This window comes from Pseudopodoces humilis, chromosome 1 (genome assembly GCF_049639895.1).
Source record: "Pseudopodoces humilis isolate 2021_Gansu_Grassland_sample_001 chromosome 1, ASM4963989v1, whole genome shotgun sequence".
NCBI lineage: Eukaryota > Metazoa > Chordata > Aves > Passeriformes > Paridae > Pseudopodoces > Pseudopodoces humilis.
In genome coordinates this window covers 52,943,661-53,015,749 of record NC_142200.1, presented here as the reverse complement: position 1 = coordinate 53,015,749, position 72,089 = coordinate 52,943,661, and positions in this window count along the sequence as shown.

Here is a 72,089-nt window from a genome sequence, read left to right as displayed (position 1 = left end):
AGTGTCAGCTCCCTGCCAAAATATAAAGGGAATATAAAATGTGCCTTCTATCACAATCCCAGATAAAACAGCAGAGCAATCTTCTAGAGAAATGAAAAAGTTGACTTGGTGAAATTATTACTCTTCCTTTTCAGTTAAATACAAGCAAAAGGAGTAGGCTCTTCATTTTGTAATACTTCTCAATCTTTCTTCCCTGCTATGTTTCTAATTCATGATTTTTATTTTTAATATGTCCTGGCATAACTCTTTCAGCTGTAAAGTACACACTCCTATACATATCCATCTTCTTCCTGGCTTCTTCCCTGTGGCTGTCCTCTTTCTGTCTCCCTTTGCTGTAATCTTGACAACAAATATTCAGTATTTTCTTCCTTTTCTACTTGCCCTTAGCTTGTACTTAGTACTTAGAATGAGGTAGGCTAAAGAAGAAAACCTGGCTCAGATACAGGCATGTGCACTGTAGCAATTCATTTCCTGATGAAATTTCAGTTCTCAAAATTCTGAATTTAAGGAATCTTTCATATTTATTTATCCCCACTTGTTTAGTTACACTTCTTTCTCTCTCTCTCTTTTGTAGATTGCCTCGTATCACACATGGAAGCTCTCTCCAGTGCTCCTAAATGAACATATACAAAACTGCTGTAAAGCACCACTTCATACACACAAAAATTACAATAATTAAGAGTCAGAATAAAGGTCTATCACATAATCACTTGGACAAACATGCTGAAAAGCCAATATAGAAAACCAAAGCACATGGCAAATATACTGAAAGAAAGCAGACCAGAACACAAATGTGCTTGAAGTGATATTAGACACATTAGAAACAGCAGTAAACACAGCTTTTGAGATAGGGAGAAGTGAAACACTCTCTAACAAGAAGTTCCAGAAGAAATCTAACAAGTATGCAGAATGCTAATTATAAAAACTTGAAATGAGAAAAGACAGAAAAGATAGGCTAATTTCCTGTTATCGAGATTTTGGGGGGAAAAAATAAAAACGAATAGCATGGTTCTTTCGACTGAAAATGATACTTTTTAAAAATCCATTTTTGTCTTAAGTTTCTTACTTAATGCTTCAAGCACAGGAGAATGAATGCCATATGATATGTTCTAATGCTGGCTCAAATTAAAAAAAGCCATTTTCTCCCTCTTTGTTTATTCCTTTTGTGGTTGCCAAGAAAATCTTCGTGTCTCTTGCTTAAGCTGAGAACAAGTTTTTATGGAATATTCACATCAGAGTGGTCATAAACTGTGCATACTATTTTCCACGTTGGGGCATCCTCTTTCCAGGCCTCTCTAGTCTGAAAACCTAAAATAATGGGGTTGTGAGAAAAGCAGAGCTTTGACTTTTCCTACTACACATTTAGATTTTGCAGGTGTTAAAAAAAAAAGTCTGAAGCCTAAAACCCAGCCATAAAATCCTGCACTGACTGGTTTTAGAAATGATGTGCCATGTAAAATCCTTGCTGTCCAGGCAGAGGATAACTATTTGAATAACAATTTCCATTCTTTGGTCTCCTCAGTCATACATCTGTTCATAAAGGAAACTAAAGCAAAAAAAAAGTCAAACTCAGATTTCATACATGGAAAAACTGCAACCAGTAGAGGTCCAGCTTCACTCAGGTGTGAAATATTCATGTTTTCCTCACAGCATAATCCCTTTAGAAGAGGGCAAAAAAAGAGAGAGAAAAAACCCCACCTCTGAGTAAAATTAAGCAGATAAATTTAAGAATCTTTCCACAGAAAATTGTTGATTTGTTGATTGTCTCCAAAGAGACTAAACTCATTGAAAATAATCTGCTCAGGTCTCATCAGAATGACAGTACATCTTTTATGAATTGAATGAATTGTTTAATATGATTTAGTGCCTCAAAAACATTCTGAACAACTGAATAATATTAGTCTGGATGTTTAGTCTAGATGCTGCCCATTTTCTTCTTTCTTGCTTTGATATTTTATCTAATTATAGTCAAGAAAATTGAATCTTTCCAGTAATATAATCTGCTCAATAATCTATCCAATGAATTAAATCTTTCTATTTTTATAGCCAGACATATATATTTATATATATTCATATATATTTTACTTTTTTTTTTTCCTAAAACATACTCCTGATCCCTAAAAACATTTAATAAGTAGTCTGATTAAGTTAAGGATGCAACCCAACATTTAATTATTATTTAGGCTGATAGCAAACAGTACATGTCCCAGCACAGGATTTCAGAACATAGGAAATACCTGACATTGCAACAGCTACCCAGTCACTGTTCAGTCTGGTGGAATCACCTAAGTCAAATGGAGATAAGAACTCAGAAATAAATATGGGCTATCTTGTATTTTTCATAGATTTTCATACATTTATCATCTACTTTTGCAGCCCTAGCTGGTTCAGCTTTTCACTGGAAGAAATTTGAAAGCTGACCTTTGCCTTTGAGCTGTTTGTGAAAATTGTAACTGTAGTACAACACTGAAGAGTTGCCTCAGAAGCTTTCAGGCAGGAGCAGCTCAGCACACGTATTGCTCTCAGGTGTAGCTGTCTGCTGTGGTCGTGAAGGTCCAGTTATTCCCGCATGCAGCAGGTCACCTGCAAAATGTAGGTCTCTTCCCCCCTCTCTCCTTATCAGTCGCTGAGTCTGAAGGAGGGAGAGACTTCATTTCTGTCTGGGAAGAGGTTGAACTGCTGGGAGAGAACTAGCCAGAAGGATTCTGGGCACTGGCACTCTCACTTTTTCCAAACTGGATGAACAAATACAGCACTGCTCATCCTTGACGGCACCAGCATTTTACAAGGGACTTACACGAATATCGCCCTTGTAGCAGCAAGCACGAGTTCCTCTCACTGTTGTCTGTCCTAACTACTCTGCTCAGGCTGAAAGACAAATGGTTTCATGCACTTACTTCAGCAGCTGGCTGTTGCAGTTCAGTGGAGTGAAGAAATAAAACCACAAACACAACACTAGGCCAACCAGCAGATGCTCAGTGTGCCCTTGGTAAACTTTAAAAGTCACCAGGGGATCTTAAAGGAGGTATGCCCTGAGGAATCAGGGTGGAGCAGTTCCTACTGGGGACTCAGATATGACATTTCTTTTTTTCTGCCTTTATTTTCAGATGATTACACAGTATTAACTAAGAGATTCTCATCGTTTTGGGGCTCTGAAGACGCCAGAGTGTGGATGTCCACAAATAAACAGGTTTTCTTTTAGAGAGGGTCTAAATGAGGGAAAAATAATTGGGTAACAGGAGTGACAGGGTGGAGCCTAAAAGCCAACACTTTTCTGGCAGGATAAAAGGGGTGGATTTCAGGGACTGGAACTGGAGAGACCCTTGGGAGACCCTCTGGAGCATCTAAGGAAGGGTAGGGTTAGTCCAGGCAGAAACAGGGCGTGGTGGCTGTGTCTGCAGGCAGGCAGGCATCCCACTGTGTTCAGGATAGAGATTTGACAATTTCCAATAAAAGAATATGCTACCATCTTCCTCACTAAATTATTTCACTTAATTTATCCTTCTGTGAGGTCTGCCACAGGCTTGGAGAACATTAGTCTTGATAATACTTGTGATTGTTCTTCAACAGGCAGAAAGAAGAAAAAAAAAATGAAGCATTTGTCCATGCCTTTGTCTGCAGAATTTTTGAGTGGTTTGGTTTTTTCTTTTCCCTCTTACACCTGGTTACCCAGAGTCAATCTAATCTATTATGGGGCAAAGGCAATTTCAGTTGCTTTGCAATTACAGTTTCAAATTATTTCTTTCTATATGCCCAATATTCACTTTTTCACCTGAAGAGCATTTCTTCCATCAGAGGAGTCCACAATTCCTATTCAAGCAAAATTCTTTCCCAGATAAGTGGAAAATTAAATCCGAGAAATTTCAAAAGATTCTGTAATTGAGATTAAAATTCTGTTTAATAAACTAAGTTTTGATCAATACTTCCAGTCACTCTGTAAAAATTAAAGTGAACATAAAAAGGATCATGGATTCATCTGAATTGATTTACATACAGGTAGATGCATATTGACATTAAAAATATTTACAGTACATATCCAGATTTCTGCATTTGTGGGGCTGTAGCAGAACAGATTTATTTACATCACAAAAAATAAAATGCCTTTGCATGGAACACATATCCCAATGACTGAAGTGTTCAAAGTTGTGGCAAATGAAGCTTCAAAACCATGTTGTTAAAAAATATGTCTTAAAATACAGTACTGACAAAAATAATCTAAAGCAAAGTCTGATAACCTGCCACTTCACTTCAAACTGTCCTCATAATGAGCTTTGAAATATAATCAATAGTATTGATTTGGAGGTGATTTTCATAGCCGTAAGGGCCAGTTAAATAAAAGTTGGAGGAAAAAAACTGGTTTTGATTTTCTGGTTTGTTTTGCTAAGAACCTGTTCATATTTTCTAGCTTCAATCTAATAAAAAATTCCTAACTTAGACCATTATTTGCTGGTTGAAAGTAATAGGCCAGAAAAAAATAATAGTTAATAATAATTTTTCTACCCTTCTATAGTCCACAACCTGTGTTAAAAATCCTCACAGTCTGATATTTGCAATAAAATTCTGAATAAGCATTTTCAGTCCTCAAAGAAATATAGACTGAATTAGGTTCAAGACAAATAATGAGTAAAAGCATAGTTTTGCTTTATCTAAGCCAGGTTTAGCTGTTCTGATGCCTGAACTCTATTTTTCACTGGGGGATAGATTGTCACAGCCCTTTTTATTATCTCCTGCAGGGTATAACCGCCTGTATGCAATCTGAAGGAAGAAAGTGCACTGCAGAAAGGAAGAGTTTCCCAGATGCACTGGAAATTCCACCCTCAGGCTCAGGGCTAAAATGTCAACTACTGATCTGCTGCTTCTGAAGCATTTTTTCCTGTAATTATCCCACCTATTTATGATTAAAATAATCCAGGCCACATTCCATACAACACAAAAAAAATATTGCAACTGCAGGTCTAGGAAAAAATTTGAAGAGCAGCTTCTATCTGCTGAACTAGAAAACTGAATAACGAGGTGAGCTCTGTTCTCATTTCTTCTAGATCCACTTCAGGCTTGTGTGGATAGGGGTGGAAGGATAATTAAAGTGTACCAGCATGGATGGCAAGAAGGCAGGAAGTACAGGTGAGCTACAGCTGCCTCCTGCACTGGTGATGGGATACTGCCACAGTACAAGTTCCTTCTAGGGAAAATTATAAATTAATAACTCCTTCTTCAGTGATCCAGTAAAACTATTTGATATTTCCTTCTTTCACTGTCTCTCTAAGCAAACATATAGTGGCTGATAAAAGCAAAATTCTCTGCTTTGCTCTAGTTTCTAATCATTCAGGAAGAGACCTCAGACTGACAGAAACTTTAGTTTGCAGGTGATTTCTTTTTCTGTGGCTCCAGGAAAAAAAAAAAAACAAACAAAAAAAAAACCCCTTACAATTCCAATTACCTTATATTCTATTTCTCTAAAGAAACCATGATAAGGGAAACAGAATTATCAAAAGGCTACATCTAGAGAAGTCCTCCACTTGCAATGGATGGCTACATCTGCTAGTTTTTGTAAACAAAAAATAAAAATAGTTGCTTTGGAAACCCAGTTATGAAAACACTTCTGTTCTCTGTCATCTATTTTGGCTTGTCTGGGATTTGTTTTGTTTTTAATTCAGTAGATCCTGACTACATATCCCCACCTGTAGTTCTAATCAGTGGTTACAAATATTGCAATTAGCTGCTGTGGAAATGATTATGTTGTCACAAACAGAGGATTAGAACTTCATATGAGAAAAAATCATCAAGAACAGATGACTGCCTGAGAAAAAAAAATTAAGATCTGGGTCTCATGCTAAGATTCTTAATAACAAAATAGAAAACGAATAGTAACAAAGAGGAAACCAGGAAAGTATTACTACTTGCCTTTAATGCAATTTCCCCCCAAAGGTTATTAAAATCCATTGATTGTGAAATGTCTGTTCTCAGGCAAAGATTTAAACTGATTAAAATGCACAGTGTATTGGGGATTAGACCTTTATCCCATGACAAAGTTCCTCTCAATGGTAACATAAATGACTGGATTCTGAAATTCTAAGAAAAGGATTTATGTTGCAAAGTAAAACTGTTTAATTTTATCTACACAAATGCAAGAAATAAGGAAGCAGTCCTGCTCTCACTTACAGTTCTTGGCCAGAAACAATGTAAAAATTACTCTTCTCTAAAAGCAGCGCTTTCCATATTTTTCTAGATTCAAACCCTGACAGACCTACATATGGGTGCTAATGGATTCATCCTGTCACGTTCTCAGGATGCAGCTACAGCCTAATTCTGGTGTCATGAGCACTACCTGCACTATCAATTCTGAAGAAAAAAACAAAAAACATTTTCTTGTCAAAGATAATTTTCAGGGACCCCTAAAAAGAATTGTAATATTATTTTCAGTTAGAAATTATTCTGATTATATGAAATACATTTTCTGAAAGTATTCATTTTCAAGACGGCCCATTGTTTTATTTGGGTCAATGAAATTCCATTAACACAATAGCAAAATTACAAGAAATTCAGTTGGTTCTGTTATTTAATGCATACCAGAGAAGCAAAGGTGATTGTTATCCCTGGCAGACACTTAACAGCGAAATAGATGGTTCAATATAGCATTCTGCATTCTGAGATGTGAAGATGATATTGTGTGAGGCACAGTTTGATAACAGTTCTCATCATTTCCTTTAAGGTCCCCCATTTGTTGTTAATTCTGGACCTCAGTGTACACATATTTGTCTCAGATCAGATAAGGTACTCTTATCAGATCACAGACAATAGGTGCTTCTACTGTCTTGAGCTATTAAATTTTTGGCCAATGCCGTATAAAAGACCTCTGCTCCTTTGGAAAGCATCCCCATCCAATGCTGATGATCCTTAGAGTACAAAGCTTGCAATATATTTAAAATAAATTCAGACATTTCCTTGAAAAAGGCAAAGTCTCCCAATGTATTGGAGCACAGTGGCATTCTATATTTCTTAAAAAATAGGCAACAGTTTTCACTATGTTGTATTAGCGCAAACTGGAGAGATTCTCATCTACATTTTTTTATTACTTTATTGCGTTTCAGCTCTCTTCTACCAGGTCTTTCAGATTATTTTGACTCAGTGTCTATTGCCTCATACCTTTGAGACTCTGGGTGGGCATGCTTTTAATTAAAGAGCATATTAATTTCTCTTGATGTTAGTATGTTATTTGAATGTGTATCTAATTTACACATGCATTTAATAGACACAACAAACAAACAGAAAAATTAATTTGTTTAATCATACCTGTACTTTTCTCCTGCCAGTCCTGATTGGATGAGTCTAGCAGAACTTTTTTTACTGCCTGCTAATGTTCAGCTTAGAATGAATGAATGTCTCATTGCAACCTTTTCATCTTTTGTGGAAACATTGCCCATTCTGCTATATGAGCTCATCTCAGCTCATTCCACTAGGTCTTTGGGTACATTGCACATACTCTGTCATTGCTTAAATATGCCCTTCACCATATCTTAGCACCACTTCCCACTGTTTCAGATTGCAAAACTGGTTTTTCAGCCTCAGTTCTACACTCAAGGCTTGTATTTTCCCTTATTGGTTAAAAAAAAAAGAAAAAAAAAAAAGAGAGAGATAAGCCTTCTCATCCATTTAATGTTCGCATAGAATACAGGAAACTTCAAATATTCCTAGCAGTTTTACAGTCAATCTATTCTGCATGAGTTAAGTGGAAGCTATTAAACACATCAAGAGCTTCAGAGCTAGCTATTGTTAGAAAGAAGACTACTTTCTGAAACTGTGCCTTTTCCTGACATCCCTTGCTAGCAAAGGCAGAGTGAAGTGCTGTTTAAAACTCTTCTATTTCCAGGGAGTTTCAACTCTCATGCAGCTTTTAACTGCCTGTTTTTCCACTGCAGGTCCCTTCTTTGTTGCTCCTTTTCCTCTGTTATCAGGCAATATCTATTGATCATTCAATGCTTCAGTGCTGTCTTGCACCATAGGTGCTTTTACTGCCTGTGTTCAAAGCAGCCTGGTAAGCCTGGGCAACCCAGGTAGAACCTAAGATGTGACTTCTTTCCAACTGCATGTCAAAACCATAAGAGTCATCTTTGGTCTGACCAGGTCCTCTAAGCACTGTGTCCATCTCTCATAGAGAACAAAAGAAAGTTTCTGACAAGAGTATAAGAACAGAGTTACCATATACTTCTCCTTGAAGTATCCCCTTTGCCTCCAAACTTTTTTGCAGCTCAAGTAATTCCTGATCATATATATGTTTTAAAAGTCTCACAAGGATTTGTTTTCAGTGACTTTTGCCAGCTTTCTCTGGAGTCTTTGTAAGCTTGAATAATTGCAGCAAATTCTAACAACTAAATTATTGCAGACTGTTCAACTCACATATATCTGGGCCACTTTTGACCTTTTCCTCTCCTCATGTGTGGTCAAGAAAGGTGCAGAAAACAATAATTTCCCATCCCTAACTACCCAAATCTGCTTATACCATGCCTACTCATTTCTTTTTCAAACAGAAGGCTTCTCTTTTAATTGCTTGTCTTTCACATGGATGTTGATCTTTCATAATCCTTGTTGTCTTTCCTCATACTATTTTCAACTATATGCTCTCTCAGATGGAGAGGACCAGCCCTGCACAACTATTACTGTATGACCAGTGGCTGCTCCACTGGGTCACTCCTTGAATTTGTTTCCACTTAGGCTGGACAATGCTCCCAAGGCACCCAATTCTGACTGTCAGAACTGGCCAGCTCATATAGGTACAGTCCCAAAAAAACGCAATATCTTGCACTCAGTGTCAGCATTAGATTAGCGCCACAATTCTGCTGCCTAAAACCTGTACAAGAAATTTTGGGGAAAAGATAAACAAAGCAAAGGTATTTTAAATTTGGGGTGTTAAGAGCATTGCCCTACACCTTGCAAGTAAATTTTTCTTCTTTTTGTGAGCTTGAACATGCAGAGTTGCAGTTGTAGAAGCCTTCAAGCCTGGATAGAAAAAAGGAAAGCACTAGCAACATTCAAAGGGGAGACACTACAACCTCCATCAGTAATATGTACTTGCTCTGAGTTAAGGTTTGGATACTGTACTAATGTGCTGAGATCACCCAAAAGTACAGTGCCTTTTCAGTGGCAGTTCCAGTCTTCTGCCTTTGCCTCTCTATTTTTTTGTGTTCTCACTTGTTTTCTTTTTTCACCTCAGGTATTTTTTGCTGCTTCTTGAAAAATTATTAATGCTTCTGCAAGGCTCAATAACTTTTGGGATTGTGGGGACCTTTTTCTGGCAAGTGAGACTGATAGCACTGGACTCCATGATGGACTCAATAATCTCTCTACTGTTATATTTATAATAATATATATTATTATAATAATTTCCTTTCAGAAAGCCCTTGCAAAGAGCAAATACTCCTGTGTGAATAAGGCTATTTGAATGCTATCAGCCATTCAAAGATAAATAGTCAATATTTATTGGAATGTTCAGCAGCAACACTAAGCTATAACTAGAACTATAACATGACATGGGAAGCCATCTGAAGCTATTGTTAAAAACAGATTTGGGGAATAGAAAATTATTGTTATTACGGGCCACTTCGTTTTAAAATATCAATTTTATTTAGCAAGTTGGCGTGACCTCCTTCTATTGATGGCTATATGATGTTAAAATTAAGTTAATTTTCCTGATTTTCATTTTGCATTTTTCTTTAAAAAAAGTCAACAAACTGAACAACCCTATCACTTCACTATTAACAGATAATTCCAAAATTAATCTGCTGGTTTTGGCTGAAGTAGGGCTAATTTTCTTTAGAGTGGATAGTGTAGGGTTATGTTTTGGATTTGTGCTGAATACAGGGTTGATAATATAGAGGTGGTTTTTTGTTGCTGCTGAGCAGAGCTTACACAGAGCCAAGGCCTTTTCTGCTTTCCATACTGCCACGCTGGTGAGGAAGCTGAGGGTGTGTGGGAGGCTGGGAGGAGACAAAGCCAGGACAGGCGACCCAAACTGACCAAAGGGATATTCCAGACCCTGTGACATCCTGAATTTTGAGGATGTTTTGTGTGACAAGGCAAACCCTTTGGTTTGACTTTCCAAGTCACCATTACATGTGATGGGAGCGTGCTGTCCCAGAGATGGCTGAACACCTGCCTGCCCATGGGAAGTGATGAACTAATTCCTTGCTTTGCTTGTGTGTTCAGCTTTTGCTTTCTCTATTAAACTGTCTCTATCTCAACCCATGGGTTTTCCAGCTTTTACCCTTCCAATTCTATCTCTGACACCCCTGGTGGAGAAGTGAGCAAGTGGCTGCATGGGGCTTGGCTGCTGGCTGGGGTTTAGCCACAACAATTTGTATCATGCTTGTAGAGTCATAACACTTCAAGCATGCATCAGGAGGATATGCTTTCGTAAATCCCTTGAATTTCTTTTAGGCTCTGTTGAGGTATCATCTTCCTCATCTGCAGGTTGCCCCAGGATTTCTTTTGACAAAGACTTTTAATTGTGATTTATCCATTGTAATTATATATGCTCTCTCTCTTACCTCTTTTCTGCCATGGCCTGACCTTGCATATCTGAAACTACACCTAGAAGCACCTTCTATAACACCTTTCTCAGAGATTCCACAATATTTTGTAAATATTAAATCATAAGCTAATTCCAGACACTTGAAGAAACTGAAGTATATTTGTGAGCAATTCTGTCTCCCAAACTCCACTGCATAAATCAGGAAACCAATATGATGTAGCAGACACCACATGAGAAGAGCTTCAAACAGGGACTAAAGCATTCTGCCTCTGAATATAGCTGCAGGAAGAATGTAAATCAACAGTACATTAAAACTTGTATTTTCCCTGATGTAGGGTCCTTATGAGACCTTGGGTGATTAAGCAACTTGACTTGGAGCCTTTATTCCAGAAGTCAGTGCTTGTTACAGATATATCAGGTGACAGGCTCAGCATTGAACAAAGACAGTGGTAACTGCACAGCAGCCAGCGCAGTCACTAGCAGTACTTTGGGTTTCCTTGGAGTTTGCCAGTCAAGCACTCAACCTGCCTACCAGAGCATGTAAAATCTAGAGAGATCAGAGCATGAGATGGTATTGCTGGAGGCTATAAAAAGCAGGCTGTATTTTTGTCATGTCTTTGAAAGGTTTCTCAAAATGCACGTTTGTCACAAACATTGTCCTGCAGGCTGTGGCTATCAAATACAAAATCTGAAAATACAGCTGCGATTGCAGCTTTCTATCGTCAAACTATTGATTTCTTTCTTATATTTTAAAAAAAAGCTCACATAAAAGTTCAACATGTGGACCTCTTATCATTCCCATTTCTGTATTATTTTTTAAATTCCTTATAACTCTGGATTTGAATTTAAGGAGAAAAAAGCGTGTATAGAAGGCTACAAACAGCCCACTGTCAGGGTCACTATCACACGTTAAGTCCTTTAGGTTGTGTACTATTCTTAGTGGCAGGGCCCACACATGGTCTTTCTTTCCTGCCATTAATTAATGCTATTAATACTCTCCTTCCCTGCTGCAGCAGCAGTGGCAGGCTGTGAGAACAAGACACACTTTACTGCCTCTGACCTTTCCTCTTTCTTTAGAGGTTTATCATGTCATATTAGAAAAAAACAGATTGACAGATGAAGAGCTTAATGGGTCAAACTTCCTTAAGCCCACTACAAGGAAATAGGGGGTTTTTTGCCATTAAAAATGAAAAAATAACAACTGTGCTCCTTTGATACCATTCTGCCTTCCCTCTGATCACCATGCCATGGGAGACAGAGAAGCTAAACACTGCATGAACCTGTCTCTGCAGTTCACTCCTCTCTGGGCATTCTCAAACTTACTCCACGGTATCTTTTGGTCAGATTTTAAAAAACCTTCAAGAAATACTGTACTGATTTTGATTCAAACATCATTAGAATAAGGGGACCAAAAGCCTGTTGTATCAATAACAAGCCTTTTTGTACAATCTTAATTCATTTTGAAGAAATAACAGACAGCTATGAAAATGGTTGTGTTATAAAAAGCAGAATAGCCACTGAACTACAGCCTGAGAAATTTATGGTTTATTAAGAAAGCATTTGAAACAGTTCTCATTTACATGAAGATCTTCATACCCTTCCTATATGTGACTGAGAGTTAGGTTTGATACAGTTTCTGTCCTGCCATATGATGCTGAAATCATCACATGCTCACTGCCACTGTCTCTTAATGACAAGGAACAGTTTCAATATGTCACAATAAGTATGTAAAAATTGAGGTGGCTGCCCAAAATATTTAATTTCTTTAATGTTCCAACTGGCCAAGTAATTTTGACAAAATGGATTTTCTCCTGAAGCTTCTTACATTTCTTAACTAAGTCTAATTGGAAAGTGGTGTGAAGTCCTCATTGTTTTATTATATACATGCCCACTTCTTTGTATAAAGGAGTTATGAGATCCTTAAATAAAATCAAATACAGAGTGTAGTAGAGAATAATCATATGTTGCAGGGGTAAAGATGGAAAAGTAGTGATGGTTTATCCTGAAGGAAGTGCTCAGGATGATAAAAATAAGCATTTACCATTTTGATGAAACGTTAAGGAAATTATTAGGAAAGTCTATTCACCTGGTAAAAAAAGTGTCACTCTAAATAAACAAATAAACAAATAAACATAAAAAAGCATAAACAAATAAAAAGGCCACCTGAGGTTTTCTGTATCATACCTTCACTGAGAGTTGCAAGGTTTAGGATTTTTAAATTTTTCTTTATTTTTTTTTTTAATTTTTTAATATAGCAGATGAGTCTTGGCCCTCAGTACTCCCATTACTGCACTCACATGCAGATAGACCATACTTGTATAATCATGTATATTTTATATATAGGCCACCTGCACATTTCTCTTCCTCCCGAGACTAATAGGTGAACAGCAGGGTCTGTTTCTCCAAGCAAGTGTGGGGCGAGGTAGGGTTGTTCATTGAAGTTTAAATCTCTACCTGCATTCCCAGACTGCTACATCTCCATCATTTGGGGATTTTTCAGCTTCACTAGCAGTAATTTGTAGCAGCTCAGTGTATAAACTCTTTCTTTCCTCGATCCTTTTTAAAGTGTCCTTTTGCTTCTTTTCTTCTATTCTTCTTGCCCATGGTAGCATGAAAGTATTTGAAGATGATGAAGTGAAATGTTTGATCTTTTTGCAATGTTTCTGCCTGGACCCAGTGCATTATCTTGTGTGTCACTAGATAATACCTGGGGGGAAGAAAGGCCCTGAAAATATAAAAATAATCATATATGAAAAAGATTTCATTTTCTCCATCGCTTCTGAACAAATTTAAACAGCTGCTGACAGCTCAAGAAAACTTTGAAAAATGTTCTTTTTAGGAACTATTGTAATATATCACATTTTCTGTATATTTCACTTCTCTTATTCTCTCTTTCTCAAGACATTTGCATGAGAATGTGATCTTTCTTTCCAGTATTTTGCTGACTCTGGCTGCAGTCATACAGATTTGGTTCAGGCTGCTTGGACAAGACTTCTGGCAGTGCTTGTGTCTTTTCAACAGTAGCAAAACTTCTGGATAGTCAAAGAGGTCAGGGAGGAGGAAGTTTATGTCTTGTTCTTGCAGTCAGGGAAGTACAGACCCCATTGCAGTTCCCAGAAGTAGAATAACACTTCTGAACTGGACCTGGTTATCTGGACTCCTCTCAGTTTGATGGAGGCAAGCTCCTCCCAAGTCCTAGTGGGGTTCGCTTCTGTAAAGAGCAGCCCCTAAGCCCCTGGGCTAATGCAGCATAGCACTTAGTCTCCTAGTTAATTCCTAGTATGCTGATTAGCTCTTGTAGATCTGGGACAAACACACTCTGTTCTCATGCAAGACTGAGCACTGCCTGTAAATAAAATAAAACAAAGTGAATTTTCTGCTGTCAAGTCCTGAACTATCTGATATGCATGGAAAGTTCTACCTTAACTTCATTTGTTTGTGCCTCTCTGTACTTACTGGTTGATAACCAAAAGGCCTGAGAAACCTTAAGAAAGGCTGCTCCCTTGTGGTTTTTCTAGCTAGGCAAGAATGAGAACTTCTCATAAAATCTGATACTATGTAAATTCTTAATTCAAGTCATTAATCCCAGAAAAAGCATTGAGGATAAATGCATCAGGGAAGTCAGTAACATTCACATGCTCCCAGATGTCCAAATATTTTAGCAGTTCTCCAAGGATTAAAACTTTGAACAAATGATTAAGTTATCTAAACTTCACAACATCTGCTCAAGCAAAAAGGAACTTCTGAACCTTCTCACATTTTCCATGTCCAGGGACAAACTTCCCTGTGATTCAGGGGAAGATTCTTAGAAAGCAGCTGCTGCACCCTGGGCCCACAGTCCAGGCCACAGGAAGGGTAAATTCACACAGCTTCCATATTGCTGGCAAAGCCCTCTCCAAAGGCATGCCAGGGCTCCCAGGAACAAGCTGGAGCCTCAAGCTTTATGTGGCTGGGAAGAGAGTCAGGCTGGATAGCACAGCAAAAATGAGGGCAAAAGCATCCATGTAAGGATAGACATTTTTGCAGAGAGGAACCTGATCAAGTATGACAAAGGGAAGTTTCAGGGTCCTGGAGAGAAATAATCCAGTACACACCAGTACAGATTAGGGGCTGATCTGCCGGAAAGCAGCTCTGCAGTGAAGAACCTGGGGGTCCTGGTAGACAACAAGCTGTCCATGAGCCAGAAGTGGCCCTTGTGGCCAAGAAGGCCAGTGGTATCCAGGGCTGCACAGAGAAGAGCACTGCTAGCACATCACAGGAGGTGATCTGGCACCTTCACTTAGCCCTGGTGAAGACAAATCTGGAGTGCTGTGTCCAGTTCTGGGCTCCACAGTACAATAAAGACATGTAGAAAGTCCAGTGGAGGGCTTAAAAGATGATCAGGGAGCTGGGTTAACTCTCTTATGAAGAGAGACTGAGGGAGCTAGGGCTGTTTGGCCTGAAGAGATGACTTATCAATGCACAAGGTGGATATTATCAGTGCATACAGACCTCTTAAGAGCAGGTGTCAAGAGGATGGGGATGGGCTCTTTTCAGTTCAAACCAGCAACAGAACAAAGGGAAATGGGCAAAAACTGAATCACATGGAAAGTGAAAACTTTGAGGGTGATACAGGATGGGAACAGGCAACCCAGAAGTTGTGGAGTCTCTTGCTCTGGACATATTCATAACCCACCTGGATGTGAACCTGCTCTAGTTGAACCTGCTCTAGAAAAGGTGTGGACTAGATTATATCCAGAGGTCCTTTCCAGCCCCAAGCATTCTGTGATTCTGTGCAACACTTCCAGAGGTGGAGAATTGAAGCCCCAACTCTGAACACAAGGAACGACAAAAAGAGGAAAGAAATTGAATGCTCTGAAATTACTACCATTTTTGATTAATGTCCTAGGCCCACGCAAATTAATTCAGCAAAATATGCTTTCCACATGCATTAACAAGTCAATGGCATTTATCCATGCAGATCTACAAACTAAGTTGTGTAGATTGTGTGAATGTGTTTAAACGAATAAGCGTACCTGAATTAAATGAACAGTTGGAAACTGCAGGCTTGGGGACTTTGTTATACCATATGGAGTCTTTCAGATGTAAATTACTAGCTGAAATTCAGCCTGGGTCAGTAAAAATCCAAATTGTTGCATTCTAATAATTGTTCAGTGGTCAGTATGAAATTAGTTGATTGACATGTCTACAAATTGCAAACACAGTTGCTGCTAATAGAGCCTCTCAGAGAGACTGGAAATTTCATGGGCATGGAGAATGAACTGGCAATTCATCCTCAAGGTGAACTCTTCGAGTCAGGAAGAGGCACCTGGGGGAGCTGTGTAGTGCTACTTTTCATGCTCAGACTGTTCTGATTAATTATTATCATTTATTATTTGTACAGTCCTCTATTGCAGTATCACCTTTAAGCTGAAATCTTAGATCATCCACTTTACCAGGAATGACAAACACACAGTTCCAGCTTCAAATCATTTGCACTTAAAAGTCCATCTATAAACTACTCTGAAAATTTAGCTAGATCTCTTAGTACAAAGGGGGCATGACTAGAAGAAGCAGGAAATGAGATTGAGAACTGTCTAAACTTTACAACAAGGTCATATCAAGGAATTAATTTTCTACTATGTCAGTCTTTTACTTTTCCAGAGCTCTAGTATGCATGCCAGTAAAGTGTAAGATACACTTTATATTATACCTGTGACTTTCAGAAGCTACTTTCTAGTATGGCAAAACTATTTTGGGAAATTTCAGGTTTCTAATCTCACATTGGTCTGTAGGAAGGTTTCAAGAAAGTAAGTCCTGTGAGGAGCAGCTGAGGGATCTGGGGTTGGTTATCCTGGAGAAGAGGAGGCTCAGGAGTGACCTTTTCACTCTCTACAGCTGCCTGAAATGAGGTTTTAGCAAGGTAGGGGCCTCTTGTCTGTCCCAGGTAATAAGTAACAGGACAAAAGGACATGGCTTCAAGCCATGCCAGGAAAGGTTGGACATCAGCATCAATTTCTTCATAGAAAGAGTTGTGAAGAAAGCATTGGAAGGGACTGCCCAGGGACATGGTGGAGTCACTATTCCTGAAGATGTTTAAGGGAAGAAGGATTGGATGTGGTGCTTAGTAGTCCAGTTGGCGTGGTGATTGATCAAAGATTAGACTCAATGATCGTGAAGGTCTTTTCCAACTTAATTGATTCTGTCATTCTGAGAAAAACAGGGAAAGAGATTCTCAGTGTGTATGATCACAAATGTACACATTTAGAAACCTTTTGCATATCAGTACACTGAAAAAATTATGCTTAAATTGGATTGTGTCAAGAATTTTATTGACATAGTAGATGTGATGGTTTTTAATAGAGATTAAAACATTGCATCAATTATTTCGCTTTCTTTTTTCTCAATTCTCAATTGGAGTTTTTTTTAAAACAAGATTCAAACGCTGCTAAGAAATTACTTTTTTCTATAATTCTGTTTTACATATTCTTGGGAACAAAAAAAAGCATCCTGTATTGGCTTCATTCTTATATTGTCATGGCCCTTATAAATCTGCTAAAATATTCACAAACATAACTTCATCCAGTGGGTGATGCAAGGCCAGGATCAGCTGTCATGGGACAGCTCCCTCACTGCAAAACAGTGTGCTTATTGCTTCATCCCAAGCTCTAGCTCCCCCAGCTCTTTTGTCAGATCCACCCCAGGGAGCATAGTCATAACGGTACAAAGCAAAGCAAGGAAAGAGAAAGAGAGGTTGGTATATATTTTTTTCCCCAGAAATATCACCTCGGTGAGATGCTGTTGAAACACAAATTAGCTTCAGTCCTGACAGAGCACTGGGCATTTCTGCAACATTAGATCTACCCGCCTCTTAAGAATACCTTAGGCATCTGACAGAGATGGAAACACTTAGATGAGTGGAAGACGAATGCCCACACTGGGGCTGACAGCATATGAAAGCCTCTCTTCCCAAGAATTGATGGCATTAACTAAAAGAGAGTCGGGACTCAAGCTTTTCCTCTCAGTGGAGAGACATTGCTTAAGCGACGGTGAAATATTGCTGGTCAAAGGAGGCATGATGCCTGCCAAAGTATTCATCTCATATTCTGCTTCACATCAAAGCATAAAGCCCAACCTATTTCCTCTCTGTCTATACCAGGCAGGGTTATTAAATCACTTCAAAGCTTGCAACTCCTTCAAATGCACGTGACTTCTTTATTGAACACTGCCTTATTTAATAACATTGTGATTTGCTCCAAATATTCCCTTATTTTGTTCACATATGTTTCTGACCAGTCAGCTTTCAATCTTTCATACAGCTTGGAAAAGAGTTACTCCATCGCATGGCTTTAGCAGGTTAATTTAAAGTCTTCATTTCTGCTGTCCTGTTTTTTCTTTACTGGCAATTTAACTAGCCTTCTATGTTGAGTTATATAAATTAGAATTTCTTTTGTCAAGGCCCACTGTTTGCCAATATATTATATTTATCTGGAATTTAATCACAGTTTAGCTTAAAAAAAATTAAAAACCTCGCCATATACTATGCTAAAATGATCCTATAATTTATGTTTCTAACAGAATTGCTAGGAAAAAATTATAATTAGTGAAAAAAAAGCTATGTTACTCTGGAGGTATGCTAATCATCCTGAATTTCTGCTGAAAGTAGCACAGACAGAAAAGTAAATGCTGGCTTTAAGACCAAAAAATAACATCTTACATTTATAAAAAACCAAACCAGAAAAATATTCAATACTTTGGCTAATATATGGTGGACTGGGGAGAGATGCCAAAGCCAGGAGCATCAATAAAAGTTGAATGGGTTTTATTCTTGCCATTTCCATAAAGCAATATTTAGTGGAAGCAAAACTATTTTTGCCTTTTTAAAAATGGTCACAGACAATACATTTTTCAATAGGTACCATCTGTCTTATGGCATATTAATGCTTTTAATCACATTATTCCAAATGCACATTGCACATCTTGCGATAGAAAACTTATCATGAGAGGTATCTATCTAAAACTACAAATTTGGCTGGGATATGTATGTCCCCATACAGAAAGGTGCACTAGCATACATTGTCAAAGACTCTTTAACCTTGCTGAAAGTTATATACATATATATATATACGTAGCTATGATGGTCAATCAAGTCGTGAATTTAGCCCAAGTCTTGATTTTCTGGGTAGTAATTTTAAAAGGTTTTCAACCTCTATCAGGGATTTCCCCAAGAAGTAATATTTTTGGGAAAAATAGGCAGCAAAGGAGTACTGAGATCTAACTCACTACATCCAGTCCATGTCTCCCCCAATATTTTAAAATAATACTTCCAAACACAAGTTTTGTGGAAGAAGGTCTGTTACGTTCTCTATGGTTTTCTGTGCTCTGGCTTTGAATGCACTGAACTGAACTTAAAGAGCAGGTATGGAAGACACTTTTCTCTAGCTGTACTGAAAAGGAATTTTACCCTCAATAAAATAATGTCAATAATGAAAGTCTTCACAATGACAATAAAGGAATGAATGAATGAATAAATAAATAAATAAATAAACCCCCTCACTTATTTTCCCCTTTCATTTGCTTTTCTTTTAGATGCCTCCTACCAAAGGCAATTCTTATTAGGTTTCCCTCTGACAAGAGAAAAATATAACATAAAACTGGAAATTTCAGGTTTGATTTTATTATACTCTTATAACTTAGTGCTTCTGCCATATAAGAAGCTGCAATTTTCTATTTATTCCATAAAAGAAAGGTATTTGCTTTAAGATGTGTTCTCATATTTTACATTTCCTGGCTCATAAGCCACCTCAAATTCTTGAAGATGAAAATATAAACTGAAGAACTGAACAAGGTCACTCCTCTAGCAGTCTTACCAAATCCAGATCATGTGGAAAAATTATTATATCAAGAGGCATAAAACAATTTTTTAAAAAGTAAATTTTTTGCCAATCTTTTCTTAGTAATCTCTCATTTGTTTTTTTTCACTGCAATGAGGGCAATGTTGCTTTGGAAATGGAAAAAGACTTCTGGAAAAACGGGTCTGAACTTCACAAAAAAAAATCAAAGCTAATATGATTTGGGGTTTGGGGGTCAGGGGGTGCATTATTATTTTAGGCTCCATTCTTTGCTCTGCTGCTGTTCTATAAAAGTACATTTTGAGGGTGGACCCAGCAAAACTGTGTATTAAGGTTTTTTATGGTTCCAACTGGCTGGTCTGTACTGATTTGCAGAAATGTTCAGATCAAACACTCTTCTCCATGCAGTGCTACCAAACCAGCCCACGTCTGACGTCAGGAAAGATGTGCAAGATTTCTTCAATAAGTAGGCATAGTAAGAGACATTCCTAAGGATGCTTTCAACTGTAGCAGGAACAGTCTGATTGGAGAGTTTCAAACGCATGTAAGCTCTTTATTGATAGATTCCTCTGCCAAAACAGCTTGGAAGGTAAACCTCGTTTGGACGTTCTGGTGACAACAGCAATAACTTCAGGAACTGGTGGTGAAAACCAGTTCCCTGCTTGGCCTTTAGGACCATGATTAGATCAGAAAGACCCTGATCCTCACAGGGTAGCGAGTGGCTAGCTTTCACTTAAATAGTCATATGTTTCATACTCCTTTGTGGAGCTAAGTCTTTTTATTTTCACATCTCTAGGTGTGTCTACAACACGGGTTAGAATTAAGATCACTCCAATTAAATTTAATTTAATTTAATTTAATCACTTCCAATTAAAAGGAGCCAAAGCATGTAAGAAACCTGGACACTTCGCACCAGACAACCATATGATGGGTGACAGGATAACTTTCTGGTTCTGCAACTCAAAGTACCTGCACTAGAAACAACCAATTAACTCCACATGGTGTTTCTTGTTAGAGTACAATTAAATCAGCGCTAACTTAAGAGTCTTGGAACATGGTCCATATGTATTGTGTTTGTGCGCTTTCCCATCCTTAATATAGATCCAGATTGTCTGTTTCACAAGGCCATTGTGAGGATGAGGTATACTGATAATAGTGAGGCACTGGATGGCTATGATTTTAAGACAAAACTAATAACTTTCATCAATTTAAAAATTATTATAAATTGAAAGTATTGGACAAGCCCTTCAAAATGAGGTTGTGAAGCTGAATGGTGACAATACTGGCTGACAAAAGAGCTTCAAGATAAGCTCGCTAAAAGGAAAAAATACATCTTTAGAGAAAATCCTGGTAACTCATTATAATTTTGTTAGATTTATTCCCTTTGCAGACTGTCTCTATTTAGCAGGTTCAACAAGGAGAATACAAAAAATGAAGCTTTCCTTAAATTTACATGGCAGGATGAAAAACCCAGTGCAACAGTCACCCACATCTCCTCTAGGTTTGTTTCTTAGATTAAGTTCTTTAGTCATAAAATCCAAAAGGTAAAATTTGATTAGGACTACTTCCAAATGTATTTGTCGTTTTTGGTACTAAGGCTTTTGCCTTACCCTGGTAAGAGTTTTTGTTTGTTTGTTTGTTTTATTTTTTGGATTTTTTTAAATGAATGTGGAGAGGAATTTGTTTCAAAAGCAGAAATTCTGAATTAATTCAGGAGTGCCAGACACTGTGCAATTGATAGTGTTTAAGGAAGCATGCTGCTGGGCTGAACTCAGGCCTTGACATAGTGCATGGAACAAAGATAATGTAATAATATGCAGGGATTTTCCTCTAAGGATCACAGAGCTTTAATAGAAGTGTCTAAGTTGGTAATAAGATTTCTGGTTTACAGAAGAGGAAATTGGGCCCAAGATATTTGACCTTTTTTTCGTTCACACAGAGCATCGTTTCCTGCAGCTGTTCCCAGAGTCCACTACCTACTGCTCTGAAGTAGACCAGAGCATTGCCTGGAGCTAGAAAATCCATCCTAATGATAAATAACATGTTTCTGACTTTGTTTGAGAAAGTAGAACGTCTTTAGCTTCTGCGACAGACCCTATACAAGGATACCCCAGGTTTAAGTTGGGTTTCATGTCAGCTGTATGGCAAGTGGTTTGGGAGCTAATGATTTGCAAAACTGTCACAAATCATGGAAAATCCCTGGCAACCAGTCCCCACTGTCAGTGTGGCGAGTCCCTGGGTGCCAGCTAACTCCTACCCCACAGCTGTAGGTTTGTAGTTTTGTGCCTCCACTGTAGAACATAACACTCCCTGGGAATCCTACCTCTAATGTCTTGAAAGAGCACTGAATATAAATGTCAAGGACATCTTGAGTTCAAGTAACAGGTATTCTACAACAAAACCTTTTTGTAAATTTTCATGTAGTTTTATATCTTTTTTTCTCACCCTGACAAATGTTGATCAAAATAACTTAGCACATACATGGATGCTCATAAAATCAATTTGCCAGAAGGATAAGGAAAAGACTCAATTGAAACCTGAAAGATAGGCACACTGGTTATACCTGCTGACTTCTCCCAGAGATTTGCTGATTCCTTCAGTCTTTATCAAAGAATCAGCCAAGTGTTTTTAAAATGTTTGATTAGCAAGTGCTCTTAGTGTGGAGACAATTAGACACTGCTCTATCTGTTAAAATAATGAGACGTGATGAGAAAAGTTAAGATAATTCTACCACAGCAGAGGGCTATAACAATTACTTTTTGAAGAGATAAGATTATTTCAGGAGAGGGTTGTCTGAATTTTATGGAAGATACACAAAAGAGAGACTTATGCGGTAAGTTTCATTCTGCACTAAAGACATTTTCCAAGGAAAATTATTGTGGAAAAAAGCAGCTTCACTTTCTGAGTGCAATTTATGCCTTGCAAAGTCTGTGAACCACTTAAACCAATCCCTGGGATTAAGTAAAATGCTTTATAAAGCCTGTATATAATTATGAGAAGCTCCTGACATATCTGTATTCTTTATATATTCTGTATGCTGCTAAGATCCCAGGCTGGGATTTTCTAGGCAGTCTAAAGGAATTATACTCCACACTGTTTTAATAATCCTAGAATCAGGTGAATGTAGTAAAATTGCCTGGCAAATATGCAACATTGTAAAATAGCTCAGTTCTGTTGCAATATGAATTATTTCTATGGTCCTTTGGCAAACTAAAGAAAATTACAAAGGAACCAAACAAAAGTGTCTGTGAGCAGTGTGTAACCATAATGAAAAGAACATTGCCTGGCAACTTTGAAAGATGACAGAGGTTTAAGTGACTTGTATTTACACCTCTGCCAACCAGACTGCAAAGGGCCATCAAGTCCCTGTAGAACTGGACAAAAAAGAAAAATAGAGTGCCTCTGCAACTCCTGTGATAAAAGGGAGAAAGAAAGATTGGCTTTTAAATCCTCTTTCATGGTTCCCTTATAATATAGGAAATCCTTGCTGATACACAGAGTCAACTTTGTTTTCTAGTTTCATTGCATTATATGTTCAGACAAGGAAATAGCAATAATATTTCTATCCTGAACAGTCTTTTCTTTAGACTTGTTCCTGTCTATCAGAACTTTGTCTCTACCTGATTAAACAGGATCAGGACCAGCAGTTCACGTCTGCTCCTTTTTACACAGAGCTCTCCTGTCTGCTTTACTTTCCCCATTCTTCTGAAAGAGAATCATTATAATTCTCTATTTAACAAATATTATTTCTTGTATAAAAGGAAGGTAATATTTTACCTCATCTACCTATTTGCAGCTTTTGATAATTCAGGGAGATGATCTCAGGTTTAGAGTATATCACACCAGAGACTGAAAAATTTCTATTGTATGGGGAATAAACCCCTTAAGAATTTGTTTAATGTTTGAGATGTGCGCTTTGGGACAGCAATGCTGTCACAAAATTGATCTGCAAAGCACAGACACAAAAATCGCTATTGTGGACTCTACCTCAGTAACCAACATTCTGTTATTTAACCAGCCTGCAATAACATGTTCACTCAGACAACAGCAATTCCTAATTTATCACAGATTTTAGAACTAGAGATTACCTTTCAGTCCCCAAAACTCCAACTGCAAGCAGTTTTTCTTCTTGCTGTTTCCTCTACACAGAGTTTCAAAGCAAAGGCAGAATATCAACCGCTGGCAGCAGTTTCCTGCCTCATCCTGCTGGAAGTGATGAAGAAGCAATTAGATTGTCCAGCTCACAAATGATGTACAGCACTAAGTTACATGCAATGGTACATTGAATCCCCTTCCTGTAAATTGCATGTCACAAAATGTATCAGTCTCTAAACTATATTGCCCACACATATACACACTTGAGAACACAAACTCATTTTGAATATAGAAAGCCCTTTGAAGTACACTTCAAGTCATTTTAAATGTGCTTGTTTAGCAAAATAAATCCTGTGGTAAGTTAAAGTTTCTATATTTCTGAGTTTTCTTTAGTATGACATAGCCTTATAGCTTAAAATATATATACCCAACACATGCTGTATGCTGGTAGCAATCAGATTTCTGTCACACATGGTCACCCATACAGCTTCTTCCCTGTTTGTATAGTCACAATATTTAAAGGCACCTTTTGATTAGAAATAAGGCATACCTTGTTAACAGTCAGCTTTCCCTGTGACATTTCTCAGAAGCTGACATGCAGTTTACAGCATCGTTCTTTGGAGGGCATGGCAGAAAAATCAAATGGTCATACATTGGCTGCATGACAAATTTACCATGTTTTAATATTTGTAAAAGATATCACCTACACAAATATTTAGCACCTTTAGAAATGTTACAACTCCTTCTGTATATGCATAAAAATGGTCAGTTTAGACATAGTGGGATTGATTTAAGAAGAAAAAATGTGTTGGCTTTTCTTGTGCATAGTGCGTACAAAGTGGCTGATGGAGGGTTGTATCAAGATGCTCCACCATGCTCATAACCCAGACTGGTAACAAAGGCCTCTCTTGTACGAGACAGTATAGCCTTAGAAATATAATAATGTGCTGAAATAGCTAATGCTTGGTTGTCCAAATAATATTGCCTTCCTTTCAGAGTTTTGTGAGTCAGAGCAAGCAAAAAACCTTCGGCTGGAGTCAAAGATATGTCAAAATTATGGTCCTGATACTCTGGCCTCAACAGAGCCTTGTGTAATCAACAGAAACAGGGTAAACAAAGTAAGTGTCACAAAAGCACTTGCAGCGGTACAGACACAGATCAGCAACACCCACATGACAAATTAATCTCGATCATCAGATGGACAACTTGATTCAATTGCTTTGTATGATGGACACACCAGACCATGGGTGTGCATTGTGTAACCTACCTGTCTGGATAGGGGCAAAAATAATGTTAATAGTTGAGTTTAAAATAGATGCATACAATGAACTGCCAAAACTATTTTGATGAAGAAAGCTAACTATAAATAGCACTCAATCTGAAATAAATTAAGGCATCATATTTTTTTCCATTTTCACCAACTTTTGATTCCCTGAAACGTGTTTCCATAGATGGGCATTATAGTGTGCCTTGATTTAGGAATGGCATTCCCCAATTTACCCTTCCCACTGGAACACACCAGCCTGCGTGCTGCTCTCTCATTTCCTCCCCACACCCCTTCCCTTGCAGCGAGCTGGAGAGAAGAACTGGAGGCACAAAATAGATCGTGGGTTGTGATAGGAACAATTTACTAGAAACAGGAATGAAATAAGAAAATGAGCAGTAACAACAGTATTAATAACAGAGTGTAAAAGGCAGACAAAGAACTCACACACAAATGCTCCTCATGTGGAACATGTCACCATACAATCACACACCTTGCCACCAGCCACAACCACCAACCACACTGGAAAGGACACAACCCCTCTCTGCCCATTCTGCATGGCATGAAGAAGTACAGAATAATCATAGGGTCCTGGCCATGCCCCTCCTGACTGCTGCAAAAATCAACCCTGTCCTGGCCAGAACAAGGACATAGTGCCTGCTGATGATTTACCACTATTCAAATATGCTTCATCTAGTGCACCTGATGCTCTGAGAATATCAAGGGAGGGGAAATATTTAGGAGTTGCATTAACTTTCCTTAAAAAAGGAGAATAAGCAAATACAAACTATGCAGAGTTCAAACTGTATTTTATGTAGTTTTGCAGCATCTTTCAGATGTATTTCTCTGCACTTTTGTCTAAACTTGTTCTCTAACTTGTCTTCTGCTCTCTTCCCCTTCATTTGGTTCCTAATGTTCAACCTTGCCTGCTATCTATCGGTAGATACTAGATGTTTAGCTTTTGATAATCTTAGAGTAGCTAGATGTTCAACTTTTGCTTATCTCTTGTCAGCTACTCAACTGGACAGCACTCTTCATCTTTGTTTCTCTGAGGCAGGAGGATGATTTTAGGTAATTAAACTCTTTCTTGTCTTTAGTATAATTTCTGCCACCTAAAGAAGGGAAATTTCATTCCCATTGTAATGCAGTTATAGAATTGCATATAAAAGTATATTAATAACATTTATCTTTGCAGAGTCTGAAAATTATGTAATATGGAATTAGACACTGTTGTTGTTGAATATAGATATGTTTTTTATTGATATAGATACAGATATATTGATGGATATAGATGTGTTGATGAGAACAATGTTGCTTCCTGTTTCTACTTGATGTTAAAGAAGGTGTTCCTGCATTAACTATGACTACAACCATGGAAAAATACCGAACTTCACCAGACAGATGCTGAACATGATTGCTTCCATGTGCCCTACAGAACATTCTAGAACAAAAAAACAATGGGTCCAGTTACTCTTAACTGCCCTTTTGGAAAGGGAAGCAAAAATTCTGCGCCAAACAAGGCAAACAGAACATAAACAAAGCTTAGCTTCTAGTTGCTGCTTGCTTACCACTCTCATGAAAGGATCACAAGGGCTGGTGAGTCTTGACTTCTTACAACCATTTTTTACCATGACAGTCTGTCAGGATATCTGTTGGAAATGGCAAAGAGGAATCTAAATCTTTTTTCTTTTATTTTGTGGAGCTTCAGTAATCATTCAGAACAGAATTTTGGTAAAATAAAGACTACTGGGACAAATTCTTTTCTAACTTTGGAGGAGATGGGAGTATTTTATCACTTTACTTTCACTTTGTTTTCCTGCAGAGTGAGAAACATTCCTGAGAAACAGCTAAACATGTGAAATTATGTTTGAAATTATCAATCATAACAAGTATGAGATTGAACTGAACAGCAGCTGGGATAGTCAATGAATGATCTTTAATGTCAAAGGTATGATAAATGCGTAGCCATATGTTCTTACTAGTTTTCAAATACAGCCTTTGTTTTTCTTTTTCCACAGGCATATACTTCTTCAGAGAAACTAAGGTGCATACACATGGTATTCAGTCATACTTTCAAAATCTTGTTCTCTGCAAAAAAGGCCATAACTTAAAAGTTATGTAAATAAATATATATATTTATATATTTAATATATATTTAAAAAATTAAAAACCATAACTTATATGTAGAGTCAAAATGTATTATTAGTTTAATTGAAGTCTTAGCAGCCCAATCAAACACAATAAACAGTTATTATTGCAGTTGTAATTAAACTAAAAGTCATAGTCTGAATGACCTAATTAATACTGGAAAAAGTCCTTTATCATACTGCTACACATTTTGAACATGTAAGTACCTTTTCTCTGTGTTCACTTTCCGGTGCCCCACTGGCTTACTCCAAAAGAGTCAGGCAGAGAGGTGCCATGATTCCTCAGCATGGCAACCTCTGACAGGATGATTGTGGAAACAATCCACAATTATGGATTTGGGTTACCTCTGTTGTCAATTTTCCATCCACTTCTTACTAAGTTCTTTCCATTATCTACTAGAATGCGCTCTGTCTCACTTTCTTCCTTGGTTCTGAGTCCCCCATTATAGTTGTTCTCCTGTCCTTTTTGCTAACTCTAGGACTGATTTACCTGTCTCTCAGGGTTGCATCCCTTTAATAAGCAGTGACTGAATGTGAGGATTTGTGGGTTTTCACAGTCTAAAACCTCTGTATCCTGCCTATGCTGTCTCACAGTCCATTTTTATTCCAGGGTCATAAAGAATTCAGTCTGCATAGAATTACTAGTTATATACTACTCTCTTTTAAATCACATTATGCACTGTGCTGTGCAAAAGTAAAAAAAATAAGCTAAGGCAAATTTAGGCAGTAGGCACCTGACTGGTAGACAATTGCTTTGATACCTAAAGCAAGCTGAAAATAAGCTCAGGCTAAAGGAAGCCCCAACAAGTCCTGAAGCACTGCACTATTAGGTCAGTACAAAACTTGTGTCCTCTTACAGGTAACGCCACAAGTGTATTTGTTGGGCTGCAGCACTGAGCTAGTAACAAATTGTCAAATCATCTGCCTTTCCTTTAAACCCCCAGGCCAGAGAACTCAAAAGTCTTTATGTGTCTGAGATTATAGATCCTTGCAAAACCTGAACCTGTGGCTGAGAGGAAGTTTATAAAACTTCTGTTGGCCTGGAAAAATTATTTCTATCTCAGTCAGTACCTTTGTGCTGCTCTGCCATGGTATTTAAAAGTAATTGAAAGTAAGAAACAAAGATAATTTTTGCTCTTTCTTATTCTTGCTTTCACTTTACGTATTTAAACATTGAAGCTGATGAGGAACTGCATTGAATGCAGCAGTAATGTTTATGGTGAGGTTTGGTAAAGACACAAAGTAGCTGCAAAAAATGGCTTCATGGGATGGGGATGGACAGGACAGGTGGTATTTTCTGTGAACTACAAGTTTCCCAAGGTGAAGATTTTCTATTAAAACTCTGAAAGCTTGTTTTCCAGACATGACTTTCTTGACTACTTTTGGCCTCTTGACGATGTAACATTATCCTGGGATTCATTTCTGTCTTAACAACCTTGGTGAAAGTCATTTATCTATATTTATTACAAATCTGTATGACCTACATTTATCAAGTATAGAATTCCAAGAGATCATGCAGACAATCTGAAGGGAGTAAGATTTTTTTAATCTATTAATTTGTAGCTATAGATAATGAATGAATAATCTTTTTTTTTTAATAGTCCTGAATCAAAGATTTTAATCAGTTTCAAAGGCTCAAAAAAGCAGTGCAATTGTTTCCTGAGACAAAATTTGTCTTTCAGGTTCCTCTGTATGGACAAGCCTGCAGAGCTGGCTCCACAAAACAATAATCCCTTCCTTCTGTATGGCAAGATGCCCTGGTCTGCAGCCCTCTAATTTATTGTTAGATGAAAAGTGTAATCAGACTGCTCCTCTGATGTTCCTTTGGTGATGCCCTCTGATCCCATTCCCTAGTCAGATACTACTAACACCTCTGGTGTTATTGTGGCCATCTGACACACTGGCCTAATCAATAACCAAGATGTACAAAAAAGGGAGAGCTCTATGGTGAGTCTCTGCAGCCTCCTTTGTGAGGAAACATCTAATTATAAGTGACACTGCCCACACCGCCCCCTTGAAACACTGGCCTGAGGCATGTGAAAAAAATTGTTCTATTTTCTAGCACAGCTACGTCTCACCTTCATGGGCGTATACCAAAGAGGAACAGAAAATACATAGCACGTAATTTTGCATTTTTATTATAAGGTTGAAACTAAACACTAGGAAACCTTGTCAGTGCCTGCTAAGCCGATTCCAATTAAAGCTTCTGGCAGAGTTCCAGCTGTTTTACTACCTCAAATAGCATTGAACATAACAGGGTTTATGAAGCATTCAAAAGTCAAATACCCTATTAACATAAACATGTAGTGAAATCAACTCTTCTACAATTTTCAGCTTGCTTTCTTTCTTTCATTTATGTTGGACTAATCTAAGATGATGTCTGTTTTCTTTGTTGCATCTCCCTTTTTTTCTGCTTGCTGGAATGCAAAACAAGATTTATTATTTGAACGGTGCCTGATTTGCCTTGAGAACTTACTCCCTTTGGCAATTTTATTACAACATTTTCAATCCCACTCTTTTTTGTTAGCAACATGCTGAAGGTTTGTTTCCTAGTCTGGTTTTAACTCCAAAATAGCAAGTGGTATATTCTGTTCTGGACTGTTTGGGAAGGTTTCTGAAAACCTGTATTCTAATGCCAACACTTAAAAGATATCAAAATTATAAAGGATATCAAATTGCTTGGTTCAATTCACTTAAAATTAATAAGCATGAATAAAAAGAAAGTATTTGAGTATTATGCTACTCAAAACTATTTCTTGATACAATTTTGTCATTGCTAAGTATTAAGTCATTCCCATTTAAACTGAATGAAAATTAAGCATATCCTTCCTGTATCTTCAGTAAGGTGAATGTGTGCTGTGCTCAAAAACATTTAGTGCTTTTTTCCAGGATGCTGATTAAAGCAGTGGACAGAGAATAATGAACAGGGTGTAACTGAATAATGCTGAATTCCTTATAAACAGATATATATTTATAACAATTATAGGCATCTGAAAGTAGAATGCACTCGATTGTATGCAACCCATCAAGAAAACCAATTAATAATCATATTGCCAGCAAAGAACTTTTGAATAAGCAGAAATAGAAATTTGCAATCATCATAAATCTGGTATTGGCCTCTATCTTACACTTCATTAATATGGTGACTTAAGATAAAGCTTCATGATGTCATTTGTTAAGTCCCACCTTTTTATTTATTTTGTGGTTCAGCATCTGATAAGTCACCTTCACATTCTTAACACGTAAATTAAATTCTGTCCATATATCATATTGCTGCTATTGCAGATCTGCAAGATGTACAGGATGTTTAAAAAAAAATAAATTTCTTGGAGCCAGAAGCATTTTTTTCCTTGACCCAAAGACCATGCAAGTTTACTAAATAGCTGATTTCCACAAACTCTAGATCAGATCCATAATGGATTAGATGCAAATGATTTTTCTTTTGTTTTAGCTGAAATAAGCATTTTTAAACAAGAATAGTCTCCTAATACATAATAAAAACCAGCTTAGAACCTGTTTTTTAAATGGGAAAATTGATCCACTACTCTAAAGACAAACTGTTTTCTTTTACTTTTCAGTTATGTATTTTAAGGAAGTTTTATTTTAGGAATTTCTGAACTACTTGTCATGTAATGTGTCATCATCAACTCAGTCCTTAACAAGCTGAAATCTAAATAAGTCCAGAAGAGCCTCAAAAGATTTCAAATTTCTGTTAGTTTGAGAAGGATAGTTCTGTAAATTGTGTTATCCTTAAATTTTCAAAATGCTGTATTCTTTTAATATTCTTTTTCCACCACAATATTTGTGTTTTTTTAGGGAAAGCCTGGTTGCAAACTAGAAAATAGAATAATATTTCATGGTCATTTTGGCTTTTAAATCAGTTCAAAAGCGTGAAGATTGAGGAAGAAAAGTCTTGCAAATATTTGAAATCAAGATCTAATTCTTAGTACCTCTTAATATTCTTCAGTACCATGACACACAAATCTTAAGTTCCTTTGTATTGTATGAACCTGGGAAAAAAAGATTAAATTATTATTTTGATTAAACAATATAACTCAGGTTTTAGCTTAGTAAGAACTTTGTCTCCCACTTGAAATTTATTATGATCCTCTTTGATACAGATAAGTGGGTTCTAAAAATCCTAATCTCTCACTTTTTGATATATTTAATCTCTTTTTAAGGTTTAATATTACCCTAAAATGTGTTGGTATAAAGTGTGGCATATTATTCTGAGAGGAAAATTGTAATTCAAAGTAAATATTATAATAGACTGTTTCAAGATTCAAAAAGCACTGAGACCCTGAGTTTTCTTTAACCATTAGAGTCATTTGTACCAATATTATAGTTCACTGTGCAAGAGTTTCCCTGCTGCCTTCTCTTTTTTCCCTTTTCCTTGATGGCAGCCTTCAAGGTGATTTCTTTTTTAAGGTGATATTCAATGCAAGCCACTCTTGTTTGCATTCAGGATATAAGAAATAAAAGCTTGTCAAATCCTACTGGGAAGCTCTATAGTACAACAGGTTACTGCAAGCCTACCCACTCTTCCTTTTTGAGACTACCACACAGTTTCACACAAAGGGCTTAATCACTAAAAAAACACCTTGTTATTTAAGAACCTTGACTGTAGAAAGACTGCATCAGTTAGGAGAGGCAATGTTTCAGCTACAGTTCCAAGTAAATGCCAAAACAAACTCAAACATATTGTTTAAAATTTGGATTAAAATATCTTGTCTTTAAAAATGTTCCCCACCAGTCTTTTAAGAATATATTGTTCTTCTCCACAAGTGTAAGTTCCCCTTTGATGTGCACCCTTGTTTTGTACAGGTTGCAAATTCTTTCTTAATTTGATCTAAATTTGTTAATGTACCATTTTAGATTCATTCCATGCTCCTAAACACTGCATTATTATTGATTTTTATTCACATCTGCTTAGCTGTTCAGCCTACTAACCTAATGCTTGCCTCATTTCCAGGCACCAGGATGGATATGGAAAAAAAAACAAAGATTGTCAGAAGAGAGCAGCAGGACGTTTGTTAATTTTGTGTTCTGTGTATGAAGCCTGATTAGCCATGACTAGCTCCAAGTTAAATGTTGGTTATTTACAGAGGAACACAGGGAGAACAATATTCTCAACTTTTTATTATTTTTTGAATTATAAAGATGCATTACTTTTTCTCAAAAGGCTCCTTTCAGGTTTTGTTGGTTTTGTTGGGTATGTTTCTCAGTGAGACTACTGATAAGGTGAGGTGTGTCATTTTAAGATTAATAGGCCCAGGATGCATGAGATGCAACATTCAGAGCATGAAGAATCATTAACTAGCAACGATGTCTGAAGGATGTTCCTGCATTTCAAATGCTTCACTGCTTCACTGAGTAGTGAACACAGCAACTCACTCTGAGGCAGATGTTATGCCTGCACACATTGCAAATGCAAACAATTATCTCCAAAGCGTGCAGAGAAAAATCAGACAAACTATGTAATAGTTTTGAAGAAAGGGAAAAAGGGAGAAAAAAAAAAATACAACCACCCCAAAAACTCCCAACCTACTTGGAATTGGAAACTTTGTAATTGTTACATTATATAATCATGTGTTTGAAAAACAACACATTCAAACTCAGAATCAGTATTTGGCCAAGAAATTGTCTTCTGGTTTGAAGGATTTCAGGATAACATAAATTTTTTTGGCTGAATCTACAGCTAATTTGTAAATTGCTGATTATGGCAAGAATGTTATATATGTGACTCCATTGCTCTCTAATTATCTGTTGGTTGCCACTGAAAATATCCTGAACTATTTGACATAGGTATAGAGGAATATTGGAATAAATAGATTAGTTTTTTCAACTGGCATGGAAGTTCATAAGCTAGGGACATCACAATGTATCTCATGAGCCAGAAGTTCCCAAATATTAAATGCAAAAATCCCCAGTGCTGATAAGGAGAAATACGAGGGAGAAGGATAATACAAGGATAATTTTTTGTGGGATGGAGAAGGGAAGTCAGACAGGAGTTTGGCTTTCTTTTGTCTTCCCAAACCCAACACTACATTCTGTTCTGTTCAGCCAGAGTGCTAAGTGACACAGTGCTACAAGCTCTGCAATTATTACTACTACTGACAATAAAACAAGGAGATCAGGAGCTAAGTGCAAGTTAGTGTATTTTCTGCAGTGCATCTTGATTGTATAACCATTTTTATCCAGGACAGTATGAATATCTACTTCAAATTTTGTTCCTGTGATGCTCAAAGACATTGCCTGTAGGTTGAACAGGAAAAAAACCCATATTCTAGGGTCAAGCTGTGTAATCAAGATAAGAGACACATGCCAGACTATTGTAGTTACAAGTGTAAGGGTTTAAATTTCATGCCAGTATGACATCTTGGATGTTTGCACCACCTTAAACAATCTCAGAGGGAGTACACAGGAATCTTTTCACCCAACATGAAATTGCAGTGACTTCAGGGGGTGAGACAGTATGTTTTTATAATATACTGAGAGTCAGTAAAGGAGAGAAATTAAGCAAGAGGAACAGGTAAGGGAATGAAACATTATCTTCTCAACCAGTAGAAAAAAAAGTGCTTCGCTTCTGCAGCACACTGGATCTACACACCAAGAGGATTCCCTGGTTTGCCTCCACAGCCCAGCCCTGGTACACTGCTCTTACTACAGCCATGGAAGTTAATTTCCAGGGAAGAAGACAGGAATGGAGGGGAAAAGAACAACTCATGAATTCGAAAAGACAGCTCTGAAAGCATTTAGAGAAACAAAAGCTTTGCTCTATTATTAAGGGAAAACCCAGACCTGAAAATAATATTAAAACAAAAGTGAAGGGGAAGATGTTCTGACCTCAGAGCTCACCTTTTCTCTCTAGTCTGTTGTGCCTCTAATCATTTTTCTAATACTGAATATATGTCAGACATGTTAAAGTAAGGAATTCCACATGTAAAATGTAAAATCTTCAGTGCTGTCAACAGGAACCACTGAGTAGTGGGCTGGAAATTCCTGCTCTCAGTACCTTCAGTCCCACAGAAATACATTGTATTATTTAATGAAAATTCAGACTTTGTCTTTCCTGGTTCTGACAATCAAAGATATTTCCTGTAAAGGTCCAAGTTCTCTGTGATTCTCATGACATGGCAAAAAGCTGGGATGTATGCTACAGCTCAGGATAAATGAGCTTAGCATTTGTTTTAAACCACTAGTTTTTTTCACTTTGAGAATACTCAAGACAAACTAAACAGTCCTTGGTAGTGCCTCAAGAAAAAAAAAAGGCCTTCAGGCTTGCAGAAACTCCACTAGATTCACTCTGCTGTTAAATAAGGTATGGCATTTCTAGATATACCTCCAGTGAAGTCTTTTTTATCCCAAGTTTACCAAGTAGGAACTGCCTGTGGCTACTAACTCCTGCCCAAACCAGCAGCTAAGTATTCTTTCAGAGAAGTCTTCTCAGACTGCTTCTTTAATTGCTGCTACACACTCTCAGGACAGAGGCTACACTTAACCTTGAAAATGGTTGTTTACTTTCACAAATTAATTTCAAATGTGGCATCTCAGAACAAGGCTCCCCAAAACACTGGGGATGGCTCTCAAACACCTGTGCAGAGTAATCTCCCTTTTCCTCTGGAAACCCTGGATCACTGAACTTTAGTATTCAGCTCTGCCTGAAATGTTCAGAACTCTAATAAAGGTTATCTCCATTTCTCTGGGTCTTATCCTGTTGTTATGATTTTATCAGTAAAGTTGGCATTGTATTGAACTTGCTTTGGTAACGGAGGGGCTACAGGGGTGACTTCTGTGACAAGCTACCAGAAACTTCCTCAATATCCAGCAGGGCCAATGCCAGGCAGCTCCAAGATGGATGGGCTGCCCAATGCTAGGCCAATTAGAAATGGTGGTAACACCTCTGTGATAACATATTTAAGAAAAAGTAGTAATTGCGCAGATGTAATGGCAGCCGGGGAAGAGCAGAGTGAGAATGTGTGAGAGGAACAGCCCTGCAGACACCAGGGTCAGTGGAGAAGGAGGGGAGGAGGTGCTCCAGGTGCCAGAGCTGAGATTCCCTGCAGTCCATGGTGCAGCCCATGCCCCTGCAGCCCATGGAGGACCACAGGGATGAAGTGATCCACCTGTAGCCCGTGGAGCAGACTCACTGGAGCAGGTGAGAGGAGGCTGTGACCTGTGGAAGGCCTGTGTTGGATCAGTCTCCTGGCAGGGACCTGCCGAGCCATGACGAGTGGATCCCATGCTGGAGCAGGTTTCCTGGTGGGACTTGTGACCCTGTGGAGAATGCATACTGGAGCAAGCTGTGCCTGAAGGGCTGCCCCCATGGAAGAGTGACAATCTCACACTGTGGAGAGCTGTTGCCCACAGGATGGACCCATGCTGGAGACATTTGTGGAGAACTGTCTCCCAGGGGAGAGACCCCATGCTGGAGCAGGGGAACTCCTCTCCTTGAGCAGTAACAGGAGCAACCTGTGATGAACTGGCCATAACCTTCATTTCCTGTCTCCCTGCGCCACTGGAGGAGGAGGTAGAGCTGGGAAGCAGGGAGAGGTGGGGGGAAGTGTTTTTAGATTTAGTTTACTTCCCATCATCCTGCTTTGATTTTGTTAGTAATAAATTCAATTAATATCCCTGACTTGAGTCTGTTTTGCCAGAGGCAGTATTTGATGAGAGATCTCTCCCAGTCTGTATCTCAGCCCATAAACCTTTTGCTCCATTTTCTCTCCTGCATTCACTTCTGGAGCAAAATGATAGAGCAGTTTTGGTGGGTGCCTGGTGTTCAGCCAAGGTCAGCCTGCAACCCTACTAGACTAAATGGAAATATTCTTACTTCTTTATAAAATCCTAGGTCAAAAATACAATTGAAAAATGTTTAAAGACACAAATATCTGAAAAGAAAGAAAATCACTTTTAATACAAGATACAACGCTGGTTTTCCTTCTTCCCAAACATTTGGCAAGCTATAGATGCTTATCTGAGCCATATAACCAAAGCCCTACAGATTCTGTATATTGTTAGTGTGCCTTTCCTGAAAAACAAACCAGATATTATTGATCCAGACCTTGTTCTGTAAGCAGGTATTTTCTTGCTTCTCTTAGACTGTTCACTGTCCTCTCCATTTTAAAAATGTTGATGCTCTTTTGTCAGAGAAAATACTATCTCCTGTACTTGATCATTGGACTAATAAGTGATGAAATATCTTTTCAGATCTGGGGGGAAAACATGCCAATTTCAGTATGGAACCTTATGAAATAACAAATCATATTTTTCCCACTCATACATTACAGAAATATATTTTTATATAGAGAATCATTTATCATAAGATTTAAATTTTTTTAATCTTATGTGTATGGGTTCAATTAATTAATAAATTGATAAATAGAGATCCAGTCTGGTAGTAAAAGCACCATGGGTGAGTTACCAGTTCAGAGGACAGATACAACTCAGAAACTGTGATCCAAGTTCTGTAAATAAATGTTATGAGCTAATCTAGGTGATCCATCTTGTGCTGTATGCCTGAGGGTTTTTTTCCCTTGGAAACACTTGTAAAAGACTCACTCGTATTGCAATATAACAGATTTTTCCATCCTCAAAATTTGTAAAATAAAATTGTTATTGAGGTTTAGGTAATTCTTGTTGGTGAATACCAGCAATGCAAAATGTTATTACTGTTTAGTATTAGCCAAGTCATAAGACTGAGACCTGTAGAAGCTCAGGTTTACAGTTATCATACAGAATCACTCTTCTGTGTATGTTAAAGCATTGTGGGGCTCAATACTAGGTAACAGTAAGCTTTGACACCATGACACATGCATTGAAACCCAAAGTTCAGAATTTTCAGTACAGCAGTATCTTTTGTAGCACAGCTGTCCTGTGAATTTCTTTTTCATGTTTTAACAGGGTGAAATCATGTTTTGCAATGTTTTAGTCAAATTGTACGTGACCTCAGTGGCATTGTTTCGGTTGCATCTGGCATTATGAACAGCAACGTAAAGAAAATACGTTGGCACACAGAGATTCTACACAACCCTGGGTACTTATTGTCAATACTTAACCATGGATAGTACCAAATATAACAGATTTAGATGGCTTTTAAATTAAAATTTTTGGAAAACACTTCTAGGTGACTCAAAACTAGTTGAAGAGGTGCGTCTGAATTTCTGAAGCGTTGTTTCTAGGAGCAATTGCATCAGAACTGAGAAATCTTACTTTTTGATTATGGGAAGCTCGGAAAAGACCAAAATTCTGATGGTTGTCCCTTTGACATCAAGTGTGATCACATCTTCTCCCTTTCACTGCATAACTCTGCAGGAATAACATGTTTTGCTCATAAATAGCACTTGAGGAAAATATCCTACCAAGTTAATGCATAGAAGACGTTTGTAACTGACAATTTAATTTCTTTTTCAAGAGGTTTTAGGTGATGTTTACGTGCATCTGAGGGTGTGAGGAAGGGAGGTGTGGAAGTAAGGAAGTGTGAAATAGAGAAACATACATGCACACATGCACATGATGTTTTGGTCATATCCACAGGAGTGGCAGAACACTCCTGGAATTCATCCTCTAATCATCCCAGAGAAAAAACTGTCTGGTGAGAGCTTCTGCATAAGCAAGATATTCCGAAACCATTGCAAAATTAATAAAAAATCCCTAATAAACTGTTGTTATTGTCTTCTATTGATTCCATATTTACTTTGGTAAGAGAGAAAAGTCAGGTTACTTAGTTTAATTTGTTCACTTCTCTCTGGAGAACAGATCTAAAATCTCCGAAGGGAAAGAATTAATCTACCCTACAAAATCAGATACCTGTAAAAGCAATTATATAATTATAATTTTATTTCATACTGCTTTTCACTGTGGGTAAGAAATACCTAATATTATATAAAAGATTTTTAGGTGAGATTAGCAATACCTGCATGATTTTATAATTTGAATGTCTTGCTCGGGTTAGGACTCCTCTCTTTTAAAACCAAAACAAATAATATCTATCCCAGAAAATATGTACCTGCAGATAATATTGATAACAGGAAATTATTTTTTTACTTTAATCCTTCATGTCATATTTCACAAGTTATATTAGTCAAAAAAATACTCATACATCTTGGCATCTATTTTCTTTCAAAAATCTTTCTGGATCATGTAGTATTACTTATTATGCAAAGGGCAATAATGGTGAAAGGTGAAAGAAATTAGTCCTTAAAACTCCTATCATTTCAAAAAGATGACAGAAAGTAACAGTAAAAATCTGCCATATAGATAAAAGACACTAATTGTAGGAATTTGCCTCCCGAGAAAGAGAGACTGCAAGTTTCATCCTAACATTACAGCATGTTTTAGCATCAGTTGGCCTCAATATATAGACTGTTATCTCCTGCTTATGAAGTTCAAGTTTCCATACGAGAGAAGGCAAAATTGTAAATGTACTGCTTTAAGTAAAGCATTCCTTGTGTATTTGAATGAAAATGCTGGAAGCAGGTTTAACTAAGAATTACTAGAAATGACTCTATGTTTTGGATATTGTTTCTCCTTCAGACATGTACTTCTATATTTGCAATGTGTTTGCCTGTTTTTTCTCAATCCATGAGGAGAAAAAAGATTGTAAATGTAAATTGGTTTGTAAATCAGAGAGAATTGCAGTCATGTGTCCAACATGTAAATATCAAGTTTTCATGCATATTATATTACTAAAATTAATTCATTGGATTAATTTACTTCCATACAATTTGTCCTGTGCATCAATTTTACCTTAAAACATTAAGAAGTTGTTCAAATGCAAGGTAGAACCTTCTGGTGTCAATAGGAATAATTTATTAATAATTCATTTTCACAGAATTTTAAGATAAAATTTTTCAGATAGCACCGAAACCACAACTGTAATGTTCAAGATTAAACATGCTGCAAGAAAATTTTAGGCCTGGTAATACTCTTAGTGAAAGGACATATATGTGTCAAGTAGCCCCTGTGAAGGTCATTAGTATAAGAAAAAGAATTAATAAAGAAGACCTGAAACACAAGAAACTTAGGAAGTGAGCTGAGTAAATGTATGCTAATTGTATTTTCCATAGTCCAATTCAAATAATAAGCTAATTCATAATTCAGAACAAGTTGACTGATGCTGGATTACCACCTGAGTAAAACACCTCTACATTCTGAAAGGGAACATGATTCTGTGTCCCTGGTGTATTTCTTCATTTATAAGCTGTCTGAATTGAAAAGGCAGATGTTTTATTCTGGGAATTGACTGCAAGGGTGATTGCTTTCAGGTGAAACACTTAATAAATTAAAATTTAGGGAGCAAGATAACCCTCCTTAGGGAGAAGAGCCGAAATAAGTAACCGTGAAAAGGAAAAAAAAAAGCCTGGTTGTTTGTGTTATGTTTCTGTGCCTAATTAGATAATTAGAAGGTGGGGACTAGAGGGCCTAATATTGATTATTTTTCTGAAAACATCTTTGCTGAGAACAAAGACACAAATAGCAGCAGAAAGCATTTTGGTGTGCAATCTATAATGGTCACCTTTAAGAGCTTTACGGTTGCTTTAGATAACAAAACAATGTTCTCTCTGAATTTGCAGTGCACTTTAGAGATTTGTACAAATACAGACTCAACTGTAGTTATATATGACTCAAAATGAAAAGTTTTTTAGGATGATCCTTGGTGAAGCAGCAGCAGTCAGCAGATGTTATTTTTTCTTAAACATAAGCAAAGCCTACAAAAGGGAATATTAAAAACTGACCCTCAGGCAGTCAATTGAGCCAAGTGCTTTATAGTGAATTCAAATAAGAAACACATAAATATTTTTCAGTCTTGGCTCAGTTTACTCAGGTAAACTTTGCACCCATATTCCTTGTTGAGGTGTTCAGGGGTTTTCCTGGAGTTGGCAAAAGAGGTTTTTGCACAGATATTTGAGAACGTTCATTCACAGATGTCTCTATACGTGTTTTAGATCAAATAAACATTTGGAAGTTAAGTAAATTCTCATTTCAGAACACAAAACCATAATTTGCTGTGATCCAGAACAAATTAGGCAACTGAGGAGAACTGGTGCTTCATCCTGCATGAGGAGAGGGTGCTGTGATTCTTCTGAACATTCTCCTGAACCAGAAATTTCAGAAGAGCTGAACTGTAAATTTCAGCAATCAAAATGTCTGTATACGTTAATTAGATTTTAAATTACGTACCAAGGTACAGTCATACAGTCCAAGTAGTGTTTCAAGGGATCTTGTGTTGGCTACTCTAAAAAAGAATGTAACACCCGTGCATAAGGATACAGACACTTTTATCACTGACGTGCCAGAGTAAGAAAGTAGAAAAAAAGAGAGCTTTTAGTAAACTCATAATAACAAAATAAGACCATTCTCCTCGCAATTTTCTGGTTTTTTACCATGTTCTTTTTCAAAATCACTGGAATTTACAGTTATCTTCTCTGGATACAATTGCTCATCTTTCTAAGCTGGTTTTGGGGTTTTTATTCCCAGTACTCTAAAAAGACATAAAAGCTGCATAAAGTCATATTTTTACTGATATAGGAACACATTACACATATGTTTTCTATGTTCATTTAAAAAACTGACTATTAATTTTGAGCATTCCTGTAATTAGATTCCATAATCAATAGTTTTATAAATCATTTGGTGATGATTGGTGGTGATGGTATTGTTGTTGTAGTTGTTATTTTATGTCTACAAAATTGTATAGCCTTCCTTTTTGTCAAACTACCTTGGAAATACCAAATGGGACAGAGTGGAGGGCTAAATTTGAGTGACAAAACTACCCATGCTTTTTTAGTTAGAAATAAGTCTATGAAAAATTCATACAAGAAAAAAGGCTACTCTGGTACTTGGAAGCATATTCCTTTTCCTCAATTTTTTCCTGTTGTAGATAGAAGCTATTCGTAGATTGACAAGCTTCCTTCATCTTGAAAAGCTAATACTATTGTAGAATTCAATTTGGAATTGCAGCCTTCAAATATTTCTCTCTCTTAAGTTTAACTTTAATAAACCCATAGGGACTGTTTTACTTGAAGGACTTAAAGCAAAAATTCCTGCTTAATTTTTAACTTCCAGTGAATCATAGACCTCTATTAGATTAAAAGCTACTTAATTTTGTCAAAATTAATCATCTTTCTATGCAACTCTTCTGCTTTGAAGGAATAAATACCTTAACTGGATAAAATTAAAATAAGTCCCCTTCCAAAACATTATCTACAATTTCCAATTCCGATTGCCTAAAACACCTTTCTTGAGGTGTTTTCGGCAATAGAAATCTCCTTCTAGTGTGTCTGGGAAAGGCATCACTGGGTATAGATTTCCCATCAAATTTTGTCATAGAAGAGATTTTATGTGAAAAAAGCTTGAGAGATTCAGAAATAGAGAGCTCACAAATTACAGCTCTCCTCAAAAATTATATGTATGAGATGATAGTTCAGGAAAGCTTTTTCTCCTCTAATTTACAATAAAACAACTATTAGATATTAAAATTTATTGACCTCATATTACATTTTCCTACCAAAATTCTTCCATTCCAGTCCCCCACCCTCCCCCCCTCTCCAAATTTTTCTGGTATGCTAAATGAAAAATAACCTTTTTTGGATGTTTTGGGTTGGTCTGGTCTGGTTTTGTTTTCCAGGAAAGTGACAAGACATCTTTGCCTGTCGAGAGAAACAATCTCCCTCAATTCAATAATTCCCTCTCCTCTTGAGTTACGCACAGGAAGAGTTCCCATGATTCTACAGGAATCTCACCCTGGAAATGCAACAGCCTGACTGGTGAAGAATGGAACAACCTGTAGCCTACGTACCACAGACCAAATACATTAAATAAGATCACAAGGTTCATCTGAAGGTTCTCTGGTCCTGTTCCCAACTCAAAGCAGGGGTAAATATGAAATAAGACATACATTTCAAAAGCTTGATTCAACTTTTAAATTATAAAACCCCTGCAATTTTTAAACAGACAAAAGAGAACGCATTCCATGGCATTCTCCAGAACTAAGAGAGTGTTAAGCTTGCTCTTCTGCCTTTCATATCTTTCACTGATGACTCCTAGAAGCTCTCCTTAATTTGGCTGGTGAAAATATGCATTTATCAATTTTAATATGATAAATTTAAAAAGATGGGGTTTAGCATTTTTAACATTTTTGTATATCTTTAGTATTTTTGCTCTATGCCTTATATTATTTACCATCAAAAAATTAAATCTTCTTTGATTTCAACTTTAAAATGTCATTTTCTTTCCACTCTGATACACTTTCAGTGTAAGTCTTAACAATAATTCAACATTTGTTGTTCACAAACCATTTTCCATTAAACTACTGACATTAAAATTAAGTTAAAATAAAGACAATACTGAAACTGTTTCACTGGAGACTTAATACGTTTTGTGTGTACAAGTGGGATCACACAGACTAGTAAATAAAGTTTATGATACTTATACCAGTCATGAATCATCTCCAGTTAAATAAAAAAATTACTTAGGACACTTTGACTCTCAGATAAAAACTCATTCTTTAAATTACTAGCAATGTATTGTTCATGGCCTTTTACTAAGCTACCGTTCCAAAAACTAACTAAAATCTATTCTTGAGTGATTTTAAATATATGAAGGAAAATTTAAATAATCAATAATATTATATAACGTGTTTCTTTTATTTCTTGCACAAGTCAGTGTAAAGCTCCTATAATTTTAAGTAAATGGTACTCTTGGAATGAATGAACATATTATTAATCTTAACTCACACAAAATTCCATAAAAATTTTTGGCTTCCTTTCATTCCGGCTCATAACCATATGCAAAATTAAATTACTACAATGTGATAAATTTAATAATTTCTGGATGATGTAATCAATTTAAACTGCTCGTTATGCTTATAAAACTTGTGGATGAAATCAAGCCTGAAGTACCTGCATTTTGAATGACAAAGTCAGAAATTGAAATAAGTCTTCATGAAAGAAAGGTCTGGTGTCTGATGGACTTTGATGAAAGTGGTAACACACAAATGTGATCAGAAGAGGGGAAATCAAATAAATATCAAAAGACTACCAACCTATGAAAAAAAGTACATAACTCTAGGGTAGATCCCAGAATTAACAAAGATCAACCATGTGACTCTGCTGTAAGACAGTAGAGGCAAACATAAGTTGCAGATATTTCCTATTAGCCAAACAGCCTAGACAAGGAAATAACATTTTGCATATCTAGAAATAGATATGTTTTTAATTAGCCAATACCAATGCCAATGTAAGGACTTCAGCTTGAATAGTCTGCACAAAAAAAAAAAAAAAATAAAAATAAAAAAGGTGTCAGGGTATAATAGTTCTTTAGCCCTTTGGCCTTTTATGAATTAGTACCAAAAGAAAATGCAATGGCCACTTATTCCTATATATGGGCAAAGATGGACTAAATGCCCTCTTTTAATATTTTTTAAAAAATCTTTTCAGACACCCTATCTCATATCCACCTACAATATTCCTACAGCTCTCCCAGGGCAGAACTGTGTGATACTTAACAATTGGAAAACAGAGGTCACTTTATAGACAGCAGCCTTCCTGTATGTCCATTCAGTTTTTTCACTGTTCTAAAACCACAGGCATTTGCAACGTCTGTGAAATGTGAATGAGAAATCTTCCAGAAGTCTCTCTGGTCTGGGTAACTTGAACTCAGCTTGAGCAATATCCTAAGTCATTTACCATGGCTGTCTTTATCACAATTGATCTTAAGTATATGATTTTGGAAGTCCTCCTGAAAATTATTTGACATTTTCCTAACTATTTCTTTAAAAGCTATTTTGCCTAAGGTTTCATTAAAGGCTACTAATGCAAGACACTGGGATCATTTTAAATTCACAGCCTTCCCATGAAAGAGAGACTCAATTAAACCACAGTCTCTGTATGTTAAATGGAATTTCTTGAATCCCCTAATCAATTATTTAAATTATAACCTTATGCCCTTCTTTGCTTCTATTTACTCCTATTTAATGTTTTTTTTCTTACTTTATCGTTTCATTCTGTTACTAAGTGTTGTGTGTGTGACATTTATCTCACATTTATTCACAAAGTGCTTTAAGTTCATTATTGACCATGCATAATCAATGTATGCTAATTCTCTTTGCTTCTGTTTCTGTCATTATTGCATTTTAAATTACACAAACAAGAGCTCAGCATCTACAAACTAAGGCTTTAGGAAAATACATCATCTTGGAAAAAAGTTAGGCCTTCTAAATGTATGCTCTTTCCTCAGGAAATAAAAAATGGAAACAAGCTGGAGCATTTGTTAAAGACAACATTATTCTTTCAGATCTACATGGCTGATCTTAACTCCATTACCCTGCTCACCTTTTCTGCACAGATCTCTGAGCATGAAAGATATACAGAACAGACTATCAAAGGTGAGATCTGCTTGGTAGGATCTGAAAAAAGAGTATTGCTTTAAACTGACTGTCCAAAGCTTCAAGATCCGAACATGAAATAAAGCTCCGTTTTAAGCAAGCTAGGAAAAGAGTTCCTACTTATAGCTTACCAAAACCAAACATTGACAGATTCTTCATCATTCTGAGCAAATGGAAAATTCTTCAATACTCCTAAAGAGCATGTAGGCCTTTTTCTTTTCCAATACTTAAGTTCTGCCACCCAAAGCTAAATTGACCAGCTGTAAAGTTTTTTGCTACCAGAACTAATTCTAAATAAAGGCCAATAACCAATTGCTGCTTCAAATCATTACCTTGTCTCACCAGATACAAATGGTAGATTCATCACAGACACTCATCACAGCATCTTAAAATCTCAAGTGTAAGATTCAGAAGTCCTGTAGTTGCTGTAACACCACCATTCAACATCTTCTGAAATTTCAACGTGCCATTATCCCTTTTGCACTCATATGCAGAAAGAAGAATCTAAACATGTGACTCTCATGCATGATAGAGAGGGAGAGCAGCTGTAGGCAGAGAAAACTGATCAGTCATGATGCTGTGACATCTCTCTACAGTGCTGAATGAGGAAATGAAGGGTCAGAATATGGACTGCGAAGCAAAGACTTTCTATCACTACAAATTGTTATGTTTTCACTGAAGAGATCTAAGTTCAGAAATGCACAGATGATGATGATGATGTATGTCACACATCACACTTACTGGCTAAGAATTCTATTGTACGGCTCATATGGGACCAATAATACAAAGGAAGACCTTGAAAAGGGACATCTCCCCTCAGAAATGCCAGTGTCTACAGCTCCTGTTTCAATACGCATCAAATGCTGAAGCCTTGGCAGTTTTTCGTGAGCTTCAATAGATCTTCTACATGTCTATTGCCTTAAAATAAGTCAAAAAGCAATTAGTCCTCTATTTAGACTTGTAATTTTAGGAGCCATTGCTTAAGTATTTGATACCAGCTTTTAACTGTGGTGGAAAACTAGACAAATAAGAATTCATAGTACTCCCACAATGTGTTGATTTTAAGATCTTGGGCTTTGGTCTGTAAACTGGAAGTACTCCTTTTTCCTCCACTCATCTGCATTACCAGTACAAAATGGGAAAAATTATTTTAACAGTATCATCAGCCATACATTCAGTCACTTTCTCAGTATTACTCACAGGTACCACTAAAACACACTTTCAAAGGAGAATGGGACAGCAAATTGGGACATTGCAGAAGCTATAAGTCTGATGAATGCTTACCCCAGAATTAATGGAATTCATGGAAAAGTAATTTGGAATCTTTATTAGTTATGCAACGAAAGGGAAAACTTTTAGGCATGATTCTTTTTATTTTTTTTTTCAAAATGTTATTGACAGAACTAATTTTAAAGTCTCTCTTCTGGGGAGTGGTTTCCACTGAAAAATGAAAATCCATGTCTCCAAGGACTGTAGAGATATTAAACTTTGAAAAACTAACCTAGTGCCTTCCAAAAAACGGAACAAGTGAAAAAGATCTCATCAGATCAGATGCTGTTACCTTGTGAATATACAGAAAAAGGCATAAAAATTGTAAATATAGAACTCAGTGTTACCAATATACTGGCCATGCTGCTTCTGCCAATCCCATACTAGAAGAACAGATGCGGTAGCATATAAGAAACAAAATATGTTCCACAAAATAAAATGTCATAATCATATGCAGGTCTCAAAATTTACTGCTTTTTCATGTCAATTTTAGTTGTCAATGTCTTCTGGCATTACCTTTGAGACAATTGTTTCAAACCAACAGAAAAAAAAGCACAGTTTTATGTTCTCGAAAGAATGCCTCACAATACTTAATTCTGATATTGGAGTTGGCTTGAATAAAGCATTTGAACTTAAAAGTGTAAAGTGGAAGCAAAGTAAAGAGTCAAAACTACCTCTCCATTACTAATTGTATTGTGTTTGTATATAATACAATCTAATTTATAAAGTCCCTTGTCACAGAAGCTTATCAAGGCACTTCACACCCTGAAAGGAATTATACATAAGCTCAGTAAAAAGCCATCTTTAAAAGAGTCTTTAATCTTATTTTGAAACATTTAGCAAGGGAATTAAATAAATGGTTTTTAATGCACTCAGACCCAGAAGTCTTGTATATATTTGTCTTTTGAATACAGAATTCTCAATAAGGGTGAATGCAGTAGAGCAACTTCAGTATCACAGTATTTGTTCAAGGTCTCTGATGAATATCATGAATTAGTCCCTCTTTCCTTTCTGTTGACCTTCTCTTCATTTATGGCTACATAAGGTCAAAGACTGACATCCCAGAGCAGACTAAAGCCCTTTTAGTTCTTCCTGGAGTAAATCCCACGTCTGTCAGCATCGCTGTCTGCACCCTCCAAGCTCCATCAACCTTATTTCAGGAGGGTCAACCTAATGTGCAAAGTGGACTGTGGGCAATCCTATGTTCGAGATGCATTTAGTCATTAGTCCTTGCTAGGCTACTGAACAGTATGCCAGTCATGCCACTTGTTTTTGTTGAGGTTTATTACCTGGGAATCAAACAGACCACACAGGTAACATCTTGGCTCAAGTGAAATCCATCTCTTTTGCCTGAGTGCTGCTGCTACTCTGAGTGAGTCTCACTACTGATATTCTGCTTTTTATAATGCATGTTTATTTGGCAGTGCAATGTAAGATTCCCACACCATTTTGGAGGCAAGCACAGTCCAGCCACAGTACTCCACCTGCACCAGCTGAGTCAACAATGCCCCACTGCACTTCCTGTGAGGAAAGGGGTTGATGCTCTGTTCCAAACTGCCATGGCTAAAACCTGGGTATGTGAATGAGCCTGTCTGAGGTGATCTGCAGTAGCATTGCACCATACTGCAGTCTGCCAAGCTGATAAACCCACAGTCTTGACTGCCATCCACCCACACATCTTTGCCTTCCTCCTGTTGGGGAGTAAATAGTAATATAGACTGTTGTGAAGTGTCCATCAAAATCACTTTAAAAAAACTGGTTCCATATGTTCCATTCTCTTTTTATGGCTAACTGAGACATTCTTTCTTGCAAGGACCTAAAAGTAAGAGTAGCGAAATTCTACGTTAAGACAAAAAGCTAAGTTATGCTAAAGAGATCTGAACTCATGCTTCTGAGAACCTAAAGAAACTGGGTGCTGGAGCAATGTCCAGGTACATGTGCAAGCTCCTAATACCCTTGCAGAAGATTTACATCCTCTGAGAAGTGCTAGATCACAGAGGTAATTCTGTCTCTGGCAATGCAACACATTGCAGCACCAGTTTTTTCCTGATAGCTGGAAAAGCAGGGACATTACAGAGCACACAGCACTAGGGTGGAGGTGTTAGACTGGGCCCATACATCATCTGTAGCATAACTACCTCACCAGTGCAGTGCTGTGCACAGTCTGTGAGACAGCACTGAAGCACCCTTCCCAGCTTTATAACAAAATTTTTAACACGGTAGTGACCCATGTGCCTTAGACAGTTAGAAGCTGGTATAAGACCAGTTTCTGTGTCTCTGTGCCTTTGTTACATGTCAGCTTTTCATGATAAATTTCAGGGATACAGCAGCTCTTGCAGGAATGAGCCTTCTGAATCCAGAGATGACGGGCATTTCAAATTCTGTAACAGTTCTCAAACATTTTCCTCCTCTGCATACAGACAAAACTTCATCAAACTGGTTTTTCTCTCTTATGCAAATCCCATCATTTCAGGATCAAGCCCTCTAATAGCACATGAAAACAACTCATGAGCAACTGCCTCCTGACAGCACAGGGAGGAAATAAGTGAGTATCAGTTATCTGTCATAGGCACTCACTATTTAGCATCTCTGTTCCCATCACAATGAGCCCCATTTTAAAATTTCTTGTATTTTAAATTTCTTTTCCTCTGTTAATATCTAACCTTTTCATCCACTTCTTTTGCTTAGCTTTTTATTCTTTTCTCCATTTGGTTTATATTTGCTGTATCTCTTTCATACTCACCCCTTTTTGTTTCCTCACTTCAACTTATTTTGCATTTCCTTGCATTTTTTAGGTTTTTCTGTTGTCAATGTCTGTAGAGCTGCTGATGCTCAGCTTTTCCCTTAATTTGAGATGAACAGAGGAAAATTAATTACGTTCGATGTTGAACATATGCACACAATAAACACCCAACTTTTAAAAGATGTCATGGAAGCATCTGCTATGTTATATTTTTATGATGGGTATAAAACTGAAATAATTGGTATTTACTTTTTATTTTCATCTTCAGATGTCATTTCTGCCCACCCCCTCTATTTCCACTTAAAAACGTAGCACTACATTAAAGTTAAATTGACATTTAAGAAGTCAATTTTAAACTTTTTTTTTTAACTTCTGAAATTAAAACATTCCCAAGGTAAAGATAATCTTAACTACTACAAAGTTTTATGCCCTCTCTTGAACTCTACACTCACTACTGACTACAGTTTAAAATCTATGATCATTAAGGTCTTTACTACCTGTTGGTGTGCAGGTAAGTGGAAGGCTTTTGTGCCTGACTACTCAAACTGAACTGACATACCGAATAAAACAGGCATTGAAAACTCAGTAAAGGGTTTCTTGGCACCCCAAGAAGTGAGTGGGATCATAACACAATAAAAATACATAGAAGGCAGCTCTGAGTCAGCAAGGCAGCTACACTACTTGGTCACCGTCACTTGATTACTCTTGAAAGCTGATAGAAATCAGAAGCAGTGATTGCCCACCCCAGGCATGAGATATCTGGCTGCTTTAGGAACATAATCACTGTGTTGCAGGAGGTCTAATCAACAGCTACCTATAATCTCTGTGATAGCTGTAAAAAAGTGTTAATGAAATATTCATGCAGATAACTGTCATAGGCATAAAACATCATAACCAACTCCTTTTTAGTAATGAAGATTTATATTGGACCACCCTGTTCCAACTTGTTTTCCTACAAAAGCAATGTTGGTTCAGTTGCTGTTTCTTCCGAGACACTGTGAGCAACAACCCAATGAAAATATCACTGTTGAGTCAAACTCCTAAGGAAGTAAGGATCAGATGTTGGAGCCTGTTGGAGCCTGGAGAAGATGGGACAATTTAGTGCCCTGAATGCAACTCACATTTTAGAGATAGTTCCTTTTGTTTATAATATATTGGCAAAGTTTTCATTTTGGAAAGGCAAGAAATTAGATATATAGGTGGCTCATTCTCACTCCTACTTTAATGTCTCAGAAAAATATCAGAGGGGAAGGATTTTGCTTAGCAAGGGCATTAGGCTGATCTAACAACTACCTCTAAGTCTTAGGAAGTTTAATCTCTCTGCATCTCACTTCAGAACAATAAGGAATGCAATAATTCATTTCTGCTTTACTTACAGACTGAATTAACATTCATTAACATGAAGCGCATTTATATATATATTTTGCAAGGTACATCAAGTACATAAATATCAATAAATATACATAAATATAAATATATATACAAACATAAATATACTTGTATATTTAAATATAAATATAAATATAAACACATAAATATAAATGTAAATGTAATGTAAATATAAATGTATATCATTATAAACATAAATATAATTATATATATAATTTTTATATATATACATAAATTTAAGCAACATGGTAGTGTCTAATTCTTGGACTTCAACTGGAATGATGGCAGACAAAAATTATAAAAACCTCCAGATTTTTACTAAGGATCGAGAATCCAACCCAATTCAATCAATGGAAGATTCCTAAAAGAGGTAAGAAACTCAGAAAATTAGGCTGCTATTTTGCCCACAATCAGTTTAACTAGGATCAAGATTATTTTGTATAGAACAATCAAGAGCTTTGCTTATATAACATTGCATATGAACCTTTATGAAATTTTCCTTTGATTAGAACATTAAACTTATTATCTTTAAAGCCTGAAGTGCTCACTGCCTTGATAGAAAGTATCTAATTTTCAACTGCTTTTTGAATTTCATTCACCAATTCAGTTATATTAAAACTTTTGCTGTATTAAATGAGGCAATATGGAAAATATTTTTAAAAACAGGAGTATTCTGGATAATATGTCCAATGATTATATCAGGTACTGTTTCAAATATACCTCTTGACTCATGATTTAGCCACCCACAGTTCTACTGTCATTTCAATAGCTTTACCAGAATAGCAGGAGATTCATCTGTTACCCAAAAGAAAATCTAAGATTCCCTTAGCGCATCTTAAAATATAAAATACCAACTTAGCTGAGAAGAAGTAAAAGACAGATCCATAAAATAAATTCAAAGGCTCCAAGCAACCTTGCTCAAAACACCCTGCTCAGCTACTGCCTGCTCTAGAGACACTTACACCTGATAGATACTCACCATTAAAAGTTATCAGGCTACCTAGAGGCACCTAGAGCTGTACCCAGGAGTGTTTCAAGTCACTGCATCCATAAATCACGAGCTCCCAGTCCAGGAGGTGGCTGGCAGCCAGGATGCACTAGATCTCTGCTAGCCACGTCAGAGCTACTGCAAATGCACCCGAGAGGAGCTCCACAGAGCTAGACTTGTTAAACATATGCAGAGCAGACTCGGATGAACCTGAGATCATGACCAGGACCTCTCTCTACATCAGGGTCACAGGCGGAGCAGAGTGGTTGCAGCGATGACACGGAGCTGCTGCAGACACTCATGCAGGGAGCCCAGGCACCCCGACACTCCCCTGACTCTGCCACGCTTCAGCAGTAGCTGTGCTGGGGAACTCAGAGCAAGTCTCACACTCCATATTTCAGGATTCACAGACGAAGTAGCAATGAACTCCTCTTCTGCTCAGGAATCTGCTTGATGTGATGAGCCTGCTCTGAAAATATTTACCACAGTTTATCGAGTCAGCATCATATACAACATAGAAAACAGGCACAGGTGGCACTTCAGCTCTTCACCATAAGCTAGTGTTTTGTGCCGTAGTGAGGAATGGGTTGGTAAAATTCTTTTTTCCAAATCATCTGTCTTCCCCTCCTGGTGAATTCCTAAAAGCTAGATATATAGCTTTAGGTTTAGGTTTATTGATATACTTACTTCAATTGCTCCCCTTTCTCCTTCAGAGGACTCTGAATTACTAGTGTGCCAAAACATAACTCCATGAGGAGAAGCTGGTCTTATCCACATCCAAAACAGCTGCCAGAATAGAAGCTGTAAGCTTCCCAAGGATTTGTGGGCTTGACTGTCCTCAGGCAAATAAGGAGTATCAATTTTCCATATTCTATTTGAGTAATGTAAATAGTTGGCACACCAGCTAATAAAAGAGCCTTCACTGTTATAATTACCTCTTTGGGCACGTATGCCAACCAATTAAAAAAAAAATTATACAGATGAAAAATGAGTTATAGACTAAATCCCAAGAGCTGTAATTCAGAAGATCCCTGCTGGCCTGCCAATAGTTTTAGCTTATATTCTGAAAGCCCCTGTTTGTCAGAAGATGTGGATTAACAGGCAAAGCTGCATCATCCAAGGACACTGAAAATGCCAGGTTTTTCTCTTGGTGTCCTGAAACAAACACAGATAAATTCAGATGCCTGTGCACTTACCTCTGTTCAAAAGCAGACATGTCTCCTGCCTCTAGTCTTCAATCCTGACCTGTATTTATACCAGGAGCTAGTTTGGTCAATTTAAAAAAGGTCTTTGGCCAATCACCTCTTTTTTAATATACTTAATCTTTTGAAAAAATTATCTGGGGTCAGAATTCTCAATATTGTCCAGAAAAAAAATAACCTCAATATTAGTCCACTACCATTAGTACCAGTAGTCTGGTAATATAATAATATGAATAAAATAATCACCATGTTTCACACTTTCAACAAAGCACCATACGAGAGTCAACTAATTATTGTTAATTAAAAAATCATCTTCAACCTGCCTCTTCTCTGGATGTGTGAGAACCCATCATCTGATTTTATAATGATTAAATTATAGAAGTGTTTTTGAAGAATAAATGAAGTAACAGGGCATAAAATACTGAAAGCAATGTAAGAGCAGTTAATTATGTTGTGCAATATATTATGTGGTTGTAAAGCAGTCAGCACCAAGGGATAACGTGAATGGAGATTCAGTATTTTATTACCTTCAAAACCTTTCTGTTTACACTGTCAGCACGGTAGCCTGAAAAGACTCAGTTTGTAGAGGCAATTTTGTGTCATGATAACCATGGATTGTGGAAGTAACCTCTGTCCATAGCATGAATTGGGGATGCAGAACTATGCTGTTTGTGCAACGTTGGCTCTAAAGATTATCTTTTTAGTTCTTTTTAGAACTGAGTAATCATTATTTCACTAAATATTTCATTAAATCATTAATTTTCTGGGCAGTCGAGGAGCTTAGGACATCTGACACACAGCTTGTGTGTACTGTCACAAGTCATTATGAAATGAATAATAGATTTTATGTATTTGAGATTAGATATGTGGCAAGTGTGGAAACATTATTTTTCTGATATGTCTCGGTAGAATTAAACTAGTTGCCAGTCAAGTCTCAAATATCTTTTTTGCTTAAATCAAAATAACATATTTCAAATAAATACAAATATAAATAGAAATATTGAAGCAGACAACAACAAAAGAAAAGCGGGGGGTTGTGTTTGCTTCATCTATTCTAAAATGCATTCTGGATGTTCTCATAAATGACTATTTTGGAAAAAATAAATAACCATGCAAGACACATAAATGAATATGGGATAATTTTTCAGCAGATCCAAAGTATATTTAATATAAGGATATTTTTTTGTAGATACTTTGGAGGTATTAAATTTGGGGGGGGACAGGGTGGGAGCCCTCTGAGCTATTCAAGTACCTGTGAAGTGTTTTCATTCAAGCTGAAAGGGGTCTGTGAGCACCCATTTGTCTTGTAAGAGGCATTTAATGGAAGAGGTTCAAGAAAGGGAAAGATCTAGATATATCTATAGACAACAGATTTCTCCCTGATTGCCTGCTTAGAAACAAAGCTCATAGCAAAAGTAAAGTGGGGAGCACCAAAGGAAATGCCAATATGTTTGCCAACATGCCAATGTTTGCTTACTGCCAACATGACATATGCTTTTTGTGATTTGTACTTATTTTCCTCCTTAAAAGCAGCCTCTCCTGATTCAAAACTACTAGGTTTCACTGAAAATTATTGTTGCAATATTCTTTTCCACTTTGCTCCTGGTAAGTACCAAATAAGATTTTACTTTATTTAAAAATGTTGAAATATATTTATAATATATTGGTGCTAGAGTAGTGTAGCAACACAATGTTGTTGCTTGTAAACCTTAACCCTCCCTTCCGAGCTGTTTCTAAAATTAGTTTATGCAGTCTCTAAAACAGCATGAGTCTTCTGCTTGCTCTGCCACAGTTTGCAGGATAGCTAAAAACAACACAGCAGGATGCTGCAGCCTTTGTGGAGTCATCACGACAAGCTTCAGGTGCCAAGAAAAAGATGATACAGCACCAGAGATTTAGGCTACATGAACATGCATAAATCTGTGCATTTATCTCCTCACACCTTTGGGACATTCCTTTATCAAAAGGGAGACATAACCCACCCTCAGCATCCCAGAATGGGCTAGGTTTTATTCGAGAAGTTTATCAGGCCTGCAGTTAGGTTTGGATCTTGGTTTTGAAAATATATATGCTGGAAATGTACAAGAGGAGATAAGGCTTTCTGCTCTTTCTGTTTCTTACACAGACATCATCTGACACTTGGTTAATATAAATAGATGTGACTGTGAGTAGGAAAAGAAGTAGCTCTGGTTTCATTGCTCTCAATTCACCTGTTTCTCTCTGATTTAATCAAATGCCTTTACCCTTTTCATGCTCTAAAAGTCAAAGAGTAAGCACAAAATTATAAATAGACCAAGGAGGAAAGTGACAGAAAAATATTGACCATTTTACAAGTCTTAGGTTGAGCAGGAGAGCAGTAATCCCATGGGAATTCCCATCCCCAAAGTGATACCTCAGGCAGAGTAAATTGCTGGCTGACACCTGCTTTCTCAGAGCAGGTCAGTTTAACGACAGCTCTATATAGTCATAACCACATACCCTCCAGTTGTCATAAGGGCTTCCAAAGCACTACTTCCACAAGTCATTACTTCTTGTATTTTCTCTGCTAATAGCCTTGGCAAATCAGGTGAAATTAAATCAGTGACAGCATAAAAATGGCAGAAAATTAATTGGTGAATTCACCTAAGGACGTTACCAGGTTTCACCTTACCCTGGAGGAGCATCCTTTGTTAGGGAAAAAAAAAAAAAAAAAAAAAAGGAAAAAAAAAAGAAGAAACAAAAAAGAAGCATATGTTTATTGTTTCTGCTGGAATTGTTTTACTGTAACATCAGTGGACACCCTGGTAATGCACATTTCCTCCAGCTGAGACAAAAGAACACCACGCATTTACCAGCAATTTGCCATGCACTGATATTTGCCAAAATTTTGACATCACTTCACCTGTTATCGTGGAGATGGCTTCTGACAAACAACATGTATGTGACCTGCATGTCTGTCTGGTTTGTGTCCTTAAACATTTTGATCATCTACTGAATGTTAGCATCCATAGAATTCAGTTGTTACCTTTTTCTCTCTTGCGGTTAATGAACTTTGTTACTTAAGGCGTACTTCAATTTTCTGTGCATGACACAGCAGTTTGGTATCATAAAAAATATCTGTCTCTCTGGAACCCCTCGGCAGAGTTGGATTTTAACGCTCTGCAACCATGGTTACACTCACTGTGCTCTCCAGAATTTCACATAATTGAGGAACTGGCTTAACAGTGTTGCAGCAAGAAAGGCTATTCATTCCCTTGATCCTTCTATGTGGTAGTCCTTTCTTCTAGCTGTTTGTTCAAAACAGCTCGAACCATGAACCACATAGAGAACATTTCTATGATTACAGAAGATATATTTTCTTTAATTATAATTAGAGGGAAATGAAAGTTCATTCCTAAGTGTGCTTTTCTGTTTGGGGCTAATTTAAGTTTAATTTCTGTGATACTTTTGCATTATATTTGTAGTAGAAAAATATTTTTTCCTGTATTGACTGGTTCATATAACATAAGAATGTACATATTGAACAGGAAATATCATAATAATTCAGCAAGGAAAGTAGAAAAAGAAACCAAGAGGTTTCTTTTTGTCCACACTTAACCCCCAGTCAGAAACTGGTTGCAAACCTTCCATTTGCTTTTAAGGCTCGTAAAGCAGTAACAGGCCAGAGGGAGAAATGGAAAATTATAGGCACAGATGGTCTGGGGCTGAGAGAGGTAAAGGTAACTAAGGAAACTCTTTTCAGAAACTGAAACAATATCATTTATGTTCTGGCTTTGCTTGGCTCTGGGCAGTTAAGCACAGCTGACACTGAAAACTGTGGCTTGTTTTGGAATTGTGTGTGCTAAGAGCAGATTTACCTTTACAGTATTTTGTCCTTGCAATTACAACTCATTATTTTCAGCTGCATTATCATCACAACTAAATTTTGAAGTGCTGAGTATCTTTTTCAGACATTTTTACTTTTTATTAACAAAGGATAATTGTACATTGTCATATTAATTCCTGAACAATGTACGGAGAGTTTTCAGAAATGATGATATTTTGGCAAGTAAAATAGAGAATACTAAATACATAAGTCAATACATAGTATGCTTAAGAGTTGAAGAAGATACAATTATTGCTAAATGGTAGCAGCACATTCTAAAAATAGTTAAAGAGTTTAAGAAAAAAAAAATGCAGAGGGTATAGTTGTCTTAATAGGAATTTTCATATGACAAAAGTCTTTGGATGTGTATCAAAGCCCCCAGTACTAAACAGGTATTTAATGCATATATTGGAATGTGGGGTGCTTCTCTGCCCACATAAGTAAGCAGATATCTCAAGTTGTAATTATGACATGCAAGACCTAACACTCAATCCCAATTGTTGGAAAAGCAGATGTGCACCAGTGTGTATGGTCATGACATGAACACACTTGTATCCACACCTCTTAGACAAGGTAAGGATAAAGAGTGGATATAGATAAAGAGGATAAAGAGAGTATCTTTGCATACTTCCATATCCAAAATCTTGTTATGGGTAAGTGGCAACAAATCCTACTGTATGAAAACAAGCACTTATTATTTCCCTGAATGAAATATGAACAACCTAATTAAAAGGTTATAAACAGTTATTAGTTCAGTTACAATGTCAACATAGCCATGTCCAAATTAATAAAAAAATAAATAACCACAAAAAAAATCTCATTGGTAATAGATTTTAAATGGTTTTTAAAAGAATATTCATCAGTCCCTCCTCCTTTTCTCAGCTGTGATGCATACCCTTCCAGGATTCTTTTGGGTAACAAGGTTGATGGCTCAGTCTTTCCCAAAAAGTCTAGGAAGAGGGATTTTCTGCAAGTTTGTCAGCATCCTAGAATTTTTACTGGAGGTTGACAGTGTCTGTGATGGAGTTTTCTTCATCCCCAGTCTTGGGATCTCCTTGGATTTATTTTCAAATTTATTTATTTTTTTTTATTTATAATCCCAGCTTCCCTCTGAGGCCAGAAAGTGGTAAAATTGCCTGCCCCAGCCTTAGATGCCCTCAAGGGTTGCTGTTTTATCCACTGACTTCCTGTCTTTGTCAGAATGATGCCGTATCAAGGATCTCAAGATGAAGCTAAAACAGAAGAGCCCACAGCCACTGCCCCTCTTGTCAATTTCCAAACCAGGCTGAACATAGCTTTGGACATGGCAAACCTGGATAAGCCTTGGGTCCCTGCACTGATGGAGCAGTACAGAGCCTATGACCTGTTACAACTCACGACAAAACTGTATTTCCTGGCCTACAATAACAATGATGGTGTGATTAGAGGATGGAGAATATGTTATCAGATACCACCACTTCTCCAAGGTGCTCAACCACATATAAATGCTCTGCCCAGTGCCGGTATAACAGCAGCAGGGGGTGAGCCAAGCCACTTTCCAGGAAACTAATAGGTCCCCAGCTGCAGGAACTGGCAAAGGAAACCAAACAGGATATTGCTGGGAGAAGCAACTTAGCAGGGAGAATGGCTACAATAAAGCAATCTTAAATGAAGGGTGCAGATTTATATCTGGGGAGATGGGGATGAGGCATTAATAAGACTGTAGACCCTTCATTAAATTCTTTTCACAGTATCACAGAATATGCTGAGTTGGAAAGGACCCACAAGGATCATTGAGTCCATCTCCTGGCCCTGCACACGACTCCCCAAGAGTCCCATCATGTGCCTGAGAGCATTGTCCAAATGCTCCTTGAACTCTGTCAGGATTGGTATGGTTATCCCTGTTCCTGGGGACCCTGTTCCAATCCCCAACCACCCTCTCAGTGAAAGAACAATTTATAATATCCAACCTAAACCTCCCCTGACACAGCTTCAGGCCATTCCCTCAGGTCCTGTCCCTGGTCACCAGAGAGAAGAGATCAGTTCCTAGCCCTGCTCTTCCCCTCACAAGGAAGTTGTAACTGCAGTGAGGTCTGTCCTCAGTCTTCTCCAGGCTGAACAGACCAAGTGACCTCAGCCACTCCTCATACAGCTTCCCCTCAAGGCCTTTCACCCTTTTGTTGCCATCATCTGGACACTCTCAAACCGCTTAATGTCTTTTTATTGTGGTGTCCAAAACTGCAGACAGTGCAATGATGTTCATCACAGGGTAACACCAAATAAGTTGTTCTGAGTATTGACCACTGAAGCCTGTGCAGCCCTAGTGATTGTCTAATTTGTACTATGATTCACAGAATAATATTATCATCATGATTATGGCTTCAGAATGTTTCTATCACCTTGATGAAAAGGAAAATCTGAAGAAAATTGTTCAGTGTTTATTAGATTGTAACTCATAAAGTTATATGAGGAAATTTTGGTCTTTGAATGCTACATTAAAGTGAAAGCATGTAATGCTACTATTTCATAGATGATGCCTTTTTTTAAAAGGCTTGTGTCCATTTACCATACAAAATGTTATAAAACTGTTTCTGCTAATGAGATTTTGAGTGTTGATGCTTTCAGATACTTCATCTGTCACAGAAAGAGTGATGCAACACTTAGCCATGTAAAACAATTTGGGAACTAACCAGAAATCAAGTCACTAAAATAATGAGTACATCTGTTCAACATCTGTTGTTTAACTTAATTTACTAGACCTGTGTACAGGAAAAAACAGTGTTCTCATTACTGGTTCATTGACAAATAAAGTAATGAGAAATTGATTGAAATTATTAACAACTCCATTTCAGTCTAGTGCATGAGCCTATAATTTTAGTCTGGCGTGAATAATTTTTAATTCTGAATTTGATCATAAAAATTACTACTTTTCAGCTACTTCTGCTATCACCACTTTGTAAACAAGAAACAAATAAGAAAATGCTAAACACGTTTGAAATAAATAATAGTTCCTTTTTTAACTTTGTTACCATTGTATCTATTTAAGTTCAGGATGAAATATTTTCTTTTTATTTCTCACATGATTCTGTGGAAATGAATGTAACACCACAGAACCCAGACCTGTGCTAAAATTGCCATTTCATCTAACTTACAGTTTTAAGAATATTTATAAAAATCTGAAATAACTTTTTTAATCCATTTTATCCACTGTAATTTAATTTTTTCAAGTATGCAAGCAACGTATTATCTCCCTTAACATATTAAAAGTAAACCATATAAAATATAAGATTAAATTATACTTCTGCTTCAGTTGTGTAAATATTTATAAGCTTTACATGAAACAGAGCAGTTGTTGCTAATGTAGTTATTGATTAATAAATCTTGAGTGAAAAAGGTTGCATTAGTCTTACATTAAAACACTCTGAAATGGACCTTGTATCACATTTTATCACTTTCCTTTTTCTCCAATGGGAGTGTTTTGGAATTTAAATTTAAATTCATAACTAATCTCTCGAAGTTTTTTAATCACTTTTCTGCTATGGAAATAATTCAAAACTGAACCATATTTACTGGGAAATAATTAATTCCTCCTACTAGAAAAGAACAGTTTTAGCTTAAGTCCTTCACAGGGGCCCACATCCAAAGGAAACCTCTCATTCTGCTGAGGCTTTTGTTCACTTGAGTAGAAGCATCATTTATGGGGCAGGAGGAAGAGGAAGTTTAGATATCTGGAATGCAGCCAGTGAGTAATCCTGAAAGTGCCTCCTTTTCCCTAATAAGAGTTCCCACATACTTGTTGAGGAATTTTGCAATATTCTGAGGACATATTAGACCTCACACAAATGATGGAAACAGCTAATTTCATTTAACTGTGTCATTTAGGGAGCCTGATGAAAAGTAGAGGAAATCCAACAGGTTCCAGCTCAAGAATGTGTGGGAAAAGCAAACAGCTTTGTATCACATTTCATCCATCTAATGGGGAAATTTCAATGGATTCCACAAAGTGCAAGTTCAGTATACAACAGAATACAAGCTCAGTACAAAACAGAGCTTAGCATTGCACTTTATTTTACGGATGAGCCCAGACACACAGTCGTCATGTGTCAGCAGATTTCCCGGTATTTCTTACGTGCATGGGGTTTTTTTTCCTATTTAATTAAAAACTATTCTAAGTCAAATTGCCAAGAATGGACATGGGTTGAGCACATTCAAACCAGCAAGTGCTACAGCTCACCTGAAAAACTTGCAATGCTGTTGTAATTTGGTTTTGTATTTCCGGCCGCTTCGCAGTGTTCTTGACATACCAGCACACAAAATGAGCCAGATCAGTTTAGCTGGATATTTTGCAGGCAGGCAGAGCATTAGCTCCCATCTGTTTCCCATTCTCAGTGTTACTCTTCTCTGGCAGTCTGACCCAGCACACCAGGCACAGAGGAACAGGAAGAACTGCTGTGCCACACTAGGCATGTGAGTGGAGTCAGCTCCAGGACATCAAGGAAAGGAGGGGTAGCCCCAGGCTTTCTCCTTGCCTTGTGCCTGGACTAGGGAGGCACCATATGACTTGTGAAGGGGCAGGCACACCCCTGCCATATGGCCTGGCACAGGACATAGAGAGACATCAGGGCTTCTGTTCAGCCCAGGACTGCACCTATCTCTGGATTTTCCTCTGAATAAATTCTGAATGGGAAAAAGAAAGGAAGGACATGGGTCTTCAGGTTCTGGAAGCTGCGAGAAAAGTGTTCATCGAGTTATGTGTAATTAAGGTTTAATCTAATCACAGAAACAAGACTCTACAGCACCTGCTGCATGTTATGCCTGGCTCCAGGTTCATGCAATAATTCACATACTCTATCAAAAACTTGTAAAATGAAGGAGAAAAATTCATACAAAAGAGATGAAATTTTTCAAACCATCACCTACAAAAAATAGTTTGATCTGCTTTTACAAAAGCAGTAAGACTTTATTCCCACACCTGCTTGTAATACTGATTCCTGACATAACCACGGTGAATTTCTACATTTCAGATTATTTTTGGTTTCTCTGAGGCAGATGGAGTTTGCCTTTCACATGACGTCCTGGGGGTGAAGGTTCAGTAAGAATGAACTGTGCAATCTGCTTCACTCTAACACATGACATACTGTTGATCAAAGAAGAACGTGTTAGGGACCAGATGTTGCAAGTAGTAATAACATGTCCCAAGCCTTGCTTTCACCTAATTCATGGCATGGTAGACCTAAAAGTACCTGTAAGATGTAATCAATAGGGAAAAACATAATACCACAGAAGAAATACCTCCGTTAATTTTCTTCTTGTTATTAATTCTCCCCTTCCCTATTTTAACATTCTGCTGTAATTTCCCTCTTGTGTTTAATTTTCTTCATCATATTTTTACCCCATTGGGATATTTAAATTAAAATTGGATTGATAACTGCCTTTAATTTATTCTTCTCTTTTAAAATGCATGGGTCTACTTTTTCCCCAAGGGGTACAACACTACTGAGGATTATTCCAAATCCTAAGGGAATGAAGAATGTTGCAATTAGTCAAACTCCATCCCTTGGTCTCAGTATGGTTGTTTAATTCTATTTATTCTGCAGATTTTTATATAATGTTTGAATGGCCATTCAAACAGTTATGCTACTATGTTTCAAATCTGTTGAGGGAGTCAAGGGTTTAAGAGAGAGAAAAACGGATAATTGTTTCATTTGTGTATTTGACATGGGTTTCTTATGTGATGTGGTATCATTTTGTCTTTGTGTCACACTTTTCCATCTACCAAATGAATTAGTATGGAAGATCAGCAGAATATGACTTAACAATGTCATGCTTTTTTACAAAAAAGGGCTTTCTGTCTATACTAGAAGGACATTCGGTTTACAAGATGTCTTAGACAAGTCCCTGACTTATTTTTTTTCTTGTACTCTTTCTTTCCTTGTGCCCTGTCAAGAAAAGTCCAGGGAATAAGAATAATCTTAAAAATAAACAAACAAGCAAAAAAAAAAAAACTCAGAAAGATGATCTATGAGGAAAGCTATGAGGATTGTTTAGACTAAAGAAGAAAAGGCTAATGGGAGAGTATATTGACAAGAGGGTGTATTAATCTTTTCTCCATATCACTACTGAATAGAATAAGAGGCAATGAATTTATATTTCAGCAAGAAAGATGGGAGTTATTCATTAGAAAAAAGACTTTAATAAAAAGGACAATGAATACTGGATTATTGTGGAGCTTTTAAGTTCAATTATAGACAAATGTCTGTCATAGATATTAACACTTTGGAGGACAGATTTATGGTCAAGCTGATCTCTTGACTTCTCCACTTGCCAGACAAATTTTTTAAAAGTTCTTTCTTTTCCTGAATCTTTTCCTCTCCTGTCTTATCTGTAAGAGGACAAATTGACTGTTTCTGAGGAAGCACTGTGCCTTACAGAAAAACACAGGTAGCACTATGCATGTATCTGTATGTATGTATGTATGCCACTGAAATGCAACTAATTTATGTATTACATACTTTTACAGATATTTTATTGCAAGTTCTTACCTCATACTTGCTAACATTGAAAAAATATATTAAAAAAGACCATGTCTTAAGAAATCTGTTCATCAAATCATTGCATTTGTCTGGACTATAATACGAATTTTCTTTATGCTGTTATTCAAACCAGAGTGTCATCTCATATTTTATGGTCGCAATCTGTCAACAGACTCTTCTATCTCATTAGGGACTCAGTATGATTGAGAGTTCTTTTCTTTATTCTTTCTGTGATTCTTTTTTCTATAAAGTAGAAGAGCATCTTGGCCTTTGAGGTGGAGCACAGTTTGACTTTCTTGTTTTCACACAGTCTGTTTGCAAACTTCACGTGCAACTGAAAGGGTACCTACAGTCTTCCCCCTCAACACCAGACCACAGCTGTCCTCTCTGACATCTAGGCTGCAAGGCAAACTTGTTCCTAGGCTCTAACAGGTTATGCTTGCAAATAATTCAAATTTTTAAGAGGACAATTTAAAATGCTGTAGCAAGAAACACTTCCACCTATTCACTGTGAAATTTTAAGGGCATATATACAGATTCAGAGGTGAAGTTGGATTCTGGAAGCTGGAATAGAGTAAAAACCCTAACAGTTGACTATTATGCTGTCCACAGCAGTTGAAATTCTACCACTATTTCCTTGGTGAGTGACACTGGGAAGAGAGGAATTAGAAGAGCAACATCTTTTGCCAGTGTAGCTATGGGGACTATTGGCTTTTGAGAGTTGAGTCATTCATTATACAGAGCTTGCTGAACTCATTCTCAGTGGGGGTTACTGCTTGCAAACTGCTTTGGAGAATCTAAGTAAATCAGATAACATGTTAATGAGTGTGGTATAAATAAATAGATTTGGCTGCTGAACGTCTTTGTAATTTGTGAGAAGTAATGGTGTTCTGAAGCTTTTGAGGTTAATGAAAATAAATAGTGTGTGCTTAACATATCATTGAAGAAGGTAGCTCATATTAGTATCAACATTTATTTCAAAACATATTTGTCCAGGAAAAATCTGAAAGGTATACCATATGGACATTTTCTGAACTCAGTGGGGGAAAGCATTTGAAGGGTTTAACCCCTTTACCTTGGCATATTTATATAAAGCTAAAATAAGCTTCCCAGTAGAGCTTTGATAAAAGTGGAATACTTGTACCTCAGAGAAATAATACTGTAATCCATCACCTACTTTCCTTCCAATTAATTAATGTAAGTAGTTGACTCTTTTTTAGTTTAGTGACATAATATATCTGTTATTCTGGCTTTATTGGTCTGAGTAACAACATTTAATATTTGAATTTATTTTCTGTTCCACTGTCCCTGTTGAGGCTTGCAATAAAGAGGAATTTATCCTCTGCTTCTGCACAGCTGATTTGCCTCAGTTCGGACATCTCACACATAGTTCTAAAAAGAATTCTTCCTCATCTGTGAGTTTCACAGTCTAAGTTCACTCTTTTAATGAGTTTGATAATACTAATTCACCTGTTTAAACCATAGCAACTGTCATTATGGCCCCCACTGCATAAAAATAAGGCAGATTGAATAGAATGGTAACTTACTCAGAGATATTAGCAGAAATCAATCTTGTTTACTGGTTTAGATCTCAGTAGTTCATTGTCCCCCTGTTCCTCAGCCAGCTAGTATGAATACACAGAATGAAGCAGCTTTTTTTCTGCAAATTTTCCACCATCTACATAATTTCAGTACCTCATTGTACTTGGTAGTAGAAAGTTTTTCATTATTCTCCACATGGAACTTTCCCCCTGCAAGTTAAGCTTCTTACTCACTAACCTATTCATTAGGTTGTCTTCCAGTTCAGCAACATATCTAGCTAGAAAATTTCCATTAAAACCCAATTTTGCTCACAAGATTAGAAAATTGATCATCAACATTTTTCAAATAAATTTTAGCTATCAGCATACTCTAGGACCATTTTCAGAAGCCAGTGAAAATGTTTAATAACTAACTGACATTAAACAATATGCAAAAATATCTTAATAATCTAGCATTGCATTTAATTGAATATTTTAATAAAAACTTAATTAAGGTTCCCACATTTGTACTTGGGGGCTATCCTGAACTCAATACCATTCAAATCCCATTAGTGCTAATGGCTTAATGCCATATGTGGAGAATATAAAACACATAAAATTTACTTTTAATAAGTCATTCATCCTACATTAAATATAAAACTATTATTAAAAACACATTAAAGAGGATTAACTGCTAGTATTACAAGGAATGTTTTTAATAATCAGTTGATATTTATTTAGTTTATAGTACTGTCTAATCATTACACAATTATGGTTTCATAATTCCCTTCTAAATCTTAAGCAAATGAAATGTCTATCTGGAAACATTAATTGAAAGTTACTGAAAATCGTATTTTAATGTCATTGGCTCGATTTTTAAATTTTCTTGTCTTTTCTTCTTTTTTTTTTTTTTTAAGGGAGAGAGAGATGAAAGTTTTATTGTAAGAGCATTTAGGCAAAGAAATCTTAATTTAGAGAAACACGATAGCAAGTACACACCAGATGATCAGAAGAACACTGTATCTCAAAGCAGGTAATTTTTTTAATGCAAAAAAACCCTATATTTAAATGAAAAGAGTCTATATTCTTAACATAAAATTTTAACAAATAAAGACTAATTAGCAGATAGCTAGACCAAAGGGAAAGGGGATGGCAAATTGGATAGAATGCAGGCAGGGGACGTGTCAGACAGCTGAGTTTTGGACAAGGAAAACTTTTCAAGTCCTCAAAAACAAAATGGAAATATTGAATTTAGAATGTTTCTGTCTATTTAAGGTCTCTGAAAAGATTGTGGAAAAACAGAAAAATAAGAGTATTATTAGAGAAGAGGGACTTACCATGGACCTTCTGTAGACCATTTCTTTCCATTTGTCACACTTCTGTTCTAAAACCTTATTAGGGTGTCTTCTAATCACCTCTTTAACTTCTTCACATTGTCTTACACAAAAATACATATTGCCACATATTTCCTCTTGATAGACACAACTGAACTTACTTCTTAAGAATCAAAACAGCTTATCTGGTGAAGGCCAAATGAGCAACAAATAGCGGCTGCTAAAAGGTCCAAATGAAAAAATGAAGAAAAAATTTAATTTAAAGTGCCATAAAACACATCCTCATGTTTTGGGGATCTTGAATGTTTTGATTAGTGATACATGAGATAATAGACATGGGGAACCATGTCCATATATATAGACATATAACTCAGCCCCAAACCCACCAGGGAAAATGCTACTGCACATAGGACTAGGCAGAGTTAATGGAAACACCTATACATTGCTTTATAATTATCTTTGAAAATCCACAAGCACTAAGTGATGGGAAAGCTCTGAGAATAGCTTGGAGATATGTCTTCAAACAGTTTATATAGTATGCAGACTCTGACCTTAAGTCTAATGAAGCCAAAGCTCAGCTCATCATTGACATGGGAAGGGTATGAGTCACAAATAATGCCATATGCCTGGAGTGTATTAATCTCTTTAATGAGCTAGGGTTGTACTTAAAAGAAGAAAAAAAAAATCAAAGATGAAAGAGAAGGTCATCTCTGACTTTGCAGTGCTTTGATTTCACCATTTTCTGTCCTAATATTTAAGTTATTTAAACATTTTAATTGCTTACATTGCAAACACATAAGACCTTGAATACAGAATATTAATGAGATTTCTCACTATTTGACCACAGCATCATATGAAATCTACGTGATTTAACTACATTTGGAGAGAAATTATCTCTAAAGTTTCAAGATAATTCAAAGTTGCTCCTTTTACTTGTTTTATTTATGTGAAATTCTAGACACTGCCTCAAAAAAGATAAAAAGACCCATTTTTAATCCAAGAATTATACCTGAATCATAAATCATTAAACATAACTCAATTTCATTTTGAAATGTGTATATTACTTCAACTACATTGTATTCTTTTTAAATAATAAATATTCAGAGAATGTTGTGTTCTTTTATTAGACAATCCATAGCATTTTTCTCATGCTGCTTTTTTGTTTTCATGGTACCACCTTCCTCTTTGTGGTGGTCAGACGTTCGTGGAGCTCTTCATATAATTAACTATTAAAAAGACACTTTGCATCAAAATTTCACTTGATTTCAGGTTATTTTTCTGCTGAAGTATCCAACACAGCTGAGTGCTAAATGAGTTTATGGAAGAAATTATGTATACTAAGAGTTGAGCATGACATTTTATGTGCGATTCAGCAAATTGTGAACAATTCAAAAATAATTTGCAAATAAAAACTAGATATTGGAATATCTTGTGTATGAGTGGTAGACACAGGAAAAGGAAGCAGGTGCAGTGTTCAGGAAGGCATGCAAAGTTAGTTGTTATCTCTATCCTTTTATGAAGCAGCAACTCAGATGCCCTCATTCAATAATGCCTAGTCACGAGATCCTCTGCTTGATTCTAAGAGACTTTTCTCCTTTTCTTCTGGTTGGTGTTGATCCACTGTGACTCAGAAGAGGTGGAAATCCTTTGACACGTAAAACAAAGTTCAAAAAAGATTACAGAAGTCAAAATGTCTAATGCCTGTTAGTGGTCATCTTTGTTAAAAAATTTTCATTTGAACATAATCAACTACCAGCAAAGGATAAAATATAATAACAATAATTAAAAAAAAAAACATCTTTGGGAATACTATGTTAAATGTTTTCCAATCAACTGTGTCTGCTAAAATTTACTCCTAAGTACTTGAAAAATGTGTCTGAGGCAATCCCAAAACCCTTACTATGGTTTTTAGAACTAGGGCAAGGAATGTGAGAGCTGTCAAGTAAATGCCAGTCTTTAAAGATAACAAAAGAGAGCATCACATTGTGAGGACCAGCGGCTCTGTGGAGGGTCCATGGGGACTATCCATAGGTCCATCCCACCTTCCCAGGTAGCAGCAGGGAAGAGAGAGCATGGGGGCAGCCCCAGCCCTGGGTACCCAGCCTGTCCCTGAGGACAGGAACAGGTGGGTGGCAGGGACGTGGCAACGCAGGCTGGCCTAAGCCAGCAGAGCCTGCGGCCAGGCAGGGCAGGGCTGAGGGAGCTGGACGTGTGCTGTCCTGGGGTGTCACTGGGACAGAGGCTGGTGGCCAGGGGAGCTGAGATGGGGTCCTGAGCCCTGGGCAAGATGAGGGAGTCTCACCGCTGAGCAGGGCCAAGCAGGGCTGGAGTAGCCTCAAGGACACAACACATGCAATAGCCACATCAAGGAGACCCAGATACCATTTTGCAAACCACTTTCTTAAGAAAGTCAGGCAAAACCAGCCAAGCCTGAACAGTTTGAGCATGTATGCCAAAAGAGTTGAATAAAAATATTGAGGACACAATTATCAGTTGTTCAAGAGCTCTTTCAAGAGAATAATCAGAATGTTTTCCTAGCATGTGAGACCATAAAATAGAAAATACACTGATTAAATATGGAGAAGAGAGTATAGAGGAATGTATTCAAATATAACAGAAGTGATCTTCACAAACATATTGGAATATACAGGTCATATTGAAAAATAATATTTTCAGTGTACAGCACTGAAACAACAATGTTCTTGCGACTCCAAAACATAGATACACATCATTCTAGGCTCCAGAAAATGTATTTTAGTCCACTAGACACCTGAAATTATTATTATTATTATTATTATTATTATTATTATTATTATTATTATTATTACTTATGTCACATTCAGAATATACTATGTTCGCTGGAGTCATACATTTAGTTTAGGTAGAGCCTTCCAGACCAACCAAAGAAATCACAGATCAAAGCAATTTTCTCTTTGATTTTAGGAGCTTGGGATTCACTAAAGAAACCCTATTTTTTCCCTGAAGTAGCAATTCTGTATCCTGATCACTTGCAGTCCTGTTGTAGATTCACAGGTTCACTGTAGGACATGAGTTTTGTAGGAGCATTTCAGCCTGTAGAGGTTGGTAAAAGTCTGGAAATGTGCATTTAACACCAGGCATGAGGGAGAGGGTGGAGGGCAAAATTCAATATGGTGAATAAAGTGCATGTCACCCCAATACATTGTAAACCTACTAAGTTATCAGAAGAAGCAAATAAAAACAGCTTTCTTCATGGGTAAGAAGTGGCACAATTTATCTCCCAAAGACCAGTCTGACAGTCCAATTGTGAAACCTTATGTAGACTTATGTAGAAACCTTAAGTCTGCATGTCTACTCTGAACCATGAAGAACTGGGCTGAAGATGATCTATTGCAATTCTAGAAGAGCTACAGTAATGTAATGAAAGATGGAGAATATGATTTAAAAAAATCACGAGTTCGGTTTTTGCATGCATCATACCATTTCACTATTTTATTCTGTTATCTTTCTTATAAGACCTGACATGTTCCCTCTGCTTAGAGTCACATTTCCTATTGACATAGTTGGATTTTTGAGGGAGAACTGGGGAGACAAAACTACTGCAAATTGAAAGATAAAAGATAGTAAATATTCATTATTGCTTGTTATTTGATAGACACACGAGGAGGATGTTAAAAAAGATGGCTTGCAAATACAAGTATTTTGTTGGGTTTTGGCACAAATGTTCTGGCTGCTAACTGTTGAAAGATGTTATTCTGCTGCCACTCAGATGGCTCTGCCAATACTAAGGGTCTTGCTGATGAGCTGGAACAAGGCTGTAGTGGTTTGTCTGCCACATGCTGGCTTCCCCTCTTCATGATTTTTAAATTCTCTCTTATTTGGCCCTGATATTATATGTAAGTCTAATGAACTTCCAGATCTCTACAGAATGTGAGCAGGTCTGACAGCTTTATACCGCTTGTGTGGATAAAAAAACTACTAAACATGAAGACAAATTGAAATATTATGAACATAAACAAAGAGTTTGCCAGCTACTAGCTAGAAGAACTAGTCATGGTTGAGAATTATAATTTAGAACCAGTCACAGAAAACAAAAGACTTTTGGAGAAAAGTGTGCCGAAAAATCCTGTATAAAATCAAGGAAGTTTTACCTTTGAACATGCCAAGTAACTAATTAAAATAGAAATTGCAGGCCAACAGTGGAATGAGTCTGAAAAGAAAGTTAATATGGGAAAATAAGATTATTTTTGAATATTATATATGAGAGGCAAATATCTGGGTTGAATACTGTTTCTAACAAAAAAGATGGATCTATTTTTCATTTCATAACTCCGTTAATGTTGTTTAATAAAACTTCTTTATAGAATCAAAATTAGTTAAACTAGTTGGATTTTATAAAAAGATAAAATTCTATGACATTTCATTTTATTTTTAATGAATTGATAACAATTGATAAATAAATACAAATTGGCATCTATAGAAAGATAAAAGATGTAATTGTTTAGAATTTCCTGGTAATTCTTTTAGTGCATTTCATATTCTAAATTATAGAATTCTCCTGAGCTGTTCACAGAAAAAAGTGGAGTTGTATGAATATGTATTTTCTGTGTAATGTTCACTCATGAATTTTAACTTTAAAATAGAAAAGTTCTGGACTGTATTGGCAGTGACCAGATTTGATAAGAATCTATTTAATGAAGACTTTTGAGGATCCTAGTGTTTTCTTAGCATCTCCATTTATCTTCTTTACTTCTCCAAAAAGCGAAAGAAAGCATCATGAAAAAGGTTGCACTCAAAACTTTTCTGTTTGTAGTCCCAGGAACAAACAACTGACCTTTCTTATTATCTGGAACTAACGGAATTTCGATATCTTGCTTTATTAAAAGTTTTGCCACGCTCAGTTACAATAAAGTGGCTTTCATTTGAGTGAAATTTCATCATCTCACACTGTATCTCTCACATTAATTATCTTGGGTGTCCTATAACAGCAGTGAAAGAGGGGGCTGACCCTCAAGCCCCTGGGTAAAGGGAGACTGCTGAAATGTGAAATATAAATTTCAAGTTCCTGCTCTGCCTTCTCCCAGACAGGAACTAGACCCATTCTTTCCCACATCTCACAGGAATATCTTACCCACCAGGCTTTCAGCTATGTTTGATGTAGTTTGCTCTCAAAATAACATAAAATGGCTGTTTTAAGGATACACTTTTTTATAGTGAAAAATTATTCCTACAGAGATGTTTTATGTAGAGAAATTTATGTGAAGAAGACTTCTAGCCCCTCATTCAGCTGTTGTCTTGCTGATAGCATCAACATTATGCTTCTGCTGGATAGAGAGTAGATTATTAATTTATCTGTCAGAAAATATAAACCATCCTCCTACTTTTTATAGCACTTGTTCTGTGAGGCGAGGAAGACTTGGTCCCTTTAAACCACAGATACATAAACTACATGAAATCCAGACGTTTGTTCATCATCCATCTCCCTGCTCCACCCAGCCCCCCCTTGCTGTTGAATACCTGGTTATCCCAGTTTCCAGTGCTGGGTCACAGCAGTAGCCTCCACACAGCCCTTCCAAGTGCTGTGCAGAGATAAATGTTTGCCAGCATTGCTGTCCACTTGTTGGTGCTACGTGTTCGCTGCCAGAGAGTTTAAAAAGTGAGCTACCTTCCCTGCCATCTGATTCCATGGCAACCACTCCTCTGCTTTCTACCACTGAGCATCTGTTAGTGTTTTCATTGTAAACTCATGTTTTCAAGAATTTAGGGATTGGCATAAATTGTTATTGTATCAGAAAAATAAAATATCTGGATCTTTTTCTTTTCAGCTGCTCAAAAGAAAATAGCAAAGTTCTCCAACATTCAATGCAAAATGAAGCAAAAACAATTGAAATTATTAGAGGTTGCCATGGAAGTCTGAATGGCACTTCAGCTCCAGTTCCTACTCTTCTGATATCTCAAGAAGAGAAAATTAGGTACATGAGTGATTTAGTGACAGGATACAGCAGTTCAGCTGCTGACCTCATTCCTACTTTTATCTGATGCTGTGGCAGCAGATAAAAATTGCACTTCTGAAATGTAGAAAGCTGTGCACACTGGTGAATGAGAGAGGTAATCAAAGTAACTGGTGATGGACTATGATGGAAGTGGGAAACGGATGAAGAAGAAGGTATCATACATTAGGTATAAAGATAGCAAGAAGAGCTGAACCAGAGGGAAGAGACTATAGATGAAGATAGTTACCAGTAAGAAGGAAGAAAGGATATTGTCAGTAGTGACAGAAAATGGTGTTAAAAGAGGATCATGGAATACATTACCAGAATTTCATTTTTGGCCATGATAGTTGGATGTTTTCCTTAGGGACACAAGTTAGAGGCAAGGGATGATGTTTTGGAGTAAATGAAAAGAAGTCGGGATTAGTAAAGTAGCTTTTACCACCACTGAAACAGGGCTATTTTTATTATTTTCTTCACATTGTAATCCTAAAGCAAGGTGAGTTTGAGGATAAGAAATTTTAGAAAGGACACTGTGAAGGACATACTATCCTACTATGTAAATCAAGGAGGTTTTCACTGTTAACTTGAACAGAATAGGAAGGACTAGGAAAACAACTAGTTTTGAAAAACAACTAGCACTTTTGAAAATCAGATTAGTCCAATAAACAGAAGGATTTTATGTCTGAGATTATGTGGAATGGCTTCTCCAGTAGTTTCTAGGCATCACTACCTCCCCTCATTTTTATCACACAGAATAAAGAGATTCCACCCTTATTTATTTGTCTGTGAATAACTCTTTGGCTCAGAAAATGCAGGATGTCCAACCAAACTGAGGCACACTATCCTTCTCTATTCTGCTTTTAGGGCTTGGGCCAAAGCTGGCGCTTTGTCAAGATCAATGTCTCACATCTTCCAGGGATATCTGACCTCTTTAGTCACATATTAACTCAGTTCCATCGCTGTCAATCACCTGTCTTCAATTGTAGCATAACAAGTATCAAGAGAACTGTCTATATTCATGATAAAACAGCTTTGTGGTGAAAAGAACAAGGCTGTGAGAAGTCTCAC